A 56,806-nucleotide genomic window follows, 5' to 3' on the forward strand; every position below is an offset into this window, starting at 1 on the left:
CTCCCACTTGAAGTGGTGGTCTAAGATGTTTCAGATGATGCCACCATCAGAAATCGCAATAGACTGAACAATGCCGATAGCTATGCCATCTGAAAATTAAGAACTGACCTAGAAGAAGAACAGGAAAGAGTTTACATGGTTCAATCAGTTAGACCTGTGTCCACGAACAATTATTTCAGTTCTTGATATTTATTATTTAGTCACCTCCCTTGGTACATACTTTATATTGGGATTTGTAGCTTCACAATGGCGGGTCTTTCAAATGACAACAATCAAAGACGATGCTAATATACTGCAGTGTATCTTGCAGATTTATTGGCCTTCGTAATTCACTGTTCGGATAATCTTTATCCACAGTGGTTCCCATTCAAACTTCGTATCAACGACTATATTTTGTTTTATCAAACCAGAATCTTCGACAGACGGCTGCTTTTCTATTGGTTTCTCTTTGAATCAAATCTCATCCATCTTGCTGGATGAAGAGACTAGTTTATCGCTGATCTCTCGATTGTATGAATGTTATCTCTCGATTGTCTGAATGATACTTGCTTCGTTCACTACTTGTGGATTCGGGAATTAATGAAGTTTGTTCTCTCTCTCTCTCTCTCTCAGTCTCTCATACACACACAAAAACTGGAAATCAAACAGAACTTATTTAGTGAGCCCATAACTCAGTCAAGGCAATCTGCTGGTCTTCTTGTTGAAGATCAGTTTTCGAATAAATTATCAACGTGAAAGGGAATACGTACGTTGGTCTTTCGCTGGCTTCATTATTTTGATAAGACATGTTCTTTCCCTTTTTGCTGTGATTTGTGCTACCACTGTTGCAAAGTGGAGAAAGACGTTGACACTAATATTTTCGATCGAGGACCTTTTTTTTTTTTTTCAATGGAGAATATGGTTTAACGGTTGAAAGGTAGAATATATATGGCATATTCCGTTGAACGAACAGTGGAGAATATTATGAAATATGGTACATAAAGGGCATATCGTTCAATTAATGTTGGGTCTTAAAGGGCATAGTATAGGTTAAATTGGTGCTTGTGAAAACATTCAATCATCAAGCCTTGATAACAAGTTTAAGATGCCCGACATAGGCTTCTTAGTAGCCTTAAACTAAAATGGAGGAAGTTTCGGCCATTACTTAGGCTATAGGATATTTTTTCAAAGTCACCCAAAGTAGGAGTTTTCTGTGGCAGAATGATCTTTCGTTCGAAGTCGGGGCAACCAAGAATGGTGACTTAATTATTATTCAATTAAAACGAATCCTTTTGCCAAGGGCCAAAGATTAAGAAGCAAAGCACGACCTTAGCTAATGTAACCTATGTTACTTGCAAGGGTGGTGCCAAAAGCTAGCAAGGGTCATCTTCCCTTCCCCCAACGCTACCTGTTACAATTTTCAAAAATGTTAAACTTAGCCCTTACCAAATTTTTAATAAATATTAATAAAAAAAGCTAAAAAAAATAAAAATAAAAATAAAAATCCTTCTTTGGTAGACGGAACACAAGCATGTGCATTTTATTGTGGACGGATTTGTGGAAATGCATGCTTTCATCAGAAGTTTGTTTCTTTCTTCAAAAACCAAGGTCCAACTGTAATGCTCAGTTGAAGTCCTTTCATTCTTTGGTAGCTGGAACTCTGCCTTCTCTGGAATGTAGTGTTTCAATCAAAGAATAAGTTGACATACAATGTAAAGGAACACATAGAATGATTTGTTTTGGCCTTGTGGAAACGTTGTGTTCTCTTGTTAACCATCAAGCCACAGGACAAACCATTCCTCCTCCTCCATACCAGGTTCTCTCTCTCTCTCTCTCTCTCTCTGTAATGAGTCAGAGCAAACAACTGCTGGACATGATCACAACTTGTTCTCGACAACAAGAACCTCATACCCTTTGAACATGTACTGTTTGAAGAATATATGTTATTCTGTCAGGGCCATCCATCTTACTCATCCTTCTCCTGACTAAAAACCAGGTAGAAACTCAAAGGAAATGGCATTGCTACTGAAAGGTAAGTTGTTAGGAAGGATGCGCTCTCGCACTTCAGAGATAGAGAAGAAGAGAAAAATGAAGAAACAGGCAATAATATACCCAGTTGAGAAAGACAAAGGTGTGCTACATCCACAGCTGCTCTGAGTCTCCACTATTTTCTCAGAATCAAAAGGTGATACAAGAGATGGTAGCCCTAAAGCCGAGCATGCTTCTTGAAGTCGGAGAAAGCATTGAGGGTTTTGCTGCTGAATGCTGCTCTCAGGATGGTCCACAACTGAAGTTTTTTGTCTATTGACCTTCTCCTAGAAAGAACACACTGGTAGCTACCCTGTTACCCAGATCATGAGTATTGGATACTTACCAGTGCAAGTATTCTCCAAGTGTAGGGCTGCTTGGGCTAGCAGCATCAGGATCAACCATGATCTGATCAAAACTAAAAAAGGATACTGACCTGTTAAAGGGATCCAACACATCTCCCACTACCCTTGCCACCTCTAATAGGTTTCTTTCTCTTCTGGTCATTTCTGCTTCTGTTTACAAGAGGGTGAGCAGGAAGCTACTTCGACTGCTCGAGTGAAGGCTGAAACATCGGATCACAGGAAATATGTTGATCATCACAATTAGCTGAAAGAAAAAGCAGAAGTTTCAAGATGTCTACGGTTCCAAAAATTTGGCTACCAAGACAACCGATGCTGTCAGTGGCGGAGTAAGAATTTTTTTGGCTGAGCGGCACTGAGTCAACAGCCAGGTCTGGTGTAGCAGTACCCTGTGTAATATTGGAATCATTAATTTCATGTATTTTTAAGCAAGTTTTTGATTCACACCAACCCCATGTATTTCCGCTATTGCTGTCAGTACTGTTATCTAATCTCCAGGAGTTATCTCGCATTAATTTTTGAGTTGCCCAAATTGCATCTAGGCAGCCTGCAAGTGCTTGACAACAAGTATCCCAGGTACCGCATGTATGGTCATTAATTTGGGCACGTAAACCGTCTCTCGACCGAGCTGCTTGAACAACACGAAGATGATAAGGCCTTGGCTGCTCCTAGCACACTACCTTTCCGCCTGCAACAAATACAGGGAGAGAGCTTCTTTCAGTTTTGCTAAAAATTCTGGCCGTTTCGTCAGTAGGCATGGAAAGAAGCAATGTTTTGGCACTCATCGAAAGGCCAAACCAGTGGTTGCTGGAATACCAGTTACCATCCTAATTAAAAGGAGCAAAAACAATTTAAAAATTCTTCTTTGGTAGGCGGAAGACAAGCATATAATGCATTTTATTGTGGACATATTTGTGGGAATCATCATAAGTTTGTTTCTCTCTTCAAAAACCAAGTCCAACTGTAATGTTCAATTTAAGTCCTTTCATTCCTTGGTAGCTGGAACTCTACCTTCTCTGGAATGCAGTGTTTCAATAAAGGAATAGTTGAAATACAATATAGGAACACATAGCATGATTTATTTTTTCCTGTGAAAAAGTTGTGTTCTCTTATGAACAATCAACCCACATCTCACAGGACAAACCATCCTCTGGCTGCCTTTTCCTCCTCTTTCAGACCAGGTTCTCTCTCTCTCTCTCTCTCTCTCTCTCCCTCTCTCTCTCTCTCTCTCTCTCTCTCTCTCTCTCTCTCTCTCTCTCTGCCTGTAATAATTCAGAGCAATCAACCGCTGGACAACTTGTTCTCTTCGACAAGAACCTCAAAACCTTTGAACATGTACTGTTTCAAGAATATATGTTATTCTGTCAAGGCCATCCATCTTACTCATCCTTCTCCTGACTAAAAACCAGGTAGAAATTCAAAGGAAATGGCGTTGCTACTGAATGGTAAGTTGTTAGGAAGGATGCGCTCTCTCACTTTAGAGATAGAGAAGAAGAGAAAAATGAAGAAACAGGCAAGAATATACCCAGTTGAAAAAGACAAAGTTGTCCTATATCCACAGCTGCTCTGAGTCTCCACCATTTTCTGAGAATCAAAAAGTGATACAAGAGATGGTAGCCCTAAAGCCGAGCATGCTTCTTGAAGTCGGAGAAAATATTGAGGGTTTTGCTGCTGAATGATGCTCCCAGGATGGTCCACAACTGAAGTTTTTTGTCTATCGACCTTCTCCTAGAAAGAACACACTGGTAGCTACCCTGTTACCCAGATCATGAGTATTGGATACTTACTAATGCAAGCATTCTCCGAGTGTAGGGCTGCTTGGGCTAGCAAAATCAGGATCAACCATGACCTGATCAAAAAGATCGAAAAAAAAAATGGAAAAACGCTTTGCAACACACATTAAAGGTTGAAAACGGAGACCAAACTCAGCGACCATCAGCTCTTACCAGTGTATAGAAGATCCTCCGGTCATCCCCTGAGCCACAGCCGATGGTCTGAACTCACACCCATTCGTCACTTCCGTTGAGCTGTATCTTACTGTTAGAGATACAGACCTTAAAGGGATCCAACGCATGTCCCACCATCCTTGCCACCACCAATGGGTCTCTTTCTCTTCTGGTCATTTATGCTTCTGTTTATAACAAGAGGGTGAGCAGGAAACTAATTCCACCGCCGGAGTGAAGAGGAATCTTCTGTTCACCGGAGACATACTAGCCATCACAATGAGCTGAAGGAAAAAGCAGAATATTCAAGATGTCTGCGGTTCCTGCAATTTGCCTAACAAAGACAGCCGGTGAGCCGGTGATATATATTTACCGATCAGTCACAGAGCTAGAATTTTTTGGAAGGCGCACTCCAATCAACAGCAGAGGCCTGCAGTACCCCATATAATATTTGAGTCATGCTACTGCAATTTCAATTCCTTTTAAATAATGTTTTGATTTGCCCACACCAACCCCCACGTATTCTCCACTATTGCTATCGGTGTTATGTAATCTCGGGGTGTTATCTCGCATTAATTCTTGAGTTGCCCAAATTGTATCTAGGCTGCCTGCAACTGCTGGACAGCAAATATTCCAGGTAGCCACATGTATGATCACCCATTTCGAACCCAGTTCTTGAAAGGAAAGTATGGAGTATAATGTTACAATCTTGCATATTCATGATCTGGAATACTCCTACAACTCTAATAAATCATGACCACAGATTTTTCTGTGCTCTCATATGAAAACTGTATACACTTGTTGTTCATGTAATTTTCTGAACTCATCTTAAATTACTAGGGTATTGTAACTAACCAAATGGGGAGGTGTTCATACTGGTGTTCCCACTTGAAGTGGTGGTCTATGATGTTTGAGATGATGCCACCATCAGAAATCGCAATAGACTGAACAATGCCGATAGCTATGATACCATATGAAAATTAAGAACTGACCTAGAAGAAGAACAGGAAAGAGTTTACATGGTTCAATCAGTTAGACTTGCGTCCACGAACAATTATTTCTCGTCTTGATATTTATTATTTTGTCATCTCCCTTTGTACATATTTTATATTGGGATTTGTAGCTTCACAATGGCGGTCTTTCAATTGACAACAATTAAAGACGATGCTAATGTACTGCAGTGTATCTTGCAGATTTATTGGCCTTCGTAATTCATTGTTTTGGATAGTCTCATCTTCTTAATCTTTAACGAAAATGGTACTGTATTGTTCCCCTTCAAACTTCTTATCAACAACTCTATGTTTTTTATCAAACCAGAATCTTCGATAGGCAGCTTCTTTGTTATTGCCTTCTCTTTGAATCAAATCTTATATCTTGCTGGATGGAGAGATTAATTTATTCGTTGATCTCTCGATTGTCTGAATGCTGCTTGCTTCGTTCACTATTTCTGGACTCCCATTAATGAAATTGGCTCCTCTCTCTCTCACACACGCACGTGGGTTGCAATATGAGTAGGCAATGTATGAGAGAGAGAGATAGAGATGGTATGTACCACTTGGGTTGTCATGGGGCATGCTGCCTCTTACTTTTCATTTATATCAGCAATGGGACACAGAGAAGAGGTTCTTGTTCTCTCTCTCTCTCTCTCTCTCTCTCTCTCTCTCTCTCTCTATATATATATATATATATATATATATATATATATTGTGTGTGTATGTGTATAAAGAAAGAAAGAACCGATAAAATAAGAAATGCATAATAAAATTTAGAGATAAAAAGTCCTCTACTCTACATAAAAGAGAGAAAGAGAGAGCTACATTTGCCATCCCCTGAAAGGATGCATTGCAAGAAAAGAGAGCACAGGAAGATTTTTTTTTGCCGAAGAAAGCCCTCTATAAGGATAAAAAAGGTAGAAAAAAATTAAAAGTCCAAAAGACATTTTTAATTCTCCAAAATACCCCAACTTCGCTCTTTTTTTTGCTCACGCCAACTGGCGTTTCTTGCAGGGACAGGAGTCTGCCTCTTACTTTTCATTTATATCAGCAATGGGACACAGAGAAGAGGTTCTCTCTCTCTCTCTCTCTCTCTCTCTCTCTCTCTCTCTCTCTATATATATATATATATATATATATATATATATATATATATATATATATATATATATATATATATATATATATATATATATATATATTGTGTGTGTGTATGTGTATAAAGAAAGAAAGAACCGATAAAATAAGAAATGCATAATAAAATTTAGAGATAAGAAGTCCTCTACTCTACATAAAAGAGAGAAAGAGAGAGCTACATTTGCCATCCCCTGAAAGGATGCATTGCAAGAAAAGAGAGCACAGGAAGATTTTTTTTTGCCGTCTATAAGGATAAAAAAGGTAGAAAAAAATTAAAAGTCCAAAAGACATTTTTAATTCTCCAAAATACCCCAACTTCGCTCTTTTTTTTGCTCACGCCAACTGGCGTTTCTTGCAGGGACAGGAGTCCAGGACTAATTGGGAGAAAGAAAATGCCCAACAGTGCGGGTTCTAGCTTGCAATTGGAACTAGCAAGAAGGGGATGCATTGTGATGCCGCCCAATTTTAAAATAGCATGGCCCTTGTAACTCAAAAAACCCATCGATTCCCACCATCCGTGGGAGTAGATCCTACAATAGGGTCAGGGGACAAAGACAAAACTCTGAAAATTGTTTGTTAAAATATTTTTTTTGTACAATCTAACTGGATAATTGATATGCCCTTAAGAGTTTAATTTCTGATTAGAAACATATAATAAGTTAATTATTCTTTTTTAGTTTAACAACATTTTTGTAGTATAAAAAAATGAACAGCCCTTATAGCACCAAAAGTTTAGTGGTAGAAAAATTAATATTTGTCATAACAACAACTTGAGTTGAAATTAAACATGTTTTATGTTAATTTGGAATATATAAAGACAGTAATTGGTGTACCCCATACCACATTGATCAATGACAAAAACCTCCATAAATTATTGTTAAAGAATAATTTAAACAAAATATAAACATTCTAATATGATTATCAGTACTAGTTGAATGCAAACATGTTTCGTGCAAGTGTTTTCCTGAAAAATATTGATACTTATACCATTCAAATATTAACATTACAACAGCCGTTCATTTTACTTTCTGACAAAAAAGTTCTAATCATACACTCAAAAAATATGATCTAGAACATGTTTTCCAACAAAAAATTCTTAAGATTATACCTCTGTTAATTTCGAAAGAAAAATGTAAGCAATCAAGTTTACGGGGTTGGCCGGTTTTTGTTCCTAACCAAGTGGTATGTTATTTACCTATTCCTCTCTCTAGATGGTTTTCAGGTGCAATGTGCACTTCCCATATGAAAGGACATAAAACTATGTGGTCATGATTCGTTGGAATTGGATTTGGTACAAGCCACTATATGGGCAGAAGATTCCTGCATGACCATGTAATATAGCAACACTATACTTCACACATTTTTCCAACTACGTTCGAGATGGGAGACCATATATACAAGAGGCTGCCTGTGATATTTGGTGTGAAGCAGTTGCAGGCTACCCAAGATCAAATTTGGGCAACTCAAGAATGTGAGGTAAGTTCTGGAAACTACACAACATTGTGAGAACATATCTAGAGATCTTGAATCCTCCTGCTTGTTGCTTCAGCAAATTTGTGTGGGCATTGATATCACCTACGTCTGGCAAGCAGAGGCAGAAATGATCAGAAGAGAATTAAGAGATCCATTGGTGGTGGCAAGGATCGTGGGAGATGTGTTGGATCCCTTTAACAGGTCTGTATCTCTAGAAGTAAGATACAACTCGAGGGAAGTGACGAATGGGTGTGAGTTCAGACCATCGGCTGTCGCTCGCCAACCTAGGGTTGTAGTCGGAGGAGATGACCTGAGGACCTTCTATACCCTGGTAAGAGGCTGATCATGGCCACTGAGTTTGGTCTCCGCTTTCGACCTTTTATGTATGTCACAAAGCGTTTTCCCTTTCTTTCTTTCTTTCTTTTTGTTCAGGTCATGGTTGATCCTGATGCTCCTAGTCCAAGCAGCCCTACACTTGCAGAATACCTGCACTGGTAAGTATTCAATACTCATGATCACAGGCGGTCCTTCAAAGACATAAATTTTGGCACGGAATCAAATATATCAAAACATTAATGCAAAAAACAAGCATACTTTGTGAGGCTGATGCGGGCAACATGCCCACACTAGCCACCATGTGGCTTTGCTACCGCTCATGATTTAGGTAACAGGGTAGCCACCTGTTTTTTCGTTTTAAGAGGAGGTCAATAGAAAAGTCTAGTTGTGGACTCTCTTAAGAGCAGCATTCAGCAGCAAAACCCTCTCCGACTTCGAGAAGCATGCTAAGCTTTAGGGTTACCATCTCTCGTATGAAAATAGTGGAGATTCAGCGCGCCGCTGTGGATGTAGCACACCTTGGTCTTTCTGAAGTTGGTAAGTTCTTGCGAGTTTCGCCTTTTTCTCTTTTCTATCTCAAAAGTGCGAGAGGACATCCTTCCTGACAACTTGCCATTAGTGGCAATGCCATGAAGTCCGAACTTCGAACAGTACCATGTTCAAAGGGTATGATGTTCTTGTCGAAGAGAACAAGTTGTGTTTGCCCCCACTCATTGCACACATACACACACACACACACACACACACACAGAGAGAGAGAGAGAGAGAGAGAGAGAGAGAACCTGGTGTGGAGGAGGAGGAAAAGGCAGCGAGAGGTGTCTTTTGGGTTGGTTCAAAAGAGGACGCAACCTTTTCACAAGGCAAAAACAGATCATTTTATGTGTTTCTCTACATTGTATTTCAACTATTCCTTAATGAAAGACTGCATTCACGAGACGGTGGGGTTCCAGCTACCAAAGAATGAAAGGACTTAAACTGAACATTATAGTTGGACCTTGGTCTTTGAGGAAAGAAACAAACTAATGATGAAAGCATGCAATTCCACAAATCTGCCCACAATAAGATGCACATGCTTGTGTTGATCCGCCTGCCAAAGAAGAATTTTTAATTTCTTTTTGCTCCTTTTATTTAGGATGGTGACCGATATTCCAGCGACCACTGGTTCGTTCTTCGGTGAGTGCCAAAACTTTGCTTCTTTCCCATGCTCTGTCTCTCTCTCTCTTGAAGGAGCTCTCTCACTCTCTCTCTGTATTTTGTTGCAGGCAGAGAGGTAGTGTGCTATGAGCAGCCAAGGCCCAGCGTCGGGATCCACCGTCTCATCTTGGTGTTGTTCCAGCAGCTCGGCCGGGAGACGGTTTACGAGCCCAGTTGGCGCCACAACTTCTGTACCAGAGACTTTGCTGCACAGTACAGCCTAGGCTTGCCGGTGGCCGCAGTGTATTTCAACTGCCAGAGGGAGTCGGGCTCCGGTGGAAGAAGAGCACCTTAACCAACTTAATTTCTTAAGCAGAAAACTTTGTTCCTTTCCTTCGTGCGCTTCCTTTCAATACTATGTACTTAATGCATTTTGGTTTCAGTTGAATGCCCTTAGAGATGTGACTTGCATGATTGGATTTCACAGTTCCAAGGACTTGGACTTTGTCGCGTTAAATCATGAAACTCAACCTTTTCAGGACTCCATGTTCTTGAACCATAACGCTCTATTCTTTTCAGGAATGAAAAAGAAAAATGGGGCCGGCTTTTCAGAACATATATGCCTCAAAGCAGAGAAGATTTTGTCATTGTCGACGATGGGAATTGTTTTGATTTCCAAAACAGAGAGAGAGAGAGAGAGAGAGAGAGAGAGAGAGAGAGAGGATATCGTAGGTATGTTAATAGATCTGATCTGAATGGGATATATTAATGTCTTTAGGATATTCATAGATTCAAATTCAAACTCAAATACAAATAAAGATGTCATATCCAAATTTAAAATCTGATTTCACAATCTAAATCTGATCTGAATCCAACTATTACAATCACATCGAAATCTAATTCAGAACTGAATGTCTGATTTTTTGAAATGTAAGGGCACTAGATATTGAACAACCAAGCTTTGGAAAATTAAATTTTACATAATTAATCAAAATGTTTACTTGGCCCCTTAAAACTTTTGAAAAATATGATTGGCCCCCATGAAAAAATTTCAAAAAGTTTACTTATCAGTTGCACGATTGTTGCGTCTCCAAAAAACAAAATCCAGGCTCTGGCCCTAGATCATCGATTACAATGTCCGAGATACCTGAACGGGGAGCCAGTGCCTTATCAGACTTTCAAGATCATCCTCCTCCAATCAAGTGGTTGCTACATTTAGATGAATGAATGGTATAAAACTTCCTTCTCACATGCTCAATCTAGCTAACCACTCTTTTTCTCAAACCGTTGAAGTCCCGAAGAAGTGCTGGACTCAAGAGAAGGGGAAAAGGAGAGAGCTTCAGCTTCTTTGGAGTATCTCTCCCCCTCCTTTCCTCAGCTGAGCCTCTCAAGATCAAAGCAGTTACTTGAAATTTTTTGGGCTTATTAACGAAAGGCGCACTGGGTCTTTGGGCCTGAACAGCTATCCCTGCGACCTCTCACATGGCGGTGTTTCCATTAGTCGGACTTTTCTCATAAGCTGCGCAATTTTTTTACGAGGCCAAATGGCCATTCTCATGTTCGGCTCTAATATAAGCAGTGGCGGAGCTCGGTTGTTTCTCTAGAGGGGCCAAAAAGGTTTTTTCACAAGAGCTTATTATAGATTTCAAAATTTCGACTAGGATCAAAGATCAAGGAAAAAGGGGCACCGTGGCCCTTGCCAGCCCTTTTGGATCTGCTACTAGATATGAGGCCACCACCACCGCCACCATTTCTTTTTATCTGTGCCAGGAGCCTCAGGTGAGGTGAGTGCACGCATTAGAAGAGGACACACTAAAGGGAAATTGTTGGAAATGAAGAGGCACCAACAGATCACGTGATTCTCATCAGTTCAATTAGAATTTTCTTAATGCATGGACGCCAAAGTTATGAACTCTTAGAAGGAAAAAGAAAAAAAGGCAACACAATGCCGAGGATGATCGTATGGGTCATGCATGGTAAAAGAATGAGTAGTGACAGCGCCTTGTCCTACGAGAATCCACGTTTCCCCGTGCAGTTTCCCACTTATAGGGAAGGGAAACAAAGTTTTGAACTTTGGAAGGGGGAGGAGGCAATTCTTTAGGGGACATGGATACACAAAGGTTCTAATTTCTTTGAGGTAGCATTTGATGGTCCTGAAGATTTTTTCCTGAAAAAACATCAGAGAAAAGCATACAACAGAGAAAAGCAAGCGCCTTAAAGAATGTCATCAACATAGACAAATACATAAGCATTAACATTGTTTATACTGACTTTAGACAACAATATTTAACTTTTTTAAAAGTTCAAAAACGCATTTTCTTTTTCATGTAACCAAACCATTAATTTGTCAACATTTTTTTACCTTTACTCCTAAAAGGTATAACGCAAAGCATCTTCGAGAGACAAACATTACTCAGGCTTGTGAACAATTTCTAATAAACTAAGCAAATGAACAATTACTATAGGAAATATATGTTTGTCAGAGTTAATATATTTGGTTGTAGATTATTCTTCAATGTTCAAACGAACATGAACTATGTTAATGCATTTGGTTCTGCCATTCTGAGTGAGCAGTGAAGAGCCACTGCCTGGTAGAGAGCCAAAGCTCCACAATTCCTGCCCAACACCTTGTTTTACTGGTTTTATGTTGTTGGGTATCTCTCTTACGACAGTTCAACTTGGGCAACAGTGACCCTTTTTATGAAGCACAAGAAATTGTCACCCTTAACATTCAAAATAAAAACTGGCGGTGTACCAGTTTCACACACCTCAAACCGTTACCCAACCCTTTTCAAAACTTATTTTGATGGGCCCATAATTCAGCCAACGCTATCAGCTGGTCTGTTTGTTGATGAGATTCGAAATGAATTATGAACGTGAAAGTCAGTACGTATGTTGGTCTTTCGCTGGCTGCATTATTTTGATAAGACATGTTCTTTCCCTGTTTTGCTGTCATATGTGCGCTCTCTGTTGCAAAGAGTGGAGAAAGACGTTGACAGAGGACTTTCTTTTGCAATGGCGAGTATGATTTAACGGTTGAATGGCAGTATATGTATGGCATATTTGCCATTGAAAGTGCAGTGGAGAATATTATGAAATATGGTATAATAAGGGCGAAACTGCACGGAAAAACATGGATTCTAGTAGGACAAGGGCAGTCAGTGCTCATTCTTTTACCATGACCCATTGGTTGGCAAGAATATTCTCACACGATCATCACATCAGTGGCATTGTGTTGCCTTGTCTTTTTTTCTCTTCTTAGACTTGATAACTTTGGCTTCTATCAAGAAAATCCTATTTGAATTTTGAACTGATGAGAATCATGTGATCTGTTGGGGGGAGGGCAAGTGCAGGCTTCATATCCAGTGGCAGAGCTAGGAGGACCGGCAGGGGCCCTGGCCCCCTCCAGGGGGAGAAGGCAGGTGGGGGTCTTTGTGAAGCATAAGCTTCATGGGGTTTACTCTTTGAAACATGAATTTAGTGTTGAAACTTGGATGAACTGGTCTAGTCATATGAAGCAACCCCACCAGATTTGGGTCACTGCTCCATGATCAATTAAAAATTACTTAATCATATATTTAGTGCTTCATGAAAAAAAGGAATTGTGGCTCCGCCCGTGCCCCCCTCTTTTTCCTCCTGCCTCGAATGCAAAAGATAATGTTTTTACTGTCTAATATTCTAAAAAATTTGAATTTGGTCCCAACTACAATTTTGAAACCTATTATAGGGTCTTGTGAAAAATCTTTTTGGCCCCTCTAGAGAATCAACTTGGCTGTGCCACTGCTCACATTGGAGCCAAACACCAGAGTGAGCATTTGGGCCATCGTAAAAGAAAATGCCAGCTTATGAGAAAAGACCGAACAGTGGAAACACATGAATAGGTGTTCGGGTCTGAAGACCCAACACACGTTTAGCTCAAAAGCCTGGAAAATTTAGAACAGCTGCTTTGACTTGAGAGGCCCAGCTAGAAGGTCCAAGGAAAGGAGGGGGAGGGATACTCCCAAGAGGCAGGGGGAGGGATACTCCTAAGAAGCCGAAGCCTCTCTCCCTTTCTCCATGCCTCAGGAGTTTAAAACTGCTTTGAGACTTGGACGGTACGAGAAAATGAGTGATTAGCTAGATTGAGCATGCAAGAAGAAAGTTTTATATCATACATTCATCTAAATGTAGCAACACTTGATTGGAGGAGGATGATCTTGAAAGTTCATTGGGCAGTTATCCTAATGACTTTCACGCAAAACTAGCATGAAGCTCTATTTGTTAGACATGAAAGAAAGGTAATAGAAAAGAAAAAGATATGGTGGCTTTTTGCAAGGTAGAGGGCGCTGCTAGTGTCGAAAACGTAAGCAGTTAGGACAAATATAACAAAAAGGAATCAAGAAACGCCCTCATGGGTTATTCCAAAAATAAAGGAGGAGTTGGATGTGATCCTGTTCCAACCCACGTATGGAATATTCAGTTCAAATGAATAGAGTACCATGAATCTGAACAGCACTTTTTATATTATAGTACATATGCATGTCCTTCCTAGTTGTGGCATCCAGTTCAAGAAAATACTCAAATTGGAATACCTTGCAAGCACAACATAGAACATTTTAATGGGCAAACAGAGCTGCCGTTTTGAAATGAACTGCTTAATGCTGATTACTACAACAAGCAAAGATATTTTCTTTGACAGTGATTTTTTCCCGTTAGAGATTTGTTTGACACTGAAGAGTGGGGCTGCACAACTGGACAAGCCAACTCAGGCTCCCCTCAAAACTTGCTTGAAAAACACTTATTTTGACTTGTTTATTAACGAGTCGAGCTTGAGTTTAAATTTATACTCAAAATGTTAAATGAGTTGAGTTCGACATTCAAACTCAGGGCTCGATTATGTAAAACTGGTTTGACATAGTTGAATTAGTTAAATGAGTTAACTGCTATTTGAATACAGTTCTCTCTCTCTCTCTCTCTCTCTCTCTCTCTCTCTGTGTGTGTGTGTGTGTGTGTGTGTGTGTGTGTGTGCTTGGGCCTCCAAATAATGCCCATCGTCGACAACTTTCTTCTGTGTGTTCAGGAATATACATTCTGGAAAGCTGACCCCATTTTCCTTTTTCATTCCTGAAAAGAATAAAGCGTTATAGTTCAAGAATCTGGAGTCCTCAAAAGCTTGACTTTCATTATTTAGCCAGCGGAAGAACAAGCCCTTGAACGCGTGAAAATCAATCATTCAGGCCATATCTCCAAGGGCATTCAACTGAAACCAAAAATGCATTAACATAGCATTGAAAGAACGCGCACGAAGGACGAAGTTTTCTGATTAAGAAATTAAGTTGGTTATGTTATGGAGCTCTTCTTCCACCGGAACCGGACTTCTCCTTCTGCCAGTTGAAGTACACTATGGCCACCGGCAAGCCTAGGCTGTACTGTGCAGCAAGGTCATTGGACTCGTGACGCCAACTGGGTACGTAAACCGTCTCCCAGCCAAGCTGCCGGAACAGCACCAAGATGAGACGGTGGTTCCCAACTTTGGGCCTTCGCTGCTCTTTCACACAACTTCACTACACACACGCACACACACCCACACAACACACACACACACACACACACACACACACACACACAGAGAGAGAGAGAGAGAGAGAGAGAGAGAGAGAGAGAGGGTCTTCCATTTTTCCTGAAGTTTCTTGCCGTTTCAGCGTCAGGCATGGAAGAAGCCCTTGGAATGTTGGACTCTTCCCAGGACCTCAATTATGCACCAAGAGTAAAAACATGTGCAGCGAAACGGAAGAGATCTGCATAAAATAGAAACCAAATGGTAATTTTAAGTTTTACAGGTTTGTTTAAACTTTAAAGGGGACTGATCTGTCCACAGATTGTTAGAATTCGTAAAAGTGTTGGGCTTAAAAGGATGTGTACAGACCTTTGGTCATACCCATTATCATGTACCCCTTGGTATGATAATCTTGGCATGTACCGTTTCATACACAGCTCTTGCCACACATCTCTTCATTCACGCCCCTTGGTTTCCCCTCACTGTCCAGTCTATTATTTTGATAGCTTATGGATTCTCATTTTTTTTTTATGTATTTGATCATCCACAGGTCTTCTTAATATATATGTGGATAAATGGGCGTAGCTCATGCCCATAACCCAACATCTCCCACTTGACTATGAAACTGCAAGTTTGCTCCCATTATTGTGGGCTTCCTTTAAACAAGTTATCTGTCTTTCCAATTTCAGGTTTCCCAACATAACTCAATTATTCATATGATTGATGATTAGTACAATGTTTTCCATATTCAGGTTTATCAACCGTAACACATTCACTAATACCTTGCAAAATCTATTTATCATCTACAGGCCCTTTTATCAAAATGCTAGCAACAGCATCAATAATCAACCATATCATTTTGCCCTCATTGCTTTTCAGCAAAATATTATCATCTAAGGACAATAAATCAAAGAAGCTCCAACTTTTCAAAAATTTGCATAGCCATCTAACTGATTGACAACATGCCTAACCTTTGTCATGACTTTACACAAAGCAAATAACAATTATCTCATAAACTATTTTAAATATTCATCTTGTATGTTAATATTCCCTTTTATAAAATAATTTATTTAATTCATCACTTATCATTTCAGTTTACGTATCTAATGGCCTCATATCTAGGTCACAACATGCAAATTTATCAGTTACTCAAAAGCCAGTGGAGAACTTCGTTTATATTTATCACAACATGCAAATATTTATCACAACATGAAAATATAACTAACGAGCTCTAAAATCTTTTATAAGTAGAGATTTTGGTTCTTTTGCCTGATCCATAGCTGCTTCAATACCAAGCTATCTATATGGATGATCAAAATCATCTACCATATCAAACTGATCAACATGATTACTAAATTCACTATTAAACTTTAGTTTGTTCATTGCCAGGCTGTTCATCAAAACATCCAACAGATCAAATAACATGATCAGTGGATTTGAGTTCTTTATAGAACTTCACATCTCTACGTTCAACAAATGCCAAGGTTTTATGTAATAATTCAGATTATTTACATATATTTTGAGTACCCAATTCTTAATCACTTTATCCAACTTATCAAATTTTGGGCCACATCTAGTTGCATAGAAATCCATAACATAAGGAGCAACTAGCATAAAATTTCGAATATATGAATCAATAAACACAACCTCAACCCAAAACTTTGGGCAAAAGTGTTCCATTAACATGGATCTTTCCATGTTGAAGAGGGTCCTCTTACACCTCTTAACAGCATCAATATTATGATGTTTTAGGCATGATTCCATAAACACATCTAGAACATATTAGATCCCTAAGAAACCATTAAGTATTACAACATGGTTGGATCTAATATTTATAAGATATAGATCTTCAAATTAGCTAAACAAGTCAGTCCAAACTTGAACCTAACATGAATCCAAACTCAACAGCCATGTGGATCTCAAGTGATAGTCAAATCTAAATCCAAAAGTCAAATGGATGTACAGGTCATATCATATGATCAGCATGGATCCAAATAAAATATTTATCCAAAATAAAACCAGTATGAAATAAACACATTAAAGCATCCAAATTCAAATACCACACAAAGGATATGTCATCAATTTGTGTACTCAAATAAAATTCTAGTTGTGGCCAGAATTGACCTTTTTTTTTATCAGCCTTCTTTTTTAATGTATTGAGTTCCTTCATGCATACAACTCCATCTTTTGTTTTTGTGAATCAGAAAGGACTAAAACCGAAAACATACACTACGACAAGGGTAGCCATTCGCCATGGTCGCTGCCCAAGCTTTCGACCATGGTGAATATATCGGGGTACAAATCCCTCATAGTTTGGTGCGGTCCTTTGTCAACAGGGAGAAAGAGAACTGTATTTTGCTAGAGACTGTGTGAGGAGGGGATCTTGATAGATAGATAGATAGGGTTTTGACATGGAGGGTTTGAGGATGAGACCTTGACCGATCAATCAATACAACAGCCATCAAGAAGCAAGGCAAATTATACAAGGTCAAGGCCACTTGTTGGCTGCTTCTCAAACCTAAGGTGCATGCTCAGGTTTGCAAGCTCAAGACCAGAGAGTGTTTCTTTCAAAATGTCGATCGTCACCTCAATAGACAGTGTATTGTCGAGAACCATGTTTCAACCAGAATAAAGGCTTGGACAACATCATCCTTGTTTCAAAAGAAATTCATGCCTTTGGCATTGGTTCCGATGATCAATGTCTCCGATCAATGTTTGGAGAACGATTTCTTCCAAACAAAATTCTAGCCATAGCACAAGTTTTTCCTTCCTGCCTAGACTGCTTTTATATCCAAATATTTCCTGATATATTGAGCTAGTTTCTTCTGCATTCGTAATAGATTTTAAGGAAACCTGCCGTCTTTTTCTTAATGCAGACTAGTATGATTAGCTTCTGCCGGTTTTTGTTAAATGGAGGTGTTGGATAAAGGGGGTTTCGTTATACATTGATGCCCATGTTGAATCTCAGTTTGGATTCTAATGTACATAGGTGATACTGCTTATCATTGTCATCAATCTTTTCCATATATATCTTAGAGAATTCTATGAGGATGACGCTTTTTATTAATGACTGTTCTCGTCTTCTATGATGGCCAAGTCCCATATGGGAGGAAGATGGGGCGCCCGGAGCTCGTTTCAATGATCTATCCCTAGTGAGTTCGTTGGGCTTCTTTAGATGAGCATTAATGGCCCTGCATCTATGGTGGGTTCATAAAGTAGAGGCCTTCATGAGAAACATGTTAAGAAAGCAGTCAGATTTTAAATTGCACATGTACCACTCTCTGTAAGAGCTTAAGCAGGTTTCTCTTTGTAATCGAACATGTTTTAACAACAATATAGTTTCTATTATTTGTTTTTTTGATGCATTTATGAACACTGCAGACTCAAAGGATGTGAAGGACATGTTCTTTGGATTAACAGAGAGTGTGCTGAAGTAAATTATGATAAGGACGTATAGAAGCTTCAAGTGTCCTTCTTAGTCCTTTTGAAACCTTCCAGTGGTAGTGAGTTCTAGTCTATCATGAACATGTGTTTTAAGGTGTAATATTATTATTTTTGCTGCAATTCTTAGTTTTTTATCGGTTAATCTATAATGTGAAGTATAAAGAGTTGTGTAATGCTTTATTTTCCAAAACTCCCTTAGTTTTTAACACATTGGAATAGATCCCAATAGATTTGAGAAGTAACAAAGTAACTCTTCGGCACATTCTCATGGAATAATTCCTCGAGTTTGAGATCTTTAACATACATTGAACAATCTTGGATAAAAACAAATTTGTGCTAAAATAAGAAAAGTTGATGAGCTCATTGTCACTTACCAAGTATGTTCTGGCCATTTCTAATGATATCAAGTGTTATTCCTATTTTGGCATTTATAATTTAAGTGATTATTTTCGAATAAAACTCTTTTGTGGTTGTACGTTGGTTGATATCATTCTCGCTACCTCCCAGTCTCTTTCACGCATGCGCACATACATCTCTATTATATAGCTTAGGTTAATGAATTCTAGCAACCTTACTCTTGTGCACGTGTAATTAGGTTTCAGATATTCCATCAGTTCCATTTCCTTTATGCAAAGCCCTCCAGTATCTCAGGTGATCTGTAGATCTTAGTATCCAAAGAACATAGTTCAGTTGTCACTTTACAAAGAAAATGCATGAAATTGCAACATGTGAGGCATGTTTGCACTATGAACATAACATTCATAAGGTGAACTCATCATGATTAATGCTGATCCTTAAAATTAATTTTGAATGATACAGATATGCATCCCTATATGCTAGATTGAAGTGAGTCATTCTCATGCATACGAGTGAAAGACATCCTTTGAAGTTTGAATATTTGACACTCACCGACATTCTAAGATGGTTAAATTTGATACTCTTGGTTTTCGTGACTGATAATGATGTGGAGCAGAAGTTGTAGGTGCTGGTAGGTTACCATGAATTTCTACGTTCAGAAAACAGTCTCTTTCCTAACAAAATGGTTATTATTTATCCATAGTAAAATTTGCTTGTTCTATTCAGAGAGATAATAAAGTACACATCCACAGATACACACACATATAAAAAAAGTGGTAAAAACGAAACACTTAGGTTAGGGATAAAAACTAGCCCTTTCGCTTTTGATTTTTAAAATGATTTTTTTTTTTTTTGCAATACCTTATTGATATGATGTTAAAAATGACTTGATGCTAAACATATACTAAGTTGATCATTTGTTAGACTTTAATGATGTTTTTATAGTAAGAAAAAATGAACGGCCCTCATGACCTGATAATAAAAAAATCAACATTTTCCATTAAAATGACTTGAATAAAAAGCATGTTTTATATCAAAATAGTCTTTATAAACATATTAAGATGTTTTATTTTATTTAAAATAATTTTTTAAATCAAAATCAAAGGGTCTGGTTTTTTTATCCCTAACCGAGGTGTCTGGTTTTGACCACCTTCTCTACACACACACACACACACACACACACATATATATATATATATATATATATATATATATATATATATATATATATATATATATATATATATGAAGGAAGGAAGGAAAAAGCCGATCAACTTTAGTTAGTGGAGAAAGTCTGGCAGGAAAAACAGAGGCTGCAAAACTGATAATGAAGTATCTCACTTATGTGGGTGGTCATGCAGTTGACGATTATGGTATAATTGAGCAGCAAATTCTAAGTCAGACTAATCTTCTCTTTCTTATATTATGAGTATTGCATTAGTTGAGCATATGATTGTTGCTTTTATTAATTAACTTAAAGCTCTTTATTCACACTCAAATTCCCTGTTACAGGCATTTGGTAATGCAAGAACTAACGAGAATGACTTCAAGGTGAACTGTGCATCTTTGTCATATAACTTTTTCCTCTCTTTCTCTCTCTTGCTCTCTCTTTTAGCTTTTCCTTCTTTCTTCTTTTCTTGGTTGTGTCTCACTACTATCTGATAAGGGTCATTCATAGGCATATAATGTTGACTGAGTTGGAGGTAGTACTTGGCTTTCCTTTCAATCAATTTTTCATCTAAGCTTCATAATTTTAGCTTTCTTTTTAGTATATCACACGTAATAACCTTTCATGTCTTCCAAATTTTCTTTTGATTTTGTATTAACAATGAACTGGAACTGTCAAATTGTAGATCCTTTTTTTCTTGAGTTTTCATGCTTGCATTTATTAGTTGAATTTTCACAAAATTTTTCACTAAATTTCTTCTATGCAGTCATTTTTGGAAATTTTGTTGAGATCCAATTGGAAAAAAGTGGCCGAGTTTCTTGCACTGAAAACCTACTTCTTGGAGCAATAGCGGGTGGTTACCAATTGTGTGCTTCTACAAAGGTACTATTTGCATGTGCTGTGTTACTAATCTACTTTTGCAGGAAGAATGGTAGATTATTAAAAGATGTATTTAAATTTGTTTTAGAAGGTCACATATGAATGAGTCTCAAATTTTGAATATCATTCATTCACTGAATAGTAGAAGTGGACTACGAGTGATAAGTGGTATCAAAATTTTGATGTTTCTTGTTTTGCACATGCAATGCTCATAAGCCTACAAATATTTGCTGCTATGATGATTGTCATGAGAAGCTTTTTGTGTACTATATGGATCATCATTTTGCCTACCTTCCCTGTGTATGCCTGCAAGTTTTATGTGTGGTTTTCACCGTGCAACAATTTGATATAGTTGCACATTCTATTATGATACTCTGTTTTGCTGATTATTCTCTGCATAAGTAAATCTTTTTTCTTTTTTCTACGCCTTGTTATGTTTTTTAAAGTCACTAATAGGAAAAGAGCTTTTCCTGCATGCTTTTTATGAAATTTATTTCTTTTTACTGATTGCTTTGTGACTTGTGGGTACAAGTTGTATTGTAAGTCATGTGAATGTCTAGGTTAAGCCCTTACTGATCAAGATTTATTATATTCATTTGATTTTATAAGACTGAGGTAGCCATGTTTCTAAGGTGGACTTGTGTTCTTGTATCTAGGTGGAATTTAACTAGTGCAAAAGCATGTTTGTTCTTGTTGAGTTGATTTACTTTCAGGTTATGCTTCTGTGATCCACGATGAGCATGTGTTTCTGCCTCTGTCTTTCACCAGTCTCATTCAAACAAGGTTTAGGAATATCTACAAGCACAAGGTAACAAGGGAAATCTGTAACACAAAATTATGTTGAGGATAGATATGACCTTCTGCCAACATGTAATTATTCTTTCTTTCTCTCTGGTTTTTGCGTAAATTGACCTATATATTCTACAAATCAAGGCACTCGTATAGATCCTGAAAGCCAAAACAATGGAGCATTAAAATTTCATAAATGAAAACCAAACTGCCCAACCACGTTTGATAAAAAAAAATTGCATGCTCAACCGTCACTCGAGGCTCGAGCATCGAGTGCTCAGGTGGGGAAGGCTTTCACGGCGTCTTCTCCCCCATGGAGGCCTGAGGACTGCCAGCCTCCTTTGCCAGCAGCCCATCCGACAGCCTGCTTGCCGGCGGGCCTTCCGCGGGCGTCGCTTGGTCAGCCAGTGATGATGGGGGAGTCGCCTCCCTTTCATTTTAAGAGAAATAAAAAAAAAAAAAAAAAGTATAAGGGGAGGTCGTCAGCCTCCCCCGTCTTGTTCAGCAGCAGCCTGCCTGCCAGCAAAGATGAAGCGAGGCACGACCTACCGTTTCATTTTAGATAGGGACTGTAAAGAACGGGACGCCGTCGCCTCCCCCATGGTCTTTGGCGGTCTGCTGCCGGTCTGCCGGCGAAGGGTCCGGCGGTGAAAGGAGTCGGCAGCTGCCTTCCCTTTGGAAAGGCAAATTTTTTTAAAACGGAGGAGGCAGACACCTCCCCCACTTCCAGCCACCACCACTCCACTCCACTCCGTAGGGTGGCGGCGACCCACCAGTCTGCCGGCGAGAGGCAAAGTGGCTGCTGGTGGGGAGGAGGCGCGCCTCCTCCTCCCTGGCGGCTGGCAAGGGTTCGTGGGGCAGGTGGAAGACACGAGACGTGTTTTTTATTTTTTTATTTTTTAATCAAACAAACAGACGGTTCAAACCAGCCGAGCGTTTATATATTATATATACTGAACATGAATAGCATTTATTTGTCAAATAAACCGTTTGATCTGTAGATTTTAAAGAGTCCACACCGACTCGGGAATGGTCGAGAAGACGCAAGAGGCTTTGAGCCTCTGCTGTAAAGTCGGTGGCTACTAAATGTAATAAAAAAATAATAAAATAGAAAATTAAGTAGAAGTCGGTGGAAACATCCACCACCGACTTATTCATCTTTATTTATATCAAAAGCGTGTGAAAGTGTGTGAAAAAGAAGAGTTGTCATTGAGAGTTGGGGTGAGTGCTCAATTTTGTGAGCTGGTGAGTGGTAGCTCTTGTGTTCACTTCGTCTAATGTAAGTTTCAAGTGTATGCTGTAAGAGCGTTGGGTGTTTTAGCTGACAACATAAGCCGAGTCGAGGTGAATTTTTTGAGTCATTTTATTTTTTGTAATATTTAGTTTGATGAATAAATAATTTACATTTGAATATTACCAACGGTTGGGTTTTAGCACACTTTGTGAGTTTTTTTTTTTGGTTATTAAGTTTTTATTAAGTATATTTTGTCAAAGTTATTATTGAAAATCATTTTGGACGTCAACATTTTGCCAAATTTTTTCTGTATAAATTTAAGTTTGCCTTTTCCCAACATAGATCAAATGGTTCAGATGTTGTTTTGTGTTATTTTTTATTATTTTCCCCACATTCGTTTTCCCAACATACAATCATGGATTCCACAAAACGTTACTAAGGCATTTACTGACGTTTTTGCCAATTTTACTGGTGTTTCTTATGTGCAGCAAAACCTTTTTTTTTTTGTAATAGTGGTGATAGTTAAGACCTCATCCATAAGTTTAGATTGCCAAAAAAAAAAAACACCTAGACCTCTTAAATTCATGTTAAAAAGTGTTTTTAAGGAAAATGTGAACCTTCTAATGTGTTCATGAAGACTAATTTAATATAAATCATGTTTTAGTTCAAGTCATTTTTGTAAAACAAAACTTGATTTTTCTACTATCAAAATTTTGATATTACAAGAGACCTTCATTTTTTTATTATTAAAAAACATTATTTAACCAAGAAACAACAAAATTAATATATGTTTCTCACCAATTCACTCTTAAGTTCATCTCTTATATGAAGTTAGGTTGTAAAAAAAATATATATATTAGTAATTAATTGTAATGAGCCTAGTTTTTTGTCTCTTACCTAAGTGGTTGGTTGTTACCAACTATATATATATATATATATATATATATATATATATATATATATATATATATATATATATATATATACACACCCTAGCACCATGAGCCACGGGGTAATTCAAGGTCATGTCGAGCTGTCTGTAAAGTGTTCTTGTAATGGGTAACCATGAATTTTCACTCTTTGATTGTTTTTGGTTTTTTGTAGATTGTTAATTTCCCTCTTTTTTTTTATGTCTTGATATTCTTTAATATTTTTCGGTTGTTTCTCATTTTATAGACGGATAAAGATTATCAAAGTTCAAGCCCGCTCATTTTCCATCTTGTCGTAACCATATCCCGGTGTGTCTGTGTGCAGGTTACCTACACACAGGGATAGAGAGAAATGAATGCAATGTATATAATCGATCTGTCCTTAATTTGATTTCTGGTACACGTACCGCGGCGTCACGTTCATACTCTTTAGAATCTCAAGGTTTACGGCAGCTTTTTGGTGACCAACTTTGGGAGTATATGAATATATAGCTCCATAGCCCCACCACCTTTTTAAATCGAGGAGTGCGCTTGAGAATTTCCATAATATACGCCTCTGTTAATACATCAAGTAAGATTGGAAAATCTTTTAGACATATGGTTTAACCTTACGTCACCTTAGCCCAGGCGCTTATAAATTTTCTTGGGTGAGTCCAGACCACCAAAACCTTAGCCTTGGGCTCAACGATGTCAAGATGTGGAGACTGATCCCAATTTTCCTACTTTCGAAGATGATCTCTTGTAGTTGTTCTTGTTCGAATGGTACTGGAATTTAGTTGGGACATAGATGTAGGAGGACTATTAGTCTTTTTGAACCACAATAATAAATCATTGTGTATTTGGCTGGGAGTACAAGAATCTTGTCCTTCAGCTCGAGATTTTGATCCACGATCCTTAATTTGACACGATTCAACATTCACCTGTGCTTTGACAGGTGGTATATATTCCAAATTGATTAGGACTTCAATGCTGCAATTGGGAAGGAGATATAGTCAAGTAGAAAAGGCGGTCCGGATTCAAGGTTTTCTGTTCATTTGAACCGGATGGTTCATGCATGAATTGAAACAGTATCACATGTCCAACTCTTTTATTTCATATAAAATATTGATTATAAACAACAGTGGAGCTAGAAAATTTTGGAGGCCGAATTATAATTTCAAAATTTTAAAAAAGGCCAATATATAAATTTTCAAAAATTTTACATAAGATAAATTATTTATTTTGAAAATCTACATGTAAATTTTTATTTATTTATTTTTTGTCGGGGTCACTGGGATGGGGAGGCGCAGGGCCCTTGCCAGCACCCCTGATTGTGAGCTAGAGAATTATCTCAAGCTGCTCAAGTGAAGGCCGAAGAATCCCCCATTCTCCTTGTCCCCAATGTCTAGCACTTGTAAGGAGCCTGTGGCGTGGTCGGCGCATCTTGAACTCGATACCATGTCCTAATGTGCAGATCAGTAACACTGATAGGAATTAAACAGATGACATGAGGCCTTGGCATGAGTGGCCACCAAGCTAAGTGGCTGTCCAATATATATGCATTTTGAGACCCCTATATTAAGTTATATTAAGTGGATGATGCATGCTCTTTAATGTACCATCTTTCATAATATATCATATATATGCTGCTCGTTCAATAGTAAATACGTCATATATTTGCCGCCATTCAAGCGTTAAACCATAGTTTCCTTTGCAAAAGAAAGTCCTCGATAATATTAGTGTCAACGTCTTTCTCCACTCATTGCTACAGAGGAAGCACGAAATACTACAAAAAAGGAAAGGACATGTCCTTATCAAGCCCGCGACAGACCAACATATGTTCTCCCTTTCAAGTTTATGATTTCTTTTAAATTTGATCAACAAGGAGATTGCCTTTGACTGACTTATGGGCCCGCTAAAAGAAGTCACTATGTTGGCACAGGGGTGGAGTTGGTAGGTGGTTAGTTTTTATTTTGAATGATAGGAGATAAAATGTTATATGATACATAAGTTGAAGCACAGTAGAAGTAGCATTCCAAAACACCGAAAAAAGACTGGGTGGAATATTTAGCTTCATGCCCAATGATGGTCTTTCCCCTCAATCACCCATAATGGGAGAATCAAATGCATTAATATAGTTTTTATTAATTCGGACATTGAAGATTAATGTATCACCAAAGACATTAAATCTGTAAAACATTTCTTTCTTATAGCAGTCGTTCAAGTGCTTACTTTCTTAGAAGTTGAGTAAGATTTTGCTATCAAAGATGCTCTCCGTTCCACTTTTTAAGAGTAGAGGGGAAGTATCGTGGCAAACTTATGGATTCTCGTAGGACAAGGCGCTGTCAGTTCTCATTCTTTTACCATGACCCTTTGGTTAATTGGCAAGAATATTCTCACACGATCATCTTTCTCATTCTGTTGCCTTTTTTTTTTTGCCCCTTCTAAGAACTGATAACTTTGGCAGATAAGAATCATGTGATCTGTTTGGGCTCTTTCATTTGCAACAATTCCGTTTTGCAGGGCTACCCTAAGTAAAATTTTTGAAATTTTTTTCACGAGGGCCAACCCATATTTTTCAAAAGTTTTAAGGGGCCAAGTAACATTCCAAAAAAATTGGATACGGAAAAAAAAAATCTATTCTTCAATTAAGAAATCAGATCAGGTTTAGATTTAAGAAATGACATCTTATCAGAATTGGATCTAGATTCTAATATATATAAATATCCCATTAGATTCGGATTCAGATTTGTTTAGTTTAAAAAAAAACCTCTTATATCCAATGCCCTTACATTTTCAAAATCAGACACATTCAATTGTGATTAGATGTGGATGTTAACCTATAAGTTTCAAATTGTGAAATTTAATTTCAAATTCGGATATGACTTTTCTTTTTCGTATTTGAATCAAAACATATCAATATCCGAAAAAGCAGATATATCTGATTCAGGTCCATCTGTCGACATCCCCATTGGTATCCCTTTCATATATATATGCATAATATATATATATATATATATATATATATATATATATATATATATATATATATATATATATATATATATATATATATATATATATATATATATCATTTGGAACTCCAACTAATTCCCATCGAGAGTGACAATCTTCTTTGCTTTGAGGCATATATATTCTGAAAAGCTGACCCCATTTTTGTTTTCCACTCCTGAAAAGAATAGAGCGTGATGGTTCAAGAACGTGGAGTCCAGAAAACCTTTGAGTTTCGTGATTTAACCCAAGAAAGCTCAAGTCCTTGGACAACCTATCATGCAGGTCACATCTCTAAGGGCATTCAACTGAAACCAAAATGCATTAAGTACACAGAATTGAAAGAAAGGCTCACGAACGAAAGAAACGAAGTTTTCTGCTTAAGAAATTAAGTTAGTTATATTATAGAAATCTTCTTCCACCGGAGCCGGACTCCCTCTGGCAGTTGAAGTATACTGCCGCCACCGGCAAGCCAAGGTTGTACTGTAAAGCGAAGTCTCTGGTACTGAAGTTGTGGCGCCAACTGGGCACGTAAACCGTCTCCCGGCCGAGCTGCTGGAATAACACCAAGATGAGACGGTGGATTCCGACGCTGGGCCTTGGCTGCTCATAGCACACTGCCTCTCTGCCTGCAACACAATACAGAGAGAGAGAGAGAGAGAGAGAGAGAGAGAGAGAGAGAGAGAGAGAGAGAGAGCTCCTTTAAGAGAGAGCTCCTTTAAGAGAGAGAGAGAGAGAGAGAGAGAGAGAGAATGGAAAGAAGCAAAGTTTTGGCACTCACCGAAGAACGAACCAGTGGACGCTGGAATATCAGTCACCATCCTAACCAAAAAGACCAAAAACACATTAAAAGTTCTGCTTTCGTCGGCGGAACACAAGCATGTGCATTTTGTTGTGGACAGATTTGTGGAAAAGCATGCTTTCATCATAAGTTTGTTTCTTTCCTCAAAAACCAAGGTCCAACTATAATATTCAGGTTAAGTCCTTTCATTCTTTGCAAGCTGGAATTCTGCCTTCCCCCGGAATGCAGTGTTTCAATAAGGAATAGTTGAAATACAATGTAGTGGAACACATAGAATGATTTGTTTTTGCCTTGTGAGACACGTTGCATGTGTTCTCTTGTGAATCATCAAGTCACAGGACAGAAAGAACACGGAGGTAGCTACCTTGTTACCTAGGTCATGAGCATGGATGCTTACCAATGCAGGTATTCTCTAAGTGTAGGGCTGCTTGGGTTAGGAGCATCAGGATCAACCATAACCTGATAAACAAGAAAGAAAGGGAAAACGCTTTGTGACATACATAGAAGGTTGAAAACGAAGACCAAAGTCAGTGATCATCAGCTCTTACCAGTGTATAGAAGGTCCTCAAGTCATCCCCTCCGACTACAACCCTAGGTTGGCGAGCCACAGCCGATGGTCTGAACTCACACCCATTTGTCACTTCCCTTGAGCTGTATCTTACTTCCAGAGGTACAGATCTGTTAAAGGGATCCAACACATCTCCCACTATCCTTGCCACCACCAATGGGTCTCTTGATTCTCTTCTCATCATTTCTACCTCTGTTTGCCTGAGGTAGGATGATGTCAATGCCCTCATACTTAGCTGAAGTAACAAGCAAGACGGTTCAAGATCTCTAGATATGTTCTCACAGTGTTGTTTAATTTCCAGAACTTACCTCAGATTCTTGAGTTGCTCAAGTATCACCTTGGGTAGCCTGCAATTGCTTCACACCAAATATCCCAAGCAGCCGCTTGTAGATATGGTCACACCATCTGATTATATACGCCACTTTTGTGCACGGGTTTTTAGTGCATAGGAGTATGCAATGACTAAAAATGGATGCATTAAAATAAAAAGGAAACTTTTTTTGTAAGGATAAACAAAGAATTTTGAAAAATGAAAAAGCTTAAAATGTCCTCATTTTATAAAGAAATTCAAAAATACCCCCATCTTCCTTTAGTATATATTTGTTGCATATCACCCATTTTGAAAGTAGTTGGAAAAATGTATGAAATATAATGTTGCCACATTACTTGGTCATCCAGGAATCTTCTGACCACATAGTATCTGGTATCAAATCCAATTCCAACGAATCAAGACCACATATTTTTATGCCTTTTCATATGGGAGGTGCACATTACACCTGAAAACCATCTAGGGAGAGAGGAATAGGTAACTACCAAACTACTTGGTTAGGAACAAAAACCGGGCCCCTTACAATTGATTGCTTAATTTTTTTTTCGAAATTAACAGAGATATGGTCTTAAAAATGTTTTGTTGGAAAACATATTCTAATTCATTTTTGGTGTGTATCATAATTTTTCTTTTGTAATAACAGCAACTAAAATGAAAGGCTCCTGTAATATTGTTAATATTTGAATAGTAAACTTGAACTATACATGTTTACATTCAAGCAGTATTGATAAACATATTAGAATGTTCAGGTTTTGTTTAAATTAATTTTTAACAAGAATTTAGGAAGGCTTTTGTCCGTGACCAATGTCGTCTGGGTACGCCAATTGCTATATTTATATATTCCAAATTACCACAAAACATGTCTCATTTCGACTCAAGTTGTTGTTATGAAAAATATTAATTTTTCTTCTACTAAACTTTTGACGCTATAAGGGCTGTTCATTTTTTTTATACTACAAAAGTGTTATTAATCTAAAAAAAATGATTAACTTACTGTATGTTTCTAATAAAAACTCTTATGATCACAACAATTATCAGTTTAGATTGCAGAAAAAATATTTTAGCAAACAATTTTCAGGGGTTTGTTTTTGGCCCTGACACTCTTATAGGATCTACTCCCATGGATGGTGGGAATTGATGGATTTTACTAGTTGGAGTATTTTAGAATTTTCTTTCTTGACTTTTAACTTTTTCACTACCCTTTTATCCTTGTATGGGGCTCCCTTTTTTATTGATTAGGGAAATTCTAAACATTATATTGCCGGATGTACTGGGTGGAGCCAGAAAATTTTTCAATGGGGCACTAAATATATAGTCAACCAAATTTTTAATTGGCCGTGAGGCTCGATCTCGTGGGGCATACTCAAATCTAACACTGAATTAATGTTAATACAAAGAGTGGGTATGCCCCGAGGCCCCACGTGTCTTCACCCCTGCCTGTACTTAATTCTTTTGTATACCATGCAATGCATATAATCAGATATAACTAGCTTCGGTAAAAAAAATCCTCCTTCCCTATGCTCTCTTCTCTTGCTATGCTTCCTCCCCGGTTGACAAGGGCACATGTATGTCCTCTATCTTTTTCTCTCTCTCTTAGTCTTTTCCTCATGCTCTCTCTTGAAAGAAACCTCTGGTTTGTGAGCCCTATTGCTGATGTAAATGAAAGGGAAGAGGCAGCACGCCCCATGACAACCCCAGTGACTTTCTCTTGGGTTGCAAGGAATTTCCTGCTCATATTTCAACTCAGTTGTGTGTGTGTGTGTGTGAGAGAGAGAGAACTTCATTAATGGGAGTCCACAAGTAGTGAACGAAACAAGCAGCATTCAGAGAATGAAGAAAATCAGCGAATAAATCTGTCCATCCAGCAAGATAGATATAAGATTTGATTCAAAGAGAAACCAATAACAACGGAGCTGTCTATCGAAGATTCTGGTTATCAAGATGAGACTATCCAAAACAGGTTGACAGGGGGCAAATGTATGTCCTCTCTCTGTCTCTCTCTCTCTCTCGCGTTGTCTCTTCCTCATACTCTCCCTAGAAATGAACCGCTGGTTTGTGGGCCTCATTGCTGATGCAAATGAAAAGAAAGAGGCAGCACGCCCCATGACAACCCCAGTGCCCCATACCATCTCTCTCTCTCTCACACACGCACACAAATGGGTTGCAATGCAACCCATTTTTGTGTGTGTGTGTGTGTGTGTGTGTGAGAGAGAGAGAGAGAGAGAGAGAGAGAGAGAGAGAGAGAGAGAACTTCATTAATGGGAGTCCACAAGTAGTGAACAAAACAAGCAGCATTCAGCCAATCGAGAGATGAGCGAATAAATCTCTCCATTCAGCAAGATAGATATAAGATTTGATTCAAAGGGAAAATAATAATTTTTGCTGTCTACTGAAGATTCTGGTTCGATAAAAAAAGAAGAGTTGTTGATAAGAAGTTTGAAGGGAAACAATACAATACCATCGTGTATAATGATCATCAAATATCAAGATGAGACTATCCAAAACAGTGAAGTACAAAGGCCAGGAAGATATACCATAGCATACTGGCATCATCTGTAATTGTCGTCAATTGAAAGACTGCCATTGCAAAGGTACAAATCCCTATATAAAATATCTACTATGGGAGATCACTAAATAATAAATATCAAGAAGAAGAGAAATAATCTCCCGAGGACACAGGTTAAACACTTTCGTGTTCTTCCAGATCAGTTCTTAAATTTTATATGGTATCATAGCTGTCGGCATTGTTCAGTCCATTGCGATTTTTGATGGTGGCATAATCTGAAACAATATCATAGACCACCACTTCAAGTGCGAACACCATATCAACACTTCCCCTTTTGGTGTACAACAAGAGATTTTTTTGGTGGGCAGGCCCCTCCATGTCGCGTGCTGCAGTATCTTGGGCCGTATCGTGGGGTATTCAAATTTTCTGATTTTGGGATGTTCCCTAGACTCCATGTACGACAGGGCCAGCTGAACTCTTCTGTTTCTTCTTCTTCGAATAGTATTTGGTTCCTTTTCTCTTTCAGCTCAAGAGTACAAGAATCTTATTCTGAAAACAAAAAAGACAAGAAAAAGCCAAACAGCAGAATAATAGGCTCCATCCAGGGTCTTTAACTCGACACGCTTCCACATTCACCTGTACTTGGAGAGGTGGTATTTTAAATTGATCAGCACTTTCTGTTACTGGCAAGGAGATATATTCTAGTGGAAAAGGTGGTCCGTATTCAAGGTTTTCTGTTCATTTGAACCGGATGGTTGGTACATGCATTGAAGCAGTATCACATCATGTCAACTCTTTAATTTCATATGAAATATTAATCATGAGGCCGGCTCTCTTTCTCTCTCTCTCTCTCCCTATATATATATATATATATATATATATATATATATATATATATATATATATATATATATATATATATATATATATATATATATATATATATATAATTTTAAACACTAGTGATTGCCACAAGGCGCCAGCTGACAAAGCAGTAGCAGAGTTACGTACAGGCTTGCGTGAGCATTACCCACACCAGCTCCAAAATTTCTATTTATTTTTATCAAGATGCCTTATAATTATTTGCTATTTATATATATATTGTGCCCCATAAAAAATAAGATTTTTTAAAATACTGTTCCATAGCCAAAATTTTCTAGCTATGTTGCAAATGAAGGGTGCCCCGAACAGTTGTTAATTTGCGGCAAAAGTTGAAAGCAGTCACTACCAATGTGATATTTTACCAAGCAGTATATTTGCACGGATTACCTTATATATATATATATATATATATATATATATATATATCTCTAGAGAGAGAGAGAGAGAGAGAGAGATAATGGTTTTCCGATGCAAGTGTGTACAGTTTTTGCATGAGAGCACAGAAAGATTTGATTTCTTGGAGTTGTAGGAGAACAACCTATACCATTTGGGCTGAGTATTCCTGCATGAACATGTAAGCTTGTAACATTATACGCCACAAGTTTTTTTTTGCAAGAACTGGGTTCGAGATGGGTGATCATTCATGGGTCTGCCTGGGATACTTGCTGTCAAGCAGTTGCAGGCCGCCTAGATACAATTTGAGCAACTCCTGAAGTAATGCGAGATAACTCCTGAAGATTACATAAACACCGATAGCCATAGCGGAAATACAAGGGGGCTGGTGTGGGTAAATCAAAATTTTATTTAAAATGGCTTGAAATTATACTATAGTAATTGAAATATTATTACATGGGGCTTCCGCCAAAAAATTCTAGATCTGCTACTGACTGATAGGTAAATACATATCACCAGCTGTGCTCTTTGTTAGCCACATTGTAGGAACCGTAGACATCTTGAATCCTTCTGCTTTTTCCTTCAGTTAATTGTGATGATCAGCATATTCCTGTGAGCAAAAGTTTAGGCCTTCACTCCCGTGGTGGGATTAGTCTCCGCTCACCCTCTTATAAACAGAATCTGAAATGAGCAGAGGAGAAAGAGACCCATTGGTGGTGGCAAGGATAGGGAGAGATATGTTGGATCCCTTTAATAGATCTGTATTTTTAAGAGTAAGATACTGTTGAATCTTGAGCAGCGGAACGGCGTCTGTGAAGTAGGTCCATCAGCAGCAGCGTGTCAAATTCAAGACCTGTGAGCAAGAGAGGAGGAAAGAAACAAGAGAGAAATTGGTTTTGGGGGGTTTGCTTCTAAGAGGCGCAGTTGATTTCTCAACCTTATCATTAGATGAATAGGGGCTGGGCTTTATAGACTGCCTCTCAGGATTTCCCCAAATCCCAGCTACGGTTATGGCATGAAGACTTATGGTAAGAATTAAAACGAAAACTTTAATATTTGATTTATTTCCTGTTTTAATTCCATAACTGCAGAATCTCCTTTGCAGTTATAGAGGGAAAGGGATCGAGCTCAAGGCCACTACCCAACATCTTTCACTTGGCCATGAGACCGATAGTTTGCTTCCACTTTATGTGGGTTTTCTGTTTCTAAGTTACGAGGTTTTCCATCATTGGTTTGTCCATCGCAACTTTTCAAATATATCTCAACCCCATATGTGCTACATGCTTGGTAAACAAGTCTTCTGAAATTCCCTTGGTAAGGGGATCTGCTACCATGTCATTGGTAGGCATGTATTCAACTGAGATTTCATTTTTTTCAATCATTTCATGAACATAATGGTATTTCACCATTATATGTTTACTCTTCGAGCTCACAGCTCCATTTTTCATAAGTGATATTGTTGCCTGATTATCACAATATAGTTGAACTGGTTCATGATCAAGATCTAATTTCAAGTCTTTTAAGAACCGATTTATCCAGACAGCAAATGTGGTAGCAACATTACATGCTACATATTCTGCTTCTTGTGTGTGTTGAGCAACACATCCCTGTTTCTTGCAGGACCAGACTATCGCTTCACCTCCAAAGAGGAATACATAACCAGATGTAGACTTACTATCATCTTTGCATCCTGCAAAATCCGCATCTGAATAGCCAACTAAGGTCAGCTCATCAGCTTGATAGGACAATTTTAGTCCCTTTGTTCCTTTAATGTACCGAAAAATCCTTTTGACTGCTTGCCAATGTGGCCATCCAGGATTACTTTGATAACGACTTACCAGACCGATAGGAAAACTTATGTCAGGTCTGGTACACAACATTAGATACATTAGACTACCAACAGCCTGTGCATAAGGAACATGTAATTTCTGTTGTTCTTCTCCAGGACAATCGTTCCTGCTTAAATTTGCTCCTTTAGCTATAGGATTTCCGATTGGTTTGCAATCTTGCATTCGAAATTTCTTTAAGATATAATCAATATATCGTTCTTGGCTCAAACTCAGAATTCTTGAGTCTCTATCTCGAGTGATCTTTATTCCTAATATGTATGAAGCTTCACCCAAGTCCTTCATTTCGAAGTTTTTGTTCAGCCAAGTCTTCGTTTTGACAATCATGTCGTTATCATTTCCAGTTAGTAATATGTCATCAACATATAATGATAGAATACAGAAAAGGCTCACACTTTTCCAAACATACACACAGTGATCCAGTTGGTTTGCAACGAACCCAAGTTTTGTAATTGCTTTGTGAAAAGCAAAATACCATTGTCTAGGAAACTGTTTCAGTCCATACAACGATTTATTCAACTTGTACACTTTGTCTTCTTTTTCCTTGATGACATATCCTGATGGTTGAGTCATATATATAGTTCTTTCAACTCACCATTCAGAAAAGCAGTCTTTTCATCCATCTGACAAATATCTAAGACATAGAAAGCCGCAATAGCCAAAATTATTCTGATCGAAGCAAACTTTGCAACCGGCGAATAAGTCTCTGAATAATCAATTCCTTCCTTTTGGGAAAAACCTTTCGCTACCAGTCTGACTTTGAATTTTTCGACTGATCCGTCAGCTTTATACTTCTTCCTTAGCACCCATTTACATCCAATGGGTTTTCTGTCATTAGGAAGATCTACTAATTCCCAGACTTTATTCTTTTCTATTGATTCAATTTCCTCATCCATAGCGTTCACCCAATCTGATGATTCATGCGAATTTATCGCATCGTCATATGTCAGATTGTCAGACATTTCGTCAATATCTGCTAAACAGCATAGCTCCTCTGCAAGATATACATAATAATCACTCAAATATGAAGGTGGAGCCCTAGGACTTTTACGACCTAACAAAGTCTGATTTGATAAGTTATTTGTATCAGTTGGTTCATTGCCTAACTGTTCCCCAGTCGGTTCATTACCAGACTGTACACCAGACATTTCATGCTCAGTTGGTTCATTACCAAACTGATCTCCAGTCTATTCATTACCAGACTGTATTCCAGAAATTTCATGCTCAGTTGGTTCATTACCAAACTGATCTTTAGTCGGTTCATTGTCAGACTGATCCACAGTTGGTTCATTACCAAACTGTACTCCAATCAATTCTTGCTCAGTTGGTTCATTGTCAAACTGATCCACAGTTGGTTCATTACCAAACTGTACTCCAGTCGGTTCTTTGCCAGACTGAACATCTGAATAAATCAGATCCTCCAGTAGATCGTTATGAACTTTCACTGGATTACTATCATTGTTATTTAGTTCTTCAAGGAACTCCACATCTCTACTTTCTATGAGACCCATAGTAGAGTGATATAATCTGTAGCCTTTGGATTCTTTTGAATATCCAATAAACACACATCTTACTGATCTGTTATCCAGTTTATCCATTTTTGGATCTAAAACTTTTACATGTACTACAGATCCCCATCTCTTGAGATGTCTTAAGTCTGGTTTCACACCAGTCCATCTCTCATAAGGAGTGGTTGGGACTGCCTTGCAGGGCACTCGATTAATAGTATACATGGCTGTTAACACAGCCTCTCCCCAAAAAACTTTGGGTAATTGTGCACCTGCCAACATGGATCTCACCATGTTCAAGAGGGTTCTGTTACACCTCTCAACGACACCATTTTGCTGCGGTGTCCTAGGCATTGTTCTTTGCCTATTAATTCCAAGGTCTTTGCAGTGTTCGAGGAATTCATTTGATGTATATTCACCTCCTCGATAAGACCTTATAACCTTGATGTCTTTCCCAAGTTGTCTCTCGACTTCAGATTTATATTCCTTGAATTTTTCAAGTGCTTCTGACTTATATCTAATTAGATAAATATATCCAAATCTTGAAAAGTCATCAATAAAAGTTATAAAATATAACTTTCCACCATGTGTTTGGACTCTAAAAGGTCCACAAATGTCGGTGTGGATTATTTCCAATAGATCAGTGGCCCGAATTACTTCAGATGGAAAGGGTTTTCTTGTCATCTTTCCATATAAACACACCTCACATTTCGTGAAATCATTTGCTTTAATGTCAGGTATAATACCCTGTTGTGCTAAAATCTTCATCTTGTTGATGCTTACATGGCCTAATCTTTCGTGCCATAGATTTGTACTCACATTCATCGCACAATCAAAATAAGCAGAACCAGAAGATTTATTTATTTCATTGAGTTTGAACATACCATGTTCTTTAACATATTTTCCGTCAAACATGGTCCTTCCATGTTTTCCCACTGTAACTTTCCCTGGAACAAAACGAACTTCAAAACCTTTTCCAATCAAAGTAGGAACTGACACTAAATTCCTTCGCATGGAGGGAACATACAAGACTTCAGTAAGAATGACACTAATACCTCCAACATTCAGTCGATATGTCCCAACTCCCATTACATCACAGTATGAGTTGTTACCCATATAAACTTTTTGCATTCCTGAACTTAGGTTTTCCATACGAATCATGCCTTCTTTTGTTTTTGCAATGTGACGTGTAGCTCCTGAATCAACCCACCAACCAGTTAGATCTCCATCTGCAAACAAGCACTCTGACACAACACAAATGACTTCTTCATTGTAGTCCTCATGTTCTTTTTCTTTGTTTTTGTTGTTCTGACTCATATTGTCTTTCTTGTTCGAGAATTTTGTCCTGCAGTTCTTCTTGATGTGTCCAGGCTTCCCACATCTGTAGCATTTCACTACAGTTCCTTGAGTTCTTGGAGTTCCTGCAAAATTTCCTTTGAACTTGCCATTGTTTTTCTTTTTAAAGTCTTTAGACCTTATAGGCGCAAGATTTGTTGGTTTTTCTTGAACATTCATAAGTTCTACATCATTTCTCTTGGTCAAACTTTCTTGCTGAATAGCTAATTGTATAGGGAGTTTCTCTAGATTCAAAGTGTCAAATTGAAGACTCAACGCTGTGACAGCCATATCCCAAGAAGATGGTAAACTATTCAGAATGGTGCATATTTGCATGTTATCAGATATCACATTTCCCACTACTGTTAGGTCCTTAGCCATGACCAACATTTTGTTAACATGGTCAACAACTTTATCTGATTCCTTCATTTTATACGAGGTATATTGTTCTAGCAACAATTGAACATGCATAGTAGTAGTGGTGTTGAATTTGGATGAAATACTATCTAGCATATCTTTTGCTGTTGGACAGTCTTCAAACACTCTGATCAGATCATCTTCCATGAATGTTAACATGATGGTTCTGGCCATCAAGTCATCATTCTCAAAAGCCTCATATTCCTTCTTTTCCTCATCAGTAGGTTTGTCTCCTAAAGTAAGAAAGGGCTTGTTGATCACATAAATCAGTCTTTCTAAAGTTAAGGCCAACATGATCCTACGTTTCCATTCATGAAAATTATTTCTACTGAGTTTTTCAGTCTTAGCTAGTTCAGAGGCTCCCACTCTTGAAGTCATTTCTAAATTAGTTTATAATGGCAAGCAAAGTACAATAATCAAGAAGCAATATCATGTCAGGAAATCCCTAATAGTAGCACCCTAAAATGATTTGAATATAGAGGGATAACAAATATCGCAATATTATTGGATCCAAAAGGCAAATATGATAATATATAATTGAATCAATGTAAACAGGATATAATATTTTTAACCAATATCCAAACTATATGTCATGATTCAAACTGAATATGAATATAGATCTTAATCTGATCTAAAGCAAGAATCCAACTAATTATATAGATTCAGACCTTACCAATATATCCACACATAATGATATCACCACTCGAGATAATATGCATTTAAACAGATAAAGATGATCCAGATTCAAATCCAATTAGAATATGTTCAACCTACATGGATCCAAACCTCAATGACGTTCAACCATACTATAGATACATAAAAATCTCTATTTTCCGCCAAAATTGCAAAACAATTTACTGTAACCCTCTTTTAGCAATTTATGAGAACTTGGAGGGTACCACCACGCAATTTCGTATTAAATTCCTGGTTTTTGCTGAATTTAACTTTCGCAAGCTTCTTTTTGAAAAAGTTTTTAGCAAAAGTTTTAGACTTTAATTGTCAAGAAATTTGACAGCCTTTTTGAAAACAGACAAAAATGATGGACTGTTTTCATAATTTTTGTTTTTTAGTATAAATTCAGTCCGACCGTTTTTCTTCCTCATTTTGTCTGCACCATTTCTCTCTCTTCTCTCGAACTTTCTTCGCTAGGGTTTCACCCGCCGCACCTCCGTCGCCGTCACTGCTCACACCAACACCGCCGCTGCTGTGAGGATAGCGACGTCCTCTGCTTCCTATTGCGAGGAAGATGCCCGGAGTGGCTGTCCGACGGGCAGCGAGGAAGCCCTTTCCCACTAGATTGGGGTTTAGGGTCGCGGCGAGGACGATGGCTGGCGGGCGTCTCTCTGTTATCAACTCGAGGGAGACGACTGGTGAGCATCTGCACCTAATGAACCCTTTCTGTTGGGGTTTGCATTGACCGGCAACCTCCTCTTCGTTTCTGCCGGCAGTGACAGAGGAGTTTATGGGTTTTAGAGTCGGTCAGAAATGGAGCAGCGACGGGCTCTACAGCTGCGACGGAAGAGAGAAACAACGTAGGCTCCTCCAACTACACGGTAGAGCCGGCAATCTGTCGCTCAGGTGGCAGGTGATTTCTATGAGGATTCTGATTCCCTTTTCTCAGAACCCCCGACTTGGTTTTTCCTTCCCCTCGTTGAGGGTAAACAGGTTCTGATTTTTCCAAAGCCTACGATTAAGTTCAACTGCCAAGATCTAGAACAGCAAATCGAGCAAATCGTCATAATCTTGCTAATCTTGCATGCTCAAGGACATTGACGATGTTTTTTTTTTTTTTTTTTTATGTGCATATTCCAGGCATCACAAAAAGCCAGACGAAACTTAAGTGAAAGGAGATTTCATGTAGAATTGCATATAGGCTGACGGCGTCGATCGGTTGGTGGAGAGGAACCCTCGCGTTGGTGCTCACGGGAAGAGGACGATCTCTCCCTCCCAGCGTGGGCAACAGTTTGCCCCTTTGATCTTGCTCTGTCGCGGCGACAGAGGGAACTAGAGAGTCGGTTTAAAGGATATTTGTCACAGGCTTTTTAAAAAAAAAAAACGCAGAGGACAACACGGAGGTAATCCCATCTCTTTCTTATTTTCGTTCTCAGGGCTTTCCTCAAAAAAATTGCTCCTGTGCGAGTTCTGGCCAGACCCTTGTTGAGAGTCAAACCAGTTTTGAAAGACTGTTTAAAATAAAAAAAACTTAACGTTGTACATGCTTAGGCCAGAGATGGTTTCAGAATCTGTCCCCTTGGGACACAGGGGTACAAGAAAACAGCCATAGAGCAGAGCGTAACATAACTCTATGTAAACTTTCTAACTTGAGCATGCTTCATGAATGTCTAATTTGATCAATATTATCATCTAGTATGCTTCCTACTTATTAGCCATGATCAAAAGAATGATATACAGATGATATTCATGCCTGCGTAGGAAGAGTCTTTGTATGCGTCACAGGTACCAACAAAGCTCGAAGGTACTTACTAGATTTTGAAGTCGAAGAGCTGTCTTGCTCTTATGCTTCAAATCAATATAGCCTAGCATGCATTTATTTTCAGAAGCTAGTGCTTAAAACAACATGATACAGAGGCGACTAGCATGCTCACACAGTTAATATGATCTTCACAGACACCACAAAGATCAAGATCGAATTTCACTTACTGGAATTCGACAAGTATGGCTCTGATACCAATGTTGAATCTTGAGCAGCGGAACGGCGTCTGTGAAGTAGGTCCACCAGCAGCAGCGTGTCAAATTCAAGACCTGTGAGCAAGAGAGGAGGAAAGAAACAAGAGAGAAATTGGTTTTGGGGGGTTTGCTTCTAAGAGGCGCAGTTGATTTCTCAACCTTATCATTAGATGAATAGGGGCTGGGCTTTATAGACCGCCTCTCAGGATTTCCCCAAATCCCAGCTACGGTTATGGCATGAAGACTTATGGTAAGAATTAAAACGGAAACTTTAATATTTGATTTATTTCCTGTTTTAATTCCATAACTGCAGAATCTCCTTTGCAGTTATAGAGGGAAAGGGATCGGGCTCAAGGCCACTACCCAACAGATACAACTCAAGGGAAGTGACATATGGGTGTGAGTTCAGACCATCGGCTGTGGCTCACCAACGTAGGGTTGAAATTGGAGGGGATGACCTGAGGACCTTCTACACACTGTGTAAGGGCTGATGGTCATGAAGTTTGGTCTCCATCTTCAACCTTTTATGCATGTCATGTCACGAAGAGTTTTTTCCATTTTTTCTTTTTGATCATGCCATGGTTGGTCCTGATGGTCTTAGCCCAAACAGCCCTGCAGTTAGTGAATACTGCCCTGGCAAGTATCCAACACTAATGATCTAGGCATTGTTACAAAAAACGGGGACGAGTATTAAACGGTGAGAAAAAAAACGGGTATAATACGACAAAGTTTTATATATTGGGAATAAAACGGGAAAAGTTCGGCAATTTTTTTAAAAAAATTAAACATTTAATACATCTTAAAAATTATAAAAAATAATAATTAATAAAAAATGGAAAAATAACGGCAAAAAACGAGAAAATAACGTATAATACGGATATTATACGGGTATTAAACGAGTATTATACGTGTTTTTTGTTTTTCGACGTTTTTTAAAAAAAAACAGGAATAGTACGGGTATTATACGACAGAACTGTTTTTGGCGTGTTTTTTTAAAAAGAACGGCGTTCTTTGTGACAATGGATCTAGGTAACAGTGTCACTACCAGTGTGTTCTTAAAAAGCTTTAGTTGAGGACCCTCCTGAGAGCAGCATTAAGCAGCAAAACCCTCAATATTTTCTCCGACTTCAAGAAGCGTGCGCAGCTTTTAGGGCTACCATGTCTTGTACCATTATTTGATTCTTGGAAAATAATGGAGACTAAGAGTGATTGTGGATGTTGGACACCTTGGTGTTTCTGAACTGGGTATATTCTTGCGTGTTTCTCCTGTTTTCTCTTCTTCCCTATCTGTAGAGTGCGAGAGGACATCCTTCCTAACAACTTACCATTTAGTAGCAGCGCCATCTCCTTTGAGTCTGATCTACCTGGTTTTTAGTCAGGAGAGGGAAGAGTAAGATGGATGGCCTTGATAGAAGAACACATATTCTTGGTATTACATGTTCAAAGGGCATGAGGTTCTTGTCGAGGAGAACCACTTGTGATCATGTCCCTCTGTTGTTTGCTCTGACTCTTTACGGGGAGAAAGAGAGAGACAGAACCTGGTATGGAGTAGGAGGAATGATTTGTCCTGTGGCTTGATGGTTCACAAGAGAACGCAACCGTTTTCACAAGGCAAAAACAAATCATTCTCTGTGTTCCTCTATATTGTATTTCAACTATTATTGAAATACTGCATTCCAGAGAAGGAAGAGTTCCAGCTACCAAAGAGTGAAATGACTTAAACTGAAACTTTACAGTTGGATCTTGGTTTTTGAAGAAAGAAACAAACTTCTGATGAAAGCATGCATTTCCACAAATCTGTCCACCATAAAGTGCACAAGCTTGTGTTCCGCCTACCAAAGAAGAATTTTTAATTTGTTTTTGCTCCTTTTAATTAGGATGGTGACTGATATTCCAGCAACGTACCATTGGTTCCGCCTAAATAAGGGCTATACAAATTAAACATAAATCCAACTTAGGCCTTTTTTCGACAGTTCCAAAAATTCTCTCTCTCTCTCTCTCTCACTCTCTCTCTCTCATCAAAGATTTCCATATTCTTCTCTATGATTGAGCACCACTAGAGACATGAGAGCAGCCATCTTTTCATCTAAGTAGCCAGGGGCGCAGTCATGATCTTTTTTCAATTGGGAAGATGAACAAATCCATGGATTTTTCATCATTTTTAAAGCCTTTCAGAATAAATTTTCATAGGGATTCATTAATGTTTATTAAAAATTTGGTAAGGGTTAAGTTAACATTTTTGAAACTTATAACAGTTAGCGTTGCTAGATTCTGGCTCCGCCTTTGCAAGTAACATAGATTACCTTAATTGAATGATAATTAAGCCACCGTTCTTGGGTGCACAGACTTCCAAGGAAAGATCATGCAGCCATCGAGAAGTCTTTATATTGGGACTTTGGAGAAATACCCCACAGCTTAAGTGAAGTTCGAAACCTCCCCCATTTTTTTTGACTCCAAGGTTTAAGACTACAAAGGAGCCCGTGGCCGGGGCATCTTCAACTTTTAGTCAAGTCCTACAGCCTAGCAGAGTAACACTACTAGGAATCTAACCAGTTGGCTATGCTATGCCTTATGAGACCCCAACATTAACTCGACGATATGCCCATTAATGTACCATATTTCATGATATTATCCACTGCTCGTTCAATGGAAAATGTGCCATATATACCATTCAACCGTTAACCGATATTCACCATTGCAAAATAAGGTCCTCGATAGAGAATATTAATGTCAACGTCTTTCTCCACTCTTTGCAACAGAGGGAGCACGAATGACAGAAAAAGAAAAGAAGGAAAGAACGCCTTATCAAAATGTTGCAGCCAGCGAAAGACCAACGAACGTACTCCCTTTTCACATTCATAATTGATTTCAAATTTCATCAACAAGCAGCAGATTGCCTTGACTCATTACAGGCCCACTCAAATAAGTTCTCGACTGGGTTGGCACCGGAGGCCGCCAGTTTATCTTATGAGCTGTAAAAGAAGGGTCAATGATGTGTAAGTTGAAGTCAATATCCCAAGGCATCAAACTCTATATCTCACAGGGGCAAAATATTTTGTGGTAGCTTCGGTTCTCTGCTACGCAATGTGTCTCTTTCACTCACCCAGCGTTGAAGAACCAAATGCACTAGTGTAGTTTATATTAATTTGGACATTGAAGAATCATCAACAACCAAATACATTAAATCTGAAAAAAAAAAGAAATTCTTTCTTATAAGTCGTTGTTCACATGCTTACTTTTCTAGAAGTTGTTCACAAAGTATCATTTTCCTCTCAAAGATGCTCTCCGTTCTACTTTTTAGGAGTAGAGGCAAAGTATCGTGGCAAACTAATGGTTTGGTTACATGAAAAAGGCAACACCTTTTTTTTATCTTTTATAAAGGTTAAATATTGTTGTGTAAACCCAATATAAACAATGTCAACACTTCTGTGTTTGTGTATGTTGATAATATTCTTTCAAGGATGACTTATCTGTTACGGCACTTTTCTCTGTTGTATGCTTCTTTGATTTTTTTTTTCAGGAAAAAAAAAAAAAAAACTAGAGGGCCAACAAACGATACCTAAAAGAAATTGCAACCTTTCTCTGCCCATGTCCCCACAATAATCGTCCTCCTCCGTTTCCAAAGTTCAAGATTTTGGTTCCCTAAGTGGTAAACTGCATGGAGAAACGTGGATTGTAGTAGGATAAGGGGTCGTCAGTTCTTGACCCATAATATTTTCACTGTTTTGTTTTGCATTATGTGGCGGTGGTGGTGGCGGTGACTTCATATACAGTGGCGGAGCCAAGAGGGCTGGCAGGGGCCATGTCCGACCCTCTCTATTCTACTTTTCAGTATCTGCTTTGACTTGAGAGGCCCAGCTGGACGGTTTGAAGAAAAAAGGGGGAGGTATACTACCAAGAGGCCAAATCTTCTCCTATTTTGCCCTGTCCTTAGAGTTCAAAGCTGCTTGGAAAATTGGACACTTTAAAAAAAAAAAAAGTGTCTAGCTAAATTGAGCATGCAATATCATACATTCATCTAAATGTAGCAACCACTTGATTGGAGGAGGATGATCTTGAAATTTCATTGAATAGTTATCCAAATTAACAACTTTCACGTAAAACTAGCCATAAGCTCTGTTTGCTAGACAAGAAAGAAAGTGAGTAAAAAAAAAAGGAAAAAGTTCTAGTGGCTTTTTTTGCAAGGTAGGGAGCGCCGCTACTGTTGAAAATGTAAACAGTTAGGATATATATAAGAAAAAGGAATCAAGAAACGCCCTCGTGGGTTATTCCAAAATAAAGGAGGAGTTGGATGTGATCCTGTTCCAACCCATGCATGGAATATTTCGGTTCAAACGAATAGAGTACCATGAGTTTGGACTGCATAATATATATATATATATATACCCATAAAATCCTCAATTTGGAATACATTGCAAGCACAACGCGGAACATTATAATGGGCAAAAGTGCCAATGTTGGTATTCGTTTTCGTTTTGACGATGATTCTTCGCCATTGTTAGAGCTTTGTGATACACTGATGAGGCACTGGCTCCCCGTCGAAGGCCCATAGGTTATCTTGGATACTGGCAATCATGTCCAAACCCATCATCGACCTGGGCACACAGCCAGGGCAGGGGCCATTCCTTGCCCTCTTCAAACTTAAAAAAAAAAAAAAATGTAATTTAAAAAGATTCATTTAGCGTAAAAAATGTTAACAAAATATCTTTTGGCACCTATTTAAATACCAAAATTATGTTTTGGTATGTCAAGCTCCAATGGTTTAATTTGCTACAGTGAACAAGAGGTGAGCGTTCCAGCATGTCGGGTCAAAAACTCCAGATCAAGTCTCAACTTCATTATTTTATTGTTTGTCTTTTCCTTTAGTGTTTTGATATTAGGAATGTCAATATATTTAATTTGGATCAGATATCTTATCAAAACCTTTCAAAAAAATTGCTTATGTTAAAAAAAACTATTATTTGAAAAAGAAATCAGATCAGATTTGGATTTAAAAAATGACATCCACTCGAATTTAGATTCAGCTATATATAAATATCTGATTAGATTTTGATTAGATTTGAATTCAGATCAGATTTAGTTTTAAACAAATATGCTATGTCGAACACCTATAGATTCAGTTCTGAATTCGATTTGGATGTGAATGTTCAAGTTAGATTTGGATCGGAATTCGGATTTTGATATCTTTTTTTTTATTCGTATTTGAATATGAATTAGAATCGAAACATATAAATATATATTAAAAAAAACAGATATACCCAATTCAAATCCGTTACATCCCTAACGATATCCCTTCGTATATATCTCTCTCACACTCCGCGTGTGTGTATGTGTGTGTTTTGGAACTCCAACTAATTTCCATCATCGACAATGACAACCTTCTCTACCTTGAGGCCCGATTTTTCTTTTTCATTCCTGAAAAGAATAGAGCGTTATGGTTCAAGAATATGGAGTCCTCAAAAGCTTGAGTTGCACGATTTAACCTGAAAAATTCCAAGTCCTTGGACCTGTGAAAACCAATCATGCAGGTCACATCTCTAAGGGCATTCATCTGAAACCAGAATGCATTAAGTACATAGAATTGAAAGAGAGGCGCATGAAGGAAAGGGCCGAAGTTTTCTTCTTAAGAGGTTATGGAGCTCTTCTTCCACCGGAGCCCGACTCCCTCTGGCAGTTGAAGTATACTGCGGCCACTGGCAAGCCTGAAGGAAGTCTTTCTAACTCCCACGCCAAAAAAACACTACAAAAGGGCACGTTAAAATAAAACTTGAAAAGAACTCAAACTTTCACTTTTTCACTAAGTGATTACACGCATGGAACAAATATTTAAAGAGCAAAAAAGAAAAGAGAAAAAAACTACCCACTAAAGCCACTTGCCAAAAGCAACCTCATTTTGTGGACACGTAACCACTAACCTATTCTTATGGCTAAAGAAAAGAAAAGAAAACAATAAAACCCCATCACCACACGTTCACACGATCACAACTTTATGCACGTTCACACCATCACAACTTTATACACGTTCACATTAACTAACATTTCTCCCCCTTAATGTGAAAAATCTTATACACCAATGGCTTCTCGAAAATTGAAAAATTTTGATGGTGGTAATGCTTTTGTAAAACCATCAGCAACTTGCACTTTTGTGAAACATTGCTTCAGCTCAATTTCTTCTTTCTCAGTCATGTCTCTAATAAAGTGATAACGCAACTCTATATGTTTAGTCCTTCCATGAAATGAAGGATTTTTGGCCATGGAAATAGTGGATTTGTTATCACAGTATAACTGAGTTGGATTCTTATATTCAGCTTCCGAAGAGGATAGAGCTGTTGAACTTTGTTTCTTTGAGCATCATGACACAGCACTTGAACCTAATCAAAATACAAAACCACTTGTACTTTTCCGATCATCAACAGAACCTGCCCAATCACTATCTGTATATCCAATTAAACAAGTTAGTAATAGGTTTATACAAAATTCCGTAGTTGATTGTAGATTGAATGTAACGAAGAATTTTTTTTGCTGCTCCAAGATGTTGCACCGATGGATCTTGCATGAACCTTGATCAAACTTACTGAAAACATAATGTCTGGTCTGGTATGTGTCAAGTACATCAATGCACCAACCATACTTCTAAAATATTTTTCATTCACTTTTGCCCTTCCATCATCTGCACTCAACTTTTCGTTGGTGTTCATGGGAGTTGCACAACCATTACAATTCATCATTTTAAACATTTTTAAAGTATCCAAAGCATATTTTTCATGCGATATAAAGATTCCTTCATCACTTTGTTCTACTTGAAGACCAAGAAAATAATGCAACAACCCCAAATCAGACATTTCGAACTCCCTCATCATACAATTTTTAAATTCTACAATAAGGCTAGAAGAAGTGCCAGTATAGATAATGTCATTCATATAAACACTTACAATGAGTAAATCATTTTCATTCACTTTGACATAAAGAGTTGGCTCACTATTACTTCTTTGAAAACTATTTTGATGAAGAAATTTATCAAGACGACTATACCATGCACGAGGAGCTTGTTTAAGCCCATATAATGCCTTTTTAAGTTTATAAACCTTGTCTTCTTTTCCTTTAATTTTAATTCCAGGTGGTTGATCAACATACATCTCTTCATCCAAATAGCCATTTAGGAAAGCAGAGTTGACATCAAACTGAAAGACTTTCCATTTAAATTGAGCAGCAATAGAAAGAACCATTCTTACTGTCTCAAATCTTGCAACGGGTGAAAAAGTCTCAGTCAAATCAATTCCATATATTTGCACAAAACCTCTAGCAACTAGCCTTGCTTTATTTTTTTTCACATTACCTTTAGCATCATACTTGACCTTATAGACCCATTTTACTCCAATTGGTTCCTTTCCCATCGGCAACTTAGAGAGCTCTCATGTGTCATTCTTTAATATGGTTTGTATTTCCTCTTTCATAGCATTCATCCAATTTTTGTCTACACATGCTTCATCAAAAGTTGATGGTTCTATAATAGCAAAAGCAAAAGCACACTTATAAATGTCATTTAAGGATCGTACCTTTCTTGGAGGAGTTTCTTCAGAAATGATTCAATACCTTCATTGATCGTCTCCTTCAAAGCTTCATCTTTCTCCTTTGGTTCATCGTGAATATGATTTTGATTCACTTCTTCCCCATCAACAAGGAGTTTCATGGTTTCTTTCTTAACCCAATCTCAGCAAGCTTTTTCATCAAATATAATGTCTCTTCTTATAATCAACTTCTTAGTGATGAGATTATAAAGACGATAACCCTTAGTTTCACTACTATAACCAATGAAAATACATTTTTCACTCTTCTTATTCAACTTGCTTCTTTCACTAGGATCAATTAATGCATATGTAACACATCCAAAGACTTTTAACATACTTACGTTTGGTTTGTGATTCCACCATGCTTCAAATGGGGTTTTGTTTCTGACTGCCTTTGTTGGAGAAATGTTGAGAAGAACCGTATGGATTGCTTCAGCCCAAAATTCACTTGGTAATTGTTTTTCATTTAACATGCTGCGTGCCATTTCCACCACTGTCCGATTTTTTCTTTCGGCCACACCATTTTGTTGTGGGGTCTTCCTTACTGAAAACTGCCTACGAATGCCATGATTTGTACAAAACAAATCAAATTCGTCAGACAAAAATTCTCCCCCTCTATCTGTACGCAATATATTTATTACCTTTCCACTTTCTTTTTCTGCAAAAAATTTAAACTCATTAAATTTATCCATTGCATCAGATTTGTGATTGAGAAAATATACCCAACTCATTCTAGTGTAATCATCAGTAAATAGGTAAATAGCAAAAAATACTTGCTACCATTTAATGAAGAAGTTTTCATTGGACCGCATATGTCAGCATGAACTAATTGAAGCGACATTTTACCTCTCCATGATTTTCCAACTTGAAATGGTAATTTATGTTGTTTACCATAAACACACCCTTCACATACATCATCATGACAATCAATAAATGACCGTCCATATACCATACATTTTTTATGTAAGAGTTTCAACCTATTAAAATGAAGATGTCCATATATCTCACGTGTCATAGCTTGGAATCATCAATTTTTGTCATAAAAGCATTTGTCTCAAGAGGAAACATTTTATTTTGAATCATATTTACTTTCGCAAGAACTACACCACTTTTATTTTTAATTTCACAGGCATCATTTTCAAATAAAAGTGTGTACCCTTTTTGAACCAGTTGCCCAATACTAAGCAAATTTTGAGCCAACCCGAGAACGTAATACACATCATTAATAAATTTTTCCATACATGTTTCTGATTTGATGATAGTAGTTCCTTTGCCCACACATCCAACTGTATAGTCTCATCAATATCTTTGAAAAAACTCTTGTCACCTGTCATATGATTACTGCACCCGCTATCTATAAACCAAACTTCACTCTTGCAACGGTTAGCATTTATTTTTGTAAGAAATAAATTTTCATTTTCTTCTACAAAACTAGCTTGTTGCTTTGCTTTTTCAAAACATTTAAGTTCAACATGACCAAACTTCTTGCAAAAATGACATTGTCTTCCTCTAAAGTACTGATTTTGATTACATTTTCCTGTTGTGTCATGGGTTTTATGAGAACTTCCATAGAATCTTCCACGTCCTCTACATTCCTGTTGTGTCATGGGTTTTATGAGAACTTCCATAGAATCTTCCACATTCTCTACCATAGCCACGAGTGGATCCTCTATAGCCTCCTCGTCCCTGACTCCTTCCTTCATGGCTTTCATCATTGCTTCCATTCTTCTCTTTTGACAACTCTATCTTTGTTTGAAAAACCTGCTCTATTCCTTTTTCTGCTGACCTGTTCATGCGTTGCTCATGTGCTAAAAGAGACCCCGTTAGCTCATCAATAGAATAAATAGACAAATCTTTGGATTCTTCTATTGCAGTGACAACATGATCAAATTTTGAAGGAAGACTTCCTAACACTTTTTCAACCACCTTTTGCTCGGTTATGACTTCACTGAAACTCTTCATTTGATTTACAATAGTAGAAAGTCTAGAAAAATAATTTTGAATGGACTCACCAGTTTTCATGCAAAATGTTTCAAAATCTCTTCTTAAGATTTGAAGCTTAACTGTAGTAATCTTCTTATCTCCATGAAATTTTTGTTTGAGGAATAGCCATGCTTCACTTGACTTCTCTGCACCAGCAATAGTTGGGAAGACAGTCTCTGACACAGCCTGCTGCAATACTGAAAGTGACTTTGCATCTTTCTTCTGAAATTCCTTAACATCGATTTTCTCTATTGACTTTCCTGCTGCCTTTGATCCTTCAGCTTCTACATAACCATTCTCAACCAACTCCCAAAGGTGTAAGACCCACGATTTTTATTAAGTTTCCTTAATTATGGGAACGTTATTATGGGCAGGAAATCATAAACGGTAGGTTTAAATGACTGCAAAAATGAAATGAAAACTGCCAATTAAATGAAAAAGAGAGAAGCTATGGAAAGAAATGAAAAAGGAAACGAAAAGAAATTCGTATGACAGTTACAAGGGTTGTGAAGGGGGCTATTTAGATCTGATTTACAGTTGGAGAGGTTGCATATCGAATTGCACTTCCACCGCAGTATAGTCATGTTCATCCAGTATTTCACATGTCGAAGTTAAGGAAGTATGTACCTCATCCTTCACATGTGATAGACTATGAAGAAGTTGATGTGCAAGAGGACATGACAACCGATGAAAAACCGCTTCGGATCATAGACCGAAAGGAGCATGTGTTGCGGAAGAAGATCATCCCACTAGTTCAAGTGGAATGGCAACATCATGGAATCAAGGAATGTACATGGGAGCCAGAACAAGACATGAGAAAGAGTTATCCCCAGTTGTTTTAATAAGGTACGCTCAAATTTCGAGGACGAAATTTCTTTTTATGGGGGAAGGATGTAAGACCCACGATTTTTATTAAGTTTCCTTAATTATGGGAATGTTATTATGGGCAGGAAATCATAAATGGTAGGTTTAAATGACTGCAAAAATGAAATGGAAACTGCCAATTAAATGAAAAAGAGAGAAGCTATGGAAAGAAATGAAAAAGGAAACCAAAAGAAATTCGTATGACAGTTACAAGGGTTGTGAAGGGGGCTATTTAGATCTGATTTACAGTAATTAACCCTTTCTTTACTGCCTTCATAGAAGAGAAAACTCAACGATTGAGAATTTGAGAGAAAGAAGGGGAACGTGAAGTGGAGATCCTCATTTTTTTTGCTTTCATCGATTGGTGGCGGCAAGGAAAGGAGTTGGTGCTGGAAACTCATCTCGATTAACAGGTATGGGAAATTAGTTATGAATAGAGCATGAAGCCGTGTATTTCATATTTCTTATAGAATCTATGTCTATGTGAATCTATGTATTTTTATGCATAAATATGGATCTATGCATGAGTTATAGTATGGAAATATTCAACTATGATTGCAGCATGTAGCCTTGTATTTTGTTGCTTGTAGATACATGGATATATATGCATTTTACAGTAGTAAATCTATGTATTTATGCGCCTACACATGAGTAGAGGCATGAGGTGTTGTAGGCTGGAAATAAGACACAGCCCTCTTACTCGTAGATATCCTTGGTCGCCTGTGATTTCCTGAAATTTCACCAAAATGGAATTGCATAACGTCTGAATCCTAGAGAAAACAATTTAATTGCATATGTCCTCTATTTGAAGTCTGAACCGTAGCATAGGAATTTTTAAATGCCTGTAAGCATAATATAACAAGTCATAAGCTGTCCATAGGTGAAATTGAAAGTATAATAGAAAGGACAGAAAATTGATTTCAAATATGTCTCCGCAATGTTTGATTCAGAACAGTTTGACAGTTAGAGGAAGGCTTCAGAATCGTTACTGCTTTGTGTAAACAGTTATTTACTTACTGGCGAGAATCTACAAAGATGGAATCACTACATGCTAGGTGATTGGTAAGGATCTGAATTAGTTGCTGTCTTGCGTGTTTCTCTCATACCATTGTGCCAGTCCCCACTTTTAGGATAATATATCTCACTGTTCTTACTCATGGTCCAAGAAAATCAGATCGGTAAAAGTCTGAATTCGGCCATCTTGATCGGCAAGTTCAGGTGGCAGACCCGTATCAGGTTGCACCAAAACAGATGTATCATGATTAAAATTCTGACCTTTTGCAATTGAAGTTTTGATGCCATTGGTAGATGAAACACTTTATGCGCCTGTCGGGATACTTTTCAAATGATGATTTTCTTGAGGAGGTATTAGAAGCATAAGTTAGATATGGATGAGCCGCAACCTACAAATTGATTGTATACTAGATATAGGTCTGCGGTAATCTGCCCACTAGATGCGTATATATGTAATAAGTTGCTGCAACCCATTAGTTATCACTATGAACATGTTATTTGCATAAAACAGAATTGGTTGAGGCTAAATCGGAGTGATCAGATTAATTAGACCTCTCGTCTGTTGCATGGGTCGCAGCATACGATAAATATATATATAAATAAATAAATATATATATATATATATATATATATATATATATATATATATATACATGAATGTTCGCTACAGAAACGATCAGATTGGAGGCAAGAACTGTTTTGTTCCTACGTTTTTTTTCTGTGTATGTGAAATCTGAAAACTATGGCGGATTCCGGTGACCGGCGTTGTTAGCTCTAGTGTCAAAAAATAACGAGTAAGGACTCGTTGGATTCGTTTGCTTGCATATATTATTCTTATAAAATTTCATAATTTTTGGAGCTGCCGATAAAAAGATATGAATTTTTGAGTGACTGCCTTTCGCTGGAGTGTTTTCTGCGACAGAAAGTCTGAAAACTACGTCAGATTCCGGTGACCGGCGTTGTCAGCTCCAGTGTCAGAAAATAACGAGTAAGGGCTCGTTGGATTCGTCTATTTCTGAAGATTTCTCCTGTAAAATTTCATAATTTTTGGGTAAGTGGTTGAGGAGATACAGATTTTTGAATGACCGTCTGTCGCTGGAATACTTCTCTATGAAACTAGAAACTGCACCAGATTCCGGTGACCGGCGATGTCAGTTCCGGGGTCGGAATGTGTCGAGTAAGATCTCGTTGGATTCATCTGATTCTGAAGATTATCCCTGTAAAGTTTCATAATTTTTGAAAAAAACGTAATGTTATGCATTATTGCTCTGTGGTACCCTTAGTTCTATTTACAATTTCAGAAAAAGGGTTTTAAAACCTCTTGTTTCTATATGATGATCACGATACTATTATTTGAGATTTTTGAACGTGATATACCTTGTTTGATGCATGTCTTTTTGACTTTGCCTTGTTGCCATTAAATTAAGTTGGAAATGGCTTATTGTTTTTGTCTGGAAAACCGAGCCTGAGGGCGGTTTCTGTGAGAGGTACTAGACAATGTCTAGCATTGGCAAACCCTCACTTTTGAAATTCGAAGGCGAAACGTGGACTTTGTGCGATGGTTTATGCGAGTGCGAGCTTTCTGTTTTGCCCAGTGTTTGGTTTCGTCCCGGGAGGTAGTGGTCACACTCCTCTGGCTGTACTGGAGGGCCCACAGGGTATTGGGCGGCACAAGGGCCTGGGATTCTGTTCTGTTTCTGTTTGGGAGCGAGACTCCTGGTCTCTCCACCCGGGTTCCTAGAGAGACCATGTTGCTGCAGCGGCGATCTGGGATATCTCAGGAGGCTTCACTGCAGGTACCCTCGATCCGTTAGATCGCCTGGTGAAGAGATGTTCTGTTCTGCCCGTGAATACCCACGGGGATTTCTGTTGCTCGGCACGATGACCATGACATTGTCATAGAACCACGGTTGCAAGCCTACGAAATTTTGGAGGTTGTGCACACCTCGTTCTGTCTTTGATGATGTGATGTAACTCTGATATGGGTTAAGTTTTGGAAAACTTATGGTTGCAGTTCATAAGGCCTTTTTGGAATCGTTTTACGAGACTAAATATTATTTTGGGCTTGGCTGGATTTTCTCATACTCAAAGGAATTCTGACCCTTCTTTCTATCTCTACAGGTAGTCCTTGATAGATTTTGGCTTTGGAGCGACGACCTCAGTCTTGTGACGGACGGGCATTGGCATTTTGGACACTGCGTCGGGTTTGGGGACTTGTGTTTATTTTTGTTTGGGTCCAAGTATTTTATTATTGAAATAAAACAATGTCTGATTTCTTTATGTTCTGGTCATGACTCAATATTGCTTCCGCTATTATAGAAATGAAAGAAAATTTTTGGTGTGCAAAATTGGGTCGTGACAACTTTGGTATCAGAGCACAGTGTCTAGAGTCAATGTCCAATGCCAATGTCGATCACAAGCAGAGGAAGTGTCACCCGAGCAAGTTAAAGAAGGGCGTTTTTGATTTGTTGTAAATATTGAGTTTTGACGTTTTATATTAATCCAAAATGGTTGTGTTTTTACTGTACCTTTTATGAATCTCATGAATCGGATATTTCACGAGTACTTAGACCGATTCGTTATAGTGTTCATTGACGATGTGCTAGTGTACTCAAGAGTGTGAAGCAATGCATGCGGCACATCTCGAGATAGTGACGAAGATATTGAGACAAAATCAACTGTATGCCAAATATTCCAAGTGTGAGTTTTGGCTAGACAAAGTGAATTTCTTGGGACATGTAATATCGAAGGATGGAGTAGCAGTTGATCTGGCCAAGGTGGAAGCTGTAGAACAATGAAATGTGCCAACCAAGGTCACCCAAATCAGAAATTTTCTTGGTTTGACAGGTTATTACAAGAAGTTCATTAAGGATTTTTCGAGAATTGCAATCCCAATGACTAAATTGCTACGGAAAGGAGTGAAATTTACGTGGACAGAGAATTGTCAGAAGAGTTTTCAGATGTTGAAAGACAGTTTGATTAGTGCCCCAATTCTAACACTGCCAAATGGGAGGAAAAGATTTGTGGTATATACAGATGCTTCAGCAACATGTTATAGAGCGGTACTTATGCAAAAGGACAATATTATAGTTTATGCCTCTAGGCAACTAAAATAGCACGAGAAGAACTATCCAACACATGATTTGGAATTAGGAGCTGTTGTATTTGCACTAAAGATATGGAGATATTATCTCTATGGTATGGAATTTGAAGTATTTTCTGACCACAAATCTCTCAAATATTTGTTCTCGCATAAGGAATTAAATCTAGGACAGAGAAGATGGCTGGAATATCTCAAGGATTAGGACTTTGAGATAAAGTATCATATAGGAAAGGCTAATGTGGTAGCTGATGTCATCAGCATAAGGGCGCCTGCTAAAGCTAGTGGATTATTAACGCAGACATGAAAGTTGGTAGAAGACTTTGAACAATGACATCCATTGCGAGATGATAATGGAAAGGTGAAGTGTGCTGGAATAATTCGAGATAGTTTCCTTGATGAAATTATTGAGAAACAAAAACAGAGCCCTGAATATGCGAAGTTGAAACTTGAGTGTCACAAGAAGGAAGAAACTCCTTATTCTAAGGATGACGACAGATCTGTTTAGTTCAACGGTAGATTGTGGGTTCCGAATGATCCAGAGGTGAAAAACAGGCTGCTTGAAGAGGCACACAAAACAAGATACACCATACATCCAGGAAGCACAAGGATGTATCAAAATTTAAGGATAAACTTTTGGTGGCCAGGAATGAAGAAAGAGATTGCTAAGTTCGTCTCACGATGTTTGGTGTGTCAACAGGTTAAAGTGGAACATCAGAAACCAGGTGGTTTGATGCAACATATAGAAATTCCTCAATGGAAATGGGAAGACATCACCATGGACTTCGTAGTGTGGTTACCACGTACTCGACGACAACACGATGCTATTTGGGTAGTGGTAGACCGCCTAGCTAAACCTGCACATTTTCTTCCGATCAAGATTTCACAATCACTAGAAAGTCTGGCAGATTTGTATGTTGATGAAATTGTGAGACTTTATGGAATGCCTAAATCAATAATCTCTGACAGAAATCCGAGATTTACATCTAAGTTTTGAGGAAGGTTACAGGAAGCGTTGGGAACAAAATTGAAACTGAGTACAACATTTCATCCGCAGATAGATGGACAGTCTGAGCGAACCATCCAGACTCTTGAAGATATATTAAAAGCTTGTGTTTTGCAATGGAAGGGTGAATGGGATAAACATGTGAAGTTGACAGAATTTGCCTACAACAACTATCATTCTATCATTGGAATGACACCGTTTGAAGCTCTTTATGGCCGACTTTGTAGATCACCATTGTGTTGGACCGAGATAGGAGACAACGAGACAACAGGATTGAGGATCCTTTAGTAATCCAACCTTACACTGACCAAGTCAACATGATTAGAAAGAAACTCTTGGCTGCTCAGAGTCGACAAAAGAGTTATGCAAACTAACGGTGAAGAGAGCAACCTTTTGAATTTAGAATTCATGTTTTTGTCAAGATATCACCCACCAAGAGTGTTTTTCGATTCAGAAAGAAGAGAAAATTGAGCCCAAGATATATTGGTCCATTCGAGATTCTGAAAAAAGTTGGAGAGGTTGCATATCGAATTGCACTTCCACCGCAGTATAGTCATGTTCATCCAGTATTTCACGTGTCGAAGTTAAGGAAGTATGTACCTCATCCTTCACATGTGATAGACTATGAAGAAGTTGATGTGCAGAGGACATGACAACCGATGAAAAACCGCTTCGGATCATAGACCGAAAGGAGCATGTGTTGCGGAAGAAGATCATCCCACTAGTTCAAGTAGAATGGCAACATCATGGAATCAAGGAATGTACATGGGAGCCAGAACAAGACATGGGAAAGAGTTATCCCCAGTTGTTTTAATAAGGTACGCTCAAATTTCGAGGACGAAATTTCTTTTTATGGGGGAAGGATGTAAGACCCACGATTTTTATTAAGTTTCCTTAATTATGGGAATGTTATTATGGGCAGGAAATCATAAATGGTAGGTTTAAATGACTGCAAAAATGAAATGGAAACTGCCAATTAAATGAAAAAGAGAGAAGCTATGGAAAGAAATGAAAAAGGAAACCAAAAGAAATTCGTATGACAGTTACAAGGGTTGTGAAGGGGGCTATTTAGATCTGATTTACAGTAATTAACCCTTTCTTTACTGCCTTCATAGAAGAGAAAACTCAACGATTGAGAATTTGAGAGAAAGAAGGGGAACGTGAAGTGGAGATCCTCATTTTTTTTGCTTTCATCGATTGGTGGCGGCAAGGAAAGGAGTTGGTGCTGGAAACTCATCTCGATTAACAGGTATGGGAAATTAGTTATGAATAGAGCATGAAGCCGT

The 56,806-nt window shown here is 38.1% G+C and overlaps 2 protein-coding genes and 1 pseudogene across 2 annotated transcripts; 1 reads left to right on the forward strand and 2 right to left on the reverse strand.

The window, feature by feature from the left end:
- Positions 1-2,185: 2,185 nt before the first annotated feature.
- LOC126410359 (protein FLOWERING LOCUS T-like) lies at positions 2,186-4,492 on the reverse strand (annotated as a pseudogene).
- A 3,549-nt stretch (positions 4,493-8,041) lies between these two features.
- On the forward strand, positions 8,042-9,739 carry LOC116260755 (protein RICE FLOWERING LOCUS T 1-like). Its single transcript, XM_031639212.1, has 4 exons — positions 8,042-8,245; positions 8,347-8,408; positions 9,383-9,427; positions 9,517-9,739. The coding sequence occupies exons 1-4, from the start codon at positions 8,042-8,044 to the stop codon at positions 9,737-9,739; spliced, it is 534 nt and encodes a 177-aa protein (XP_031495072.1).
- A 17,374-nt stretch (positions 9,740-27,113) lies between these two features.
- LOC116259835 (protein RICE FLOWERING LOCUS T 1-like) lies at positions 27,114-28,265 on the reverse strand. The gene is made up of 4 exons (XM_031637782.1): positions 28,062-28,265; positions 27,911-27,972; positions 27,493-27,533; positions 27,114-27,340 (listed from the first exon to the last, which is right to left on the reverse strand). The coding sequence occupies exons 1-4, from the start codon at positions 28,263-28,265 to the stop codon at positions 27,114-27,116; spliced, it is 534 nt and encodes a 177-aa protein (XP_031493642.1).
- Between the last annotated feature and the right edge of the window lie 28,541 nt (positions 28,266-56,806).

Source organism: Nymphaea colorata, chromosome 9 (genome assembly GCF_008831285.2).
Source record: "Nymphaea colorata isolate Beijing-Zhang1983 chromosome 9, ASM883128v2, whole genome shotgun sequence".
NCBI lineage: Eukaryota > Viridiplantae > Streptophyta > Magnoliopsida > Nymphaeales > Nymphaeaceae > Nymphaea > Nymphaea colorata.

Bases quoted from the DNA above. Each gene is read 5' to 3' on its own strand.
- LOC116260755 (XM_031639212.1), top strand. From the start codon at position 8,042: ATGATCAGAAGAGAATTAAGAGATCCATTGGTGGTGGCAAGGATCGTG. The intron at 8,409-9,382 runs GTAAGTATTCAA...CCTTTTATTTAG, and splicing joins CTTGCAGAATACCTGCACTG to GATGGTGACCGATATTCCAG. The intron at 9,428-9,516 runs GTGCCAAAACTT...TGTTGCAGGCAG, and splicing joins ACTGGTTCGTTCTTCGGTGA to AGAGGTAGTGTGCTATGAGC.
- LOC116259835 (XM_031637782.1), bottom strand. From the start codon at position 28,265: ATGATGAGAAGAGAATCAAGAGACCCATTGGTGGTGGCAAGGATAGTG. The intron at 27,534-27,910 runs GTAAGCATCCAT...CTTTTTGGTTAG, and splicing joins CTTAGAGAATACCTGCATTG to GATGGTGACTGATATTCCAG. The intron at 27,341-27,492 runs GTGAGTGCCAAA...ATTGTGTTGCAG, and splicing joins GTCCACTGGTTCGTTCTTCG to GCAGAGAGGCAGTGTGCTAT.